The 71,922-nt window shown below is 49.4% G+C and overlaps 2 protein-coding genes and 1 non-coding gene across 3 annotated transcripts; 2 read left to right on the top strand and 1 right to left on the bottom strand.

Moving 5' to 3' along the window:
* The first annotated feature begins 22,451 nt into the window (after window positions 1-22,451).
* Window positions 22,452-26,746, top strand: LOC100304339 (uncharacterized). The gene is made up of 10 exons (NM_001366747.2): window positions 22,452-22,724; window positions 23,333-23,510; window positions 23,612-23,768; window positions 23,845-23,931; window positions 24,017-24,144; window positions 24,227-24,323; window positions 24,484-24,561; window positions 24,799-25,024; window positions 26,182-26,405; window positions 26,498-26,746. The coding sequence occupies exons 2-10, from the start codon at window positions 23,353-23,355 to the stop codon at window positions 26,534-26,536; spliced, it is 1,194 nt and encodes a 397-aa protein (NP_001353676.1). The 5' UTR covers window positions 22,452-22,724; window positions 23,333-23,352; the 3' UTR covers window positions 26,537-26,746.
* Window positions 26,747-42,812: 16,066 nt separating this feature from the next.
* LOC107457592 (senescence regulator) lies at window positions 42,813-43,627 on the bottom strand. Its single transcript, NM_001321604.1, is given in 1 exon segment — window positions 42,813-43,627. A coding segment is annotated over 1 exon segment (579 nt). The 5' UTR covers window positions 43,489-43,627; the 3' UTR covers window positions 42,813-42,909.
* Window positions 43,628-69,067: 25,440 nt separating this feature from the next.
* TRNAD-GUC (transfer RNA aspartic acid (anticodon GUC)) lies at window positions 69,068-69,141 on the top strand. The gene has a single exon. It is a non-coding gene; the product is annotated as a tRNA-Asp (tRNA).
* The last annotated feature ends 2,781 nt before the right edge of the window (window positions 69,142-71,922 follow it).

Raw genomic sequence — 71,922 nt, forward strand, 5'->3', positions numbered from 1 at the left:
AAGCCCATCAAGACATCCATGGGAACTAATGGGCATCTCGACCTCGACACGGGAGGTAAGTCCGTGGATCAAAAGGTGTACCGGTCGATGATAGGTTCTTTGCTATATTTATGTGCATCTCGACCGGATATTATGCTTTCCATATGCATGTGTGCAAGATTCCAAGCCGACCCTAAGGAAGCTCACCTTACGGCCGCAAAACGAATCTTGAGATATTTGGCTTATACTCCTAAGTTTGGGCTTTGGTATCCTAGGGGATCCACATTTGATTTGATTGGTTATTCGGATGCCGATTGGGCGGGGTGTAAGATTAATAGGAAGAGCACATCGGGGACTTGCCAGTTCTTGGGAAGATCCTTGGTGTCTTGGGCTTCAAAGAAGCAAAATTCGGTGGCTCTTTCCACTGCCGAAGCCGAGTACATTGCCGCAGGACATTGTTGCGCGCAATTGCTTTGGATGAGGCAAACCCTGCGGGACTACGGTTACAAATTAACCAAAGTCCCTTTGCTATGTGATAATGAGAGTGCAATCAAAATGGCGGATAATCCCGTCGAGCATAGCCGCACTAAACACATAGCCATTCGGTATCACTTTTTAAGGGATCACCAACAAAAGGGAGATATCGAGATCTCTTACATTAACACTAAAGATCAATTAGCCGATATCTTTACCAAGCCTCTTGATGAACAAACTTTTAACAAACTTAGGCATGAGCTCAATATTCTTGATTCGTGCAATTTCTTTTGCTAATTTGCACACATCGCTCATTTATATACCTTTGATCATGTCTCCTTCATATGCTATGACTAATGTGTTTTCAAGTCTATTTCAAACCAAGTCATAGGTGTATTGAAAGGGAATTGGAGTCTTCGGCGAAGACAAAGGCTTCCACTCCGTAACTCATCCTTCACCGTCACTCCAAGCAACTCTCCATTCTTGGGGGAGAAAAGCATGAGCATCAAAGAAAAGGAATTTGTCTTTGGGGGAGAAAGAAAGAAGCCCAAAGCAAAAGGACCAGACTTCGTCTTTGGTATAATCTTAACTCATTTATTTATGACCAAAGAGGAAGATAGCACTTAAAGGGCTCTAATGATTCCGTTTTTGGCGATTCATGCCAAAGGGGGAGAAAGTAAGAGCCCAAAGCAAAAGGACCGCGCCACCACCAATTTCACCACCACCAATTTCAAAAATTCGTGTTTCCAAGAATATTATCAATTGGTTTCCTATTGTGTTCAAAAGGGGGAAAATAGTATTTCAAAAATGATATATCAAAACCCTCTTGAACACTAAGAGGAGGATCTCATTTAGGGGGAGTTTTGTTTAGTCAAAGGAAAAGCATTTGAATCAGGGGGAGAAAATTTCAAATCTTGAAAATGCTTCTCAAAATCTTATTCATTTACCTTTGACTATTTGCAAAAAGAACTTTGAAAAGGATTTACAAAAGAGTTTGCAAAAACATGTGGTGCAAGCGTGGTCCAAAATGTTATATAAGAAAGAAACAATTCATGCATATTTTGTAAGTATTTATATTGACTCAATTCCAAGCAACCTTTGCACTTACATTATGCAAACTAGTTCAATTATGCACTTTTATATTTGCTTTGGTTTGTGTTGGCATCAATCACCAAAAAGGGGGAGATTGAAAGGGAATTAGGCTTACACCTAGTTCCTAAATTATTTTGGTGGTTGAATTGCCAAACACAAATTGATGAACTAACTAGTTTGCTCTAGATTATACGTTCTACAGGTGCCAAAGGTTCATCTACAACTATACTAATTCGACTGTCCGGAATACCGTAGATTATTCCGGACAGGAGAAGCTTTTTGGAAAAACAGGCCAAGCGCGGACCGTCCGGGCTCTTGCGGCGGACCGTCCGCGACATCGGGATACCCCTCGGACAGAACCAATGCAAAAACACAAGTTTCCACTACAGACTGTCCGGAGGAAAAGCGAAGACCGTCCGAGCCCTCGCGCGGACCGTCCGGCCTCAGGCGCGGACCGTCCGGTCGGTAAGAAACCGAAAAACCCGAAGGTGACGGGTTCGGAGAAATGAATTATAGGGGGCCTCGCGGACCGTCCGGGGTGCACGACCGGACCGTCCGCGACTGGCTCTGTCTGACATCTGACGACGCATTAAATGCAATATAACCGTTGATATAGCCGTTACTGCTGACCGTTGCATTTTCAGCCGTTGATCTACAGGGGCGGACCGTCCGCACCAGGAGGGCGGACCGTCCGCGCTCAGCAGAAAGGCCCAACGGCTAGGAAGTGGTTGGTGGCTATAAATACCACCCCAACCACCTCCATTCACTCAACCCAAGCATTCCAACCTTCAACATTCAATACAAGAGCTAGCAATCCATTCCAAGACACATTCAAAGCCTCCATCTCTCCAAGTTTCACAATTGAGAAAAGAGATCACTAGTGATTAGTGACTTGAGAGAGAAAGTGATCCGTGTGTTATTCGTCGCTCTTGTCGCTTGGCTTTTTAATCGTGCTTTCTTGATTCTTTCATTGCGATCAAACTCACTTGTAATTGAGGCAAGAGACACCAATCTTGTGGTGATCCTTGTAGGAACTTTGTGTTCCAAGTGATTGAGAAAAGAAAGCTCACTCGGTCCGAGGGACCGTTTGAGAGAGGGAAGGGTTGAAAGAGACCCGGCCTTTGTGGCCTCCTCAACGGGGAGTAGGTTTGCAAGAACCGAACCTCGGTAAAACAAATCTCCGTGTCTCACTTGCTTATTCGTTTGGGATTTGTTTTGCGCCCTCTCTCGCGGACTCGTTGCTTTATTACTAACGCTAACCCGGCTTGTAGTTGTGTTTATATTTGTAAATTTCAGTTTCGCCCTATTCACCCCCCTCTAGGCGACTTTCAGCAGCGTACCATGCAAATGCAGTATCAGTAAGGGACAACGAGAATAAACGAACGCGGTAGGCTTCCCCATCAGCCAATTCTCCCAAGTGTGCTATGAATTGGCTTATATGTTCGTGTGTGCTTTTCCCACTTTCACCAGAAAACTTAGAGAAGTCTGGTATTCTAGTTCCCTGTGGGTATGGCACGGTGTCGAATCGGTGGCTATAAGGCTTCCGATACGATTGCCCTGTACCTGACACACTAACACCGAGTTTGTCCCTGAACATCCCGGCTACCTCGTCTCTGACCCTCTCTGCCATGTCTGGCGACCATCCATTGAGTTTGTGGGTGGAGATTTCAGGTTGCCTGACATTACTCTGTCGGCTTTCCTCCCAGGTATGTTTGAGGTGTGTGTTAGGTGTCCTATTAATGTCACCAGCTCCTGCCCTATACCCCTCAGGCTCTCTTGTGGCCGAATAGTATTCAGCCCTATGTCCATGAGGTGGTATGGCATGATTATAATGTGTTGCTGGTGGGGCACCATAATGTTGCTGCGATGAATGTGGGAACTGTGCGTATTGCGCAGCTCTCGGCTCTGCGTATGCATATCCGGACGGTCCGGCGTAAGAGGCCGAATGGTCCGCGACCTGGCCAAATGGTCTGAAGGTATATCCAGATTGTCCAGCCGTATATGGTGCTACGTGGGTAGTCTCGTACCCAGACCGTCTGTCGTAAAGAACTGGACGGTCCGCGATCGGGCCGAATGGTCCAGGGCTGTACCCGGATGGATCGGCCATATATGGCGTGACTTGGGCAGTCTGCGCATGGACCCGTGTAGAGTCGGATGGTCCAGCGTAATACGTCGGCCGGTTCATGCCATATCCGGACGGTCCGGCGTAAGATGGCGGACGGTCCGCAACATATCCGGACGGTCCGGCGTGATGCACCGGACGGTCCGTGATGGGGCCGAAGTGTTCAGGGTTGTATCCTGATGGTCCGGCCATGTACGGTGCGACCTGGGTGTTTTGTGTGCGGGCCTGCATCTGGTCGGACGGTCCGGCGAAATACGCCGGACGGTCCGCGGTATAACCGGACTGTCTGAGATGATGTTCGGACGGTCCGGCCGCGTCCAGTACTTGCCGCGTGCCTAGTGGTTGTGGCTGTGATGGTGGCGCGAAAGCGTGCATCGGCATACCATATGATGGCTGGGTCAAGGGTGACCCATTTATAGCCGATGTGTTTGACGCGGGTGGCACTGTATTAGACTCTCGCGATGAAAAGTTAGGAGCAGCTGATTTCTCGTATGCACGTAAATGCATTTTAATAGATTCATCTACATATTGCTTTAACTGATCTCCTCGTTGATCCATGAAAGTCGTAAGAGATAGATCTGGAGTACTTACAGCGGGACCCTGAAGTGGAGGTAGGAGAGATTCCATATCGATCTCCCCTTGACGGACGATCTTCTGGTGGCGATCTACCGTGAAGTGTGACAAGTACTTGTCCGCCGCCTCCTTGCGCCGTTCGGAGAGTTTATGCAGCAGTTCCGCCTCTTCCTTGTTGCGTTGTTCGTTCCATTGCCGCATCACCTCCTTCTCATCGCGCATTACGAGGTCTTCAAAGGGCATTTGGTCATCAGCCGGGAGCGCCTCCATGGCCGGCTTGATGATGTTGGTGGTGGAGATCTTGGTGTGATCCTTAGAACCGGCCATCTATGGGCCGATTTTTAGCAGGTCTAGACACCTAGTCCCCAGCGGAGTCGCCAAAAGTATGTTGACGCTTTTTCGGAGCGCCAATCACTCAAGAAGAACCGGCGGCGGTGCCCTCTGCACAGGGGCGGACGGTCCGCGCGCAGGGGCCGGACGGTCCGCGGCCTGGTGCGAGGCGGCGGTGCTCTCTGGTCAGACGCGGACGGTCCGCGGCACAGGGCCGGACGGTCCGCGACCTGGTGCAGGAGCTAGAATTCCGTGCCTGACGGCCGGACGGTCCGCGCCCTAGGGCCGGACGGTCCGCACGTGTGCAGGGGCGGCGGAAGATCGCCGACGGCGCTTGGATCTCGCTCCCGGGAGGGACCCTGTCGGGGAGGAGAGATCCTAGGAGTTGTCTAGGCTCGGGCAGGCCGACCTAGACTCCTCTAATCGACGTAGAGTCGAGGAGAGGCGGAGAATTTGGGGATTGGAATACTAAACTAGGGCTAAACTAGAACTAGACTAGAACTACTCCTAATGCATAAGGTAAAAACGAGTAATAGACTTGATTTGTTCGATTGTTGGGGGTTTTCAATCGGCCGTAGCCCTTCATCTATATAAAGGGGGAGGTCTGGATCCGCTTCCAACTGATTTCCGAGTTAATCCCGCGGTTTTAGGTAACAAATCCCGCGAGAAACTAGGAACCCTAACTGACTCTGCGCACGCGCGGACCGTCCGCGCCACCACCGCGGACGGTCCGGACCGCGGACCGTCCGGCCTCCGGGCCGGACCGTCCGCACGGTCATTTTGGGTTCGAACAATACGGAATCCGTATTTAGTAATTTAGGGTGTTTAAATTGTTAGATACAGAATCCGTATTTAGTAATTTAGGGACTAAGTCTCCGTTTGGTTAGAGAAATTAATATTTATTCCATATTTTTAGTCCCGTTTAGTCCCTATTTTACCATACGAAAGAAGACTTATTGATTTTAGTCTCTAGTCCTTCACATGAGTGCTAAAAGAGACTAAAGACCAACATTTACTCTAATTGCTATTGCCTAGAAAACTAGCGTCATACATAGGAAACCATAAAAAAGGTGTATTCGGTCTTTATATGTTGTATTTAGTGGTTGTTCGGGTTGAGGAATCACTCAATCTAAAATGAGGTGGTGCATCATAAGTTTATTCTTAAATTTAGTGATATGACTCTATTTCTGTTAGGATTTATGGGCTAGGCCCAATTGAGAAATTCAAATAAATCCCAGGAAAATCACAAAAGCCCATATAAGTGGATGGCTAAGGAATAGGTGGAACCAATAGCACCATATTGCTAGCTCTAGTGGAGTAGAGCTAGCTTAAATATGGAAGCCACACTCACTCACCAAGTCATGGATGAGAGGAGAGAGTGTGGAGAGCCACACGCGCGCGCGCTTGCTCGCCTGGCCGGGCCTTGCCTTGCCGGGGCGGGGCGGGGCGAACGACATGCGCGTGAATGGTCCGCCGAAATCCGGCCCCTCGCCTTGCGGGGGCGCGGCTACCTTTTGCCGTTTGATTTTTTGGTTTCTTGGTTGTTACGTTTATCCTAACCGATCGCTATAAAATCTCAACTGATCGCGAGATTTTTGTGGGCGGATAAGTTCGGGGGTCGCGGACTCGGCCCTATAAAAGGAGCCCGGCAGCCAGCCTCCAAATCATCTCAGTTTCGCTTTCGCCTCTCTTCATAGCTGAGCCGCCTTTTAGTTCCCTTCGTCCCGACCGCAGAGGTGCATCTGCGATCAGGAGAGCAGGTCTCCGGAACCCTTTGTCTTCTAGAACCTGCACCGGGAGAGGGCGAATAAGGTTTTTGGGAAGCGTCTTCACGCGACTGCTCGTGATCTTCTGACCTCGTCGACCCTGCTGATTTCGCTACTTCGACATCGTCGACCCTGCTGATTCCGGCGCGCTCCATCTATCAGTAAGTCTAATCAGTACGCATCATCTGATTTGGCTTTTTATTTCAGTTCTTCTGATTTGGTCATGATTTATATTCGGAATTTAATTTGGAATTTGTCTAATTATTCAACAATCCAAAAACCTTATTGTAGACAATTTTCTAGTTTTTCTATGGCTGCTTTTGCTGACGCGCTGAAGCCAGAAAAGTTTAATGGTATGCACTTTAAGAGATGACAAGTCAAGGCCACGCTCTGGCTTACTGCTATGAATGTCTTCCATGTTAGTAAAGGCAGACCTGAGGGTCCACTGACTCCTGAACAGGAGAAAGAGTACGACCATGCCAATACTATCTTTACGGGAGCCGTTCTTAGCGCCCTTGTTGACCGTCTGGTTGATGCGAATATTCAGTACACAGACGGGAAAGAGTTGTGGGATGCACTTACTACTAAGTATGGTGCATCAGATGCTGGCAGTGACCTATATATCATGGAGAGCTTTCATGATTATAAGATGGTTGATAATTGATAGTCGCCTAGAGGGGGGGTGAATAGGGCGAAACTGAAATTTTCAAATATAAACACAACTACAAGCCGGGTTAGCGTTAGAAATATAAACGAGTCCACGAGAGAGGGTGAAAAACAAATCGCAACCAAATGGAGAGTGTGACACGGGATTTGTTTTACCGAGGTTCGGTTCTCGCAAACCTACTCCCCGTTGAGGAGGCCACAAAGGCCGGGTTTCTTTCAACCCTTCCCTCTCTCAAACGATCCCTCGGATCGAGTGAGCTTTCTCTTCTCAATCACTTGGAACACAAAGTTCCCACAAGGGTCACCACAAATTTGGTGTCTCTTGCCTCAATTACAAGTGAGTTTGATCGCAATGAAAGAATCAAGAAAGCACGATTGAAAAAGCCAAGCGACAAATAACACACGTATCACTTTCTCTCTCAAGTCACTAATCACTGATGATCTCTTTTCTCAATTGTGAAACTTGGAGACATGGAAGCTTTGAATGTGTCTTGGAATGGATTGCTAGCTCTTGTATTGAATGTTGAAGGTTGGAATGCTTGGGTTGAGTGAATGGAGGTGGTTGGGGTGGTATTTATAGCCCCCAACCACTTCCTAGCCGTTGCACCATTCTGCCGAGCGCGGACGGTCCGCCCTCCTGGTCCGGACGGTCCGCCCCTGTTGATCAACGGCTGAAAACGCAACGGTCAGCAGTAACGGCTATATCAACGGCTATATTGCATTTAATGCGTCGTCAGATGTCAGATAGAGTCAGGCGCGGACGGTCCGGTCGTGCACCCCGGACGGTCCGCGCGGACGCTATAATTCATTTTTCCGAACCTGTCACCTTCGGGTTTTTCGGTTCCTCACCTACCGGACGGTCCACGCCTGAGGCCGGACGGTCCGCGCGAGGTCTCAGACGGTCCGCTCTTTTCCTCCGGACGGTCCATAGTGCAGATTCGGATTTATGCATTGGTTCTGACCGAGGGTCATCCTGGTGGTGCGGACGGTCCGCCGCAAGGGCCCGGACGGTCCGCGCTTGGCCTGTTTTTCCAAAAAGCTTCTCCTGTCCGGAATAATCTATGGTATTCCGGACAGTCGATTTAGTATGTTTGTAGATGAACCTTTGGCACCTGTAGAACATATATTCTAGAGCAAACTAGTTAGTCCAATAATTTGTGTTGGGCAATTTAACCACCAAAATTATATAGGAACCAGGTGTAAGCCTAATTCCCTTTCAATCTCCCCCTTTTTGGTGATTTGTGCCAACACAAAACAAAGCAAATATATAAGTGCATAATTGAACTAGTTTGCATAATGTAAGTGCAAAGATTGCTTGGAATTGAGCCAATATAAATACTTACAAGATATGCATGGATTGTTTCTTCATTTTTAACATTTTGGACCACGCTTGCACCACATGTTTTGTTTTTGCAAAATCTTTTGTAAATATTTTCAAGGTTCTTTTGCAAATAGTCAAAGGTAAATGAATAAGAGTTTGCAAAGCATTTTCAAGTTTTGAAATTTACTCCCCCAGTTTCAAATGCTTTTCCTTTGACTAAACAAAACTCCCCCTAAATGAAATCCTCCTCTTAGTGTTCAAGAGGGTTTTGATGAATCAATTTTTGAAATACTACTTTCGCCCCTTTTTAAACACAAGAAGATACCAAATTGACAATTGAAAATTATATTTTAAAATTAGGTGGTGGTGCGGTCCTTTTGCTTTGGGCTAATACTTTTTCCCCCTTTGGCATGAATCGCCAAAAACGGAGTCATTAGAGCCCTTTGAATTCATTTCTCCTCCTTTGGGCATAAGTAAATGAGTGAAGATTATACCAAAGTAGGAGTCCTTTTGTTTTGCTCTCTCCCCAAAGATAGAGAGCGACTCGGAGTGTTGGCGAAGGATGAGTTACGGAGTGGAAGCCTTTGTCTTTGCCGAAGTCTCCAATTCTCTTTCAATACACCTATGACTTGGTTTGAAATAGACTTGAAAACACATTAGTCATAGTATATGAAAGAGATATGATCAAAGGTATATTTATGAGCTATGAGTGCAAGTTAGCAAAAGAAATTTCTAGAATCAAGAATATTGAGCTCATGCCTAAGTTTGGTGAAAGTTTGTTCATCAAGTGGTTTGGTAAAGATATCGGCTAATTGATCTTTAGTATTAATGTATGCAATCTCGATATCTCCCTTTTGTTGGTGATCCCTAAGAAAATGATACCGAATGGCTATGTGCTTAGTGCGGCTATGCTCGACGGGATTGTCGGCCATTTTGATTGCACTCTCATTATCACATAGCAAAGGGACTTTAGTTAATTTGTAACCGTAGTCCCGCAGGGTTTGCCTCATCCAAAGCAATTGCGCGCAACAATGGCCTGCGGCAATGTACTTGGCTTCGGTGGTTGAAAGAGCGACCGAATTTTGCTTCTTTGAAGCCCAAGACACCAAGGATCTTCCCAAGAACTGGCAAGTCCCCGATGTGCTCTTTCTATTAATCTTACACCCCGCCCAATCGGCATCCGAATAACCAATCAAATCAAATGTGGATCCCCGAGGGTACCAAAGCCCAAACTTAGGAGTATAAGCTAAATATCTCAAGATTCGTTTTACGGCCGTAAGGTGGGATTCCTTAGGGTCGGATTGGAATCTTGCACACATGCACACGGAAAGCATAATGTCCGGTCGAGAAGCACATAAATAGAGTAAAGAACCTATCATCGACCGGTATACCTTTTGATCCACGGACTTACCTCCCGTGTCGAGGTCGAGATGCCCATTGGTTCCCATGGGAGTCTTGATGGGCTTGGCATCCTTCATCCCAAACTTGGTTAGAATGTCTTGAGTGTACTTCGTTTGACTGATGAAGGTGCCCTCTTGGAGTTGCTTTACTTGGAATCCTAGAAAATACTTCAACTCCCCCATCATAGACATCTCGAACTTTTGAGTCATGATCCTACTAAATTCTTCACAAGTAGATTCGTTAGTAGACCCAAATATGATATCATCAACATAAATTTGGCATACAAACAAATCATTGTCAAGAGTTTTAGTGAATAGAGTAGGATCGGCCTTTCCGACTTTGAAGCCATTAGCGATAAGGAAATCTCTAAGGCATTCATACCATGCTCTTGGGGCTTGCTTGAGCCCATAAAGCGCCTTAGAGAGTTTATAAACATGGTTAGGATACTCACTATCTTCAAAGCCGGGAGGTTGCTCAACATAGACCTCTTCCTTGATTGGTCCATTGAGGAAGGCACTTTTCACGTCCATTTGATAAAGCTTAAAGCCATGGTAAGTAGCATAGGCTAATAATATGCGAATTGACTCAAGCCTAGCTACGGGTGCATAGGTTTCACCGAAATCCAAACCTTCGACTTGGGAGTATCCCTTGGCCACAAGTCGTGCTTTGTTCCTTGTCACCACACCATGCTCATCTTGCTTGTTGCGGAAGACCCATTTGGTTCCTACAACATTTTGGTTAGGACGTGGAACTAAATGCCATACCTCATTTCTAGTGAAGTTGTTGAGCTCCTCTTGCATCGCCACCACCCAATCCGAATCTTGTAGTGCTTCCTCTACCCTGTGGGGCTCAATAGAGGAAACAAACGAGTAATGCTCACAAAAATGTGCAACACGAGATCTAGTGGTTACCCCCTTATGAATGTCGCCGAGGATGGTGTCGACGGGGTGATCTCGTTGAATTGCTTGGTGGACTCTTGGGTGTGGCGGCCTTGGTTCTTGCTCATCCTCCTTTTCTTGATCATTTGCATCTCCCCCTTGATCATTGTCGTCGTCTTGAGGTGGCTCATTTGCTTGATCTTCTACTTCATCAACTTGAGCTTCAACCTCATTTTGAGTTGGTGGAGATGCTTGCGTGGAGGAGGATGGTTGATCTTGTGCTTTTGGAGGCTCTTCGGATTCCTTAGGACACACATCCCCAATGGACATGTTCCTTAGCGCTATACACGGAGCCTCTTCATCACCTATCTCATCAAGATCAACTTGCTCCACTTGAGAGCCGTTAGTTTCATCAAACACAACGTCACATGAGACTTCAACTAGTCCAGTGGACTTGTTAAAGACCCTATATGCCCTTGTGTTTGAGTCATAACCAAGTAAAAAACCTTCTACAGTTTTAGGAGCAAACTTAGATTTTCTACCTCTTTTAACAAGAATAAAGCATTTGCTACCAAAAACTCTAAAATATGAAATGTTGGGCTTTTTACCGATTAGGAGTTCATATGATGTCTTCTTGAGGATTCGGTGTAGATACAACCGGTTGATGGCGTAGCAAGCGGTGTTGACCGCCTCGGCCCAAAACCGATCCGATGTCTTGTACTCATCAAGCATGGTTCTTGCCATATCCAATAGAGTTCGATTCTTCCTCTCCACTACACCATTTTGTTGTGGGGTGTAGGGAGAAGAGAACTCATGCTTGATGCCCTCCTCCTCAAGAAAGCCTTCGATTTGAGAGTTCTTGAACTCCGTCCCGTTGTCGCTTCTAATTTTCTTGATCCTTAAGCCGAACTCATTTTGAGCCCGTCTCAAGAATCCCTTTAAGGTCTCTTGGGTTTGAGATTTTTCCTGCAAAAAGAACACCCAAGTGAAGCGAGAATAATCATCCACAATAACTAGACAGTACTTACTCCCGCCGATGCTTATGTAAGCGATCGGGCCGAATAAATCCATGTGTAGGAGCTCCAGTGGCCTGTCGGTCGTCATGATGTTCTTGTGTGGATGATGGGCTCCAACTTGCTTCCCTGCCTGGCATGCGCTACAAATCCTGTCTTTCTCAAAATGAACATTTGTTAATCCTAAAATGTGTTCTCCCTTTAGAAGCTTATGAAGATTCTTCATCCCAACATGGGCTAGTCGGCGGTGCCAGAGCCAACTCATGTTAGTCTTAGCAATTAAGCAAGTGTCGAGTTTAGCTCTATCAAAATCTACCAAGTATAGCTGACCCTCTAACACTCCCTTAAATGCTATTGAATCATCACTTCTTCTAAAGACAGTGACACCTACATCGGAGAATAGACAGTTGTAGCCCATTTGACATAATTGAGAAACAGAAAGCAAATTGTAATCTAATGAATCTACAAGAAAAACATTAGAAATGGAATGGTCAGGTGATATAGCAATTTTACCAAGACCTTTGACCAAACCTTGATTTCCATCCCCGAATGTGATAGCTCGTTGGGGATCTTGGTTTTTCTCGTAGGAGGAGAACATCCTTTTCACCCCTGTCATATGGTTTGTGCACCCGCTATCGAGTATCCAACTTGAGCCCCCGGATGCATAAACCTACAAACCAAGTTTAGTTCTTGACTTTAGGTACCCAAATGGTTTTGGGTCCTTTGGCATTAGACACAAGAACTTTGGGTACCCAAACACAAGTCTTTGACCCCTTGTGCTTGCCCCCAACATATTTGGCAACTACTTTGCCGGATTTGTTAGTCAACACATAAGATGCATCAAAAGTTTTAAAAGAAATATCATGATCATTTGATGCACTAGGAGTTTTCTTCATAGGCAACTTAGCACGGGTTGGTTGCCTAGAGCTAGATGTCTCACCCTTATACATAAAAGCATAATTAGGGCCAGAGTGAGACTTCCTAGAATGAATTCTCCTAATTTTGCTCTCAGGATAACCGGCAGGGTACAAAATGTAACCCTCGTTATCCTGAGGCATGGGAGCCTTGCCCTTTACAAAATTAGACAATCTTTTAGGAGGGGCACTAAGTTTGACATTATCTCCCCTTTGGAAGCCAATGCCATCCTTGATGCCAGGGCGTCTCCCATTATAAAGCATACTACGAGCAAATTTAAATTTTTCATTTTCTAAGTTATGCTCGGCAATTTTAGCATATAATTTAGCTATATGATCATTTTGTTGTTTAATTAAAATCATGTGATCATGAATAGCATCTACATCAATATCTCTACATCTAGTGCAAATAGTGACATGCTCAATGGTAGATGTAGAGGGTTTGCAAGAATTAAGTTCAACAATCTTAGCACGTAGTATATCATTCTTATCTCTAAGATCGGAAATTGTAACTTTGCAAGCATCAAAATCTTTAGCCTTAGCAAGCAATTTTTCATTTTCAATTCTAAGGCTAGCAAGAGAAATGTTTAATTCTTCAATCCTAGTAAGCAAATCATCATTATTATCTCTAGGGTTGGGAATTGAAACATTACAAACATGTGAATCAACCTTAGCATTTAAACTAGCATTTTCATTTCTAAGGTTGTCAATCATCTCACGGCAAGTGCTTAGCTCACTAGATAGTTTTTGACATTTTTCTACTTCTAGAGCATAAGCATTTTTAACCTTGACATGTTTCTTGTTTTCTTTAATTAGAAAATCCTCTTGGGAATCCAAACGGTCATCCTTTTCATGAATAGCACTAATCAATTCATTTAATTTTTCTTTTTGCTCCATGTTAAGATTGGCAAAGAGGGTACGCAAATTATCCTCCTCATCACTAGCATTATCATCACTAGAAGACTCATATTTAGTGGAGGAGTTAGATTTAACCTTCTTCCGTTTGCCGTCCTTTGCCATGAGACACTTGTGGCCGACGTTGGGGAAGAGGAGTCCCTTGGTGACGGCGATGTTGGCGGCGTCCTCGTCGTCGGAAGAGTCGCTTGAGCTTTCGTCGGAATCCCACTCCCGACAAACATGGGCATCGCCGCCCTTCTTCTTGTAGTACCTCTTCTTCTCCTTTCTTCTCCCTTTCTTGTTGTCGTCCCTGTCACTATCACTTGATAATGGACATTTAGCTATAAAGTGACCAGGCTTACCACACTTGTAGCAAACCTTCTTGGAGCGGGACTTGTAGTCTTTCCCCCTCCTTTGCTTGAGGATTTGGCAGAAGCTCTTGATGACGAGCGCCATTTCCTCATTGTCGAGCTTGGAGGCGTCTATTGGTTGTCGACTTGGTGTAGACTCCTCCTTCTTTTCCTCCGTCGCCTTGAATGCGACGGGTTGAGCTTCGGATATGGAGGGATCATCAAGCTCGTTGATCTTCCTCGAGCCTTCGATCATGCACTCAAAACTTACAAAATTCCCTATAACTTCCTCGGGGGTCATTTTAGTATATCTAGGATTACCACGAATTAATTGAACTTGAGTGGGGTTAAGGAAAATGAGAGATCTTAGAATAACCTTAACCATTTCGTGGTTGTCCCACTTCTTGCTCCCGAGGTTGCGCACTTGGTTCACCAAGGTCTTGAGCCGGTTGTACATGTGTTGTGGCTCTTCCCCTTTGCGAAGCCGGAACCGGCTGAGCTCCCCCTCGATCGTTTCCCTCTTGGTGATCTTTGTGAGCTCATCTCCCTCGTGCGCGGTTTTGAGCACATCCCAAACCTCCTTGGCGCTCTTCAACCCTTGAACTTTGTTATACTCCTCTCTACTTAAAGAGGCGAGAAGTATTGTTGTTGCTTGAGAGTTGAAGTGCTCGATTTGGGCCACCTCATCCTCATCATAGTCTTCATCCCCTACGGATGGTACCTGTGCACCAAAATCAACAACATCCCATATACTTTTGTGGAGCGAGGTTAGATGAAATCGCATTAAATCACTCCACCTAGCGTAATCTTCACCATCAAAAGTTGGTGGTTTGCCTAATGGGACGGATAGTAAAGGTGTATGTTTAGAAATGCGAGGGTAGCGTAGGGGGATCTTACTATACTTCTTGCGCTCTTGACGCTTAGAAGTGACGGATGTCGCGTCAGAGCCGGAGGTGGATGTTGATGAAGTGTCGGTCTCGTAATAGACCACTTTCCTCATCCTCTTGTGCTTGTCCCCACTCCGATGCGGCTTGTGAGAAGAAGATTTCTCCTTCTTCTCTTTGTGGTGAGAAGAAGATTTCTTCTCCTTCCCTTTGTTGGAGGAGCTCTTCTTCTTCTCCTTCCTCTTGGTGCGGGACTCTTCCGATGAAGTGCTCCCGTGGCTTGTAGTGGGCTTTTCGCCGGTCTCCATCTCCTTCTTGGCGTGATCTCCCGACATCACTTCGAGCGGTTAGGCTCTAATGAAGCACCGGGCTCTGATACCAATTGATAGTCGCCTAGAGAGGGGGTGAATAGGGCGAAACTGAAATTTTCAAATATAAACACAACTACAAGCCGGGTTAGCGTTAGAAATATAAACGAGTCCACGAGAGAGGGTGAAAAACAAATCGCAACCAAATGGAGAGTGTGACACGGGATTTGTTTTACCGAGGTTCGGTTCTTGCAAACCTACTCCCCGTTGAGGAGGCCACAAAGGCCGGGTTTCTTTCAACCCTTCCCTCTCTCAAACGATCCCTCGGATCGAGTGAGCTTTCTCTTCTCAATCACTTGGAACACAAAGTTCCCATAAGGATCACCACAAATTTGGTGTCTCTTGCCTCAATTACAAGTGAGTTTGATCGCAATGAAAGAATCAAGAAAGCACGATTGAAAAAGCCAAGCGACAAATAACACACGTATCACTTTCTCTCTCAAGTCACTAATCACTGATGATCTCTTTTCTCAATTGTGAAACTTGGAGACATGGAAGCTTTGAATGTGTCTTGGAATGGATTGCTAGCTCTTGTATTGAATGTTGAAGGTTGGAATGCTTGGGTTGAGTGAATGGAGGTGGTTGGGGTGGTATTTATAGCCCCCAACCACTTCCTAGCCGTTGCACCATTCCGCCGAGCGCGGACGGTCCTCCCTCCTGGTCCGGACGGTCCGCCCCTGTTGATCAACGGCTGAAAACGCAACGATCAGCAGCAACGGCTATATCAACGGCTATATTGCATTTAATGCATCGTCAGATGTCAGATAGAGTCAGGCGCGGACGGTCCGGTCGTGCACCCCGGACGGTCCGCGCGGACGCTATAATTCATTTTTCCGAACCCGTCACCTTCGGGTTTTTCGGTTCCTCACCTACCGGACGGTCCGCGCCTGAGGCCGGACGGTCCGCGCGAGGTCTCAGACGGTCCGCTCTTTTCCTCCGGACGGTCCATAGTGCAGATTCGGATTTATGCATTGGTTCTGACCGAGGGTCATCCTGGTGGTGCGGACGGTCCGCCGCAAGGGCCCGGACGGTCCGCGCTTGGCCTGTTTTTCCAAAAAGCTTCTCCTGTCCGGAATAATCTATGGTATTCCGGACAGTCGATTTAGTATGTTTGTAGATGAACCTTTGGCACCTGTAGAACATATATTCTAGAGCAAACTAGTTAGTCCAATAATTTGTGTTGGGCAATTTAACCACCAAAATTATATAGGAACCATCTGAAGGGCATCAAGCATGCGGCGAGGCGGGTCATTTTGCCAAGGATTGTCCTGATCGAGCGGATCGCCGTGGCAAAAAGGGCAATGTCAACACAGTGGTCACTAGCAATGAGGAAGACAAAGGGTATGGTAATTTACCTTTTATCTTCTCAGTATTTCAATCACCTAACTGGTGGCTTGATACTGGTGCTAATGTTCATGTGTGTTCTGACATTAACTTGTTCTCTTCTTATCAGGGCACCCGGGATTCTTCCGTGCTAATGGGGAATGGGTCACATGCTTCTGTTCATGGCACTGGCACTGTGGATCTGAAGTTTACTTCGGGAAAGATCGTGCAGCTGAAGAACGTGCATCATGTCCCTTCTATACACAAGAATCTCGTTAGCGGAACCCTTCTATGTAGAGATGGGTTCAAGGTAGTTTTGGAGTCCAATAAATTAGTTGTGTCCAAGTCTGGACAATTTATTGGTAAAGGCTATGATTGCGGAAGCTTGTTCCACTTTTCTTTGTTAGATTTCAATAATAAGTCTGTGAACCATATTTGTGCTAATGTTGATGATCTTGCGAGTATTTGGCATTCTCGTTTGTGTCATATTAATTTTGGCTCTATGTCTCGGCTTGCAACCATGAGTTTAATTCCGAATATCACCATAGTCAAAGGTTCTAAGTGCCATAGTTGTGTGCAGTCGAAGCAACCTCGAAAGCCTCATAAGGCTGCTGAGGAGAGACACCTGGCACCGCTAGAACTCATACATTCTGATCTTTGTGAGATGAATGGTGTGTTGACAAAAGGTGGTAAGAGATACTTCATGACATTGATTGATGATGCGTCTAGATTTTGCTATGTATACTTGCTAAAAACTAAAGATGAGGCTTTAGACTACTTTAAAATCTATAAGGCTGAAGTTGAAAACCAACTAGAGAGAAAGATCAAACGTCTTAGATCAGATCGTGGTGGCGAGTTCTTTCCCAAAGTCTTTGATGATTTCTATGCAGAACATGGCATTATTCATGAGAGGACTCCTCCCTATTCACCCGAGTCAAACGAGATTGCTGAAAGGAAAAACCGTACGTTGACTGACCTGGTGAATACCATGTTAGACACTTGTGGTTTATCTAAGGCATGGTGGGGGGAGGCAGTCCTAACTTCATGTCATGTTCTGAATAGAATTCCTATGGGCAAAGAAGAGAAAACCCCTTATGAGAAGTGGGTTGGGAGAAAACCATCACTTTCATACTTGCGCACTTGGGGGTGCATGGCGAAAGTCAATGTACCAATTAATAAAAAGCGCAAGCTTGGTCCAAGGACAGTGGATTGTGTCTTTCTTGGATATGCTTCGTATAGCATAACATATAGATTTTTAGTAGTTAAATCTGAAGTTCCTGATGTGTATGTTGATACTATTATGGAATCACGTGATGCTACTTTCTTTGAACATATATTTCCAATGAAAGACATTCGTAGCAATTCTAGATACTCTTCTGAGATAACTCCTGAACATAGTACACCTATTGAGAGTTTTGAACAGCCACATGAAATTGTCCTAGAGGAGGATGACAATGATGCTCCTAAAAGGAGCAAGAGACAAAGGGTTGAAAAATCCTTTGGTGATGATTTCATTGTGTAGCTTGTGGACGATACTCCTGAAAGGGAAATGTGCCCTTCGGCCATTTCTAAGTATTTTGGTGATTGAGTGCAAACACAAGTGCTTAAATGTGAATCTATGCCCATGGATGAACAAAGTGAAAATCACAAGTAAAGGTATGTTTCTAAGACTTAGTACATTGGTTTTGTGCACTAATATATTTATCTAAGTGTTAGAAACAGAGAGAAGAAGAAAAGGAGATTGTTGGGTGTGTACAGCCAACAGGCTGTTTCGGTCTGGGGCACCGGACTGTCCGGTGGTGCACCGGACAGTGTCCGGTGCGCCAGGCTGCCTCGACCTGAAGACGCCGCTCTCGGGAATTTGCCGATGGCGTACGGCTAAAATTCACCGGACTGTCCGGTGTGCACCGGACTGTCCGGTGAGCCAACGGTCGGCCGAGCCAACGGTCGGCTGCGGAATCTGCGCGTGACACGTGGTCTGGCCAACGGTCAGAAGGGGGCACCGGACTGTCCGGTGTGCACCGGACATGTCCGGTGCGCCAACGGCTCCCAGATCTGCAACGGTCGACTGCGCTGTTTAAGGAAGGAAATCGGGCACCGGACAGTGTCCGGTGTGCACCGGATTGTTCGGTGCGCCCGACGACAGAAGGCAAGGATGGCCTTCCAGATTTGTTCTCAACGGCTCCTAGCTGCCTTGGGGCTATAAAAGGGACCCCTAGGCGCATGGAGGAGTACACCAAGCATTCCTACAACATTCCTAAGCACCAAGACATCGATCTCGCGCATTCGTTTCATTGTGATAGCATATAGAGCTCTTGTGGAGTTGTGAACTCTTTGAGTTGTGTTGCGAGCTCTTGTTGCTACTTGTGTGCGTGTTGTTGCTCTGATCTTTTGAAGTCTTGTGTGCGTTGCTCATTCCCCCCTTGCTCTGTGTTTCTTTGTGAACTTCAATTGTAAGGGCGAGAGGCTCCAAGTTGTGGAGATTCCTCGCAAGCGGGATTGAGAAAAAGCAAGCAAAACACCATGGTATTCAAGTGGGTCTTTGGACCGCTTGAGAGGGGTTGATTGCAACCCTTGTCCGTTGGGACGCCACAACGTGGAGTAGGCAAGCGTTGGTCTTGGCCGAACCACGGGATAATCCATTGTGTCATCTCTGTGATTGATCTCTTGTGGTATTGCGGTGTTGAGACTCCTTTATAGCCACTTGGCAACTATTGTGCTAACACTTAACAAGTTTTTGTGGCTATAAGTTTAAGTTTTACAGGATCACCTATTCACCCCCCCCCCTCTAGGTGCTCTCAACTCCTACTACCATTGCAGAAGCATTTGCATCTCCAGATGCAGATGATTGGAAAGAAGCAGTTCATAATGAGATGGACTCTATTCTTTCAAATGGTACGTGGGAAGTCACTGATCGACCCTATGGATGCAAACCTGTGGGTTGTAAGTGGGTGTTTAAAAAGAAGCTCAAGCCTGATGGTACAATTGAAAAGTACAAGGCTAGGCTTGTGGCTAAAGGCTATACTCAGAAAGAAGGATAAGACTTCTTTGATACTTACTCACCTGTTGCTAGAATGGCCACTATTCGAGTACCACTTTCTTTGGCTGCCTCGTATGGTCTCCTTGTTCATCAGATGGATGTAAAGACAGCTTTTCTTAATGGAGAGCTGGACGAGGAAATCTATATGGAACAACCTGATGGATTTGTAGTAAAGGGTCAAGAAAGCAAGGTGTGCAAGTTATTGAAATCTTTGTATGGTCTGAAGCAAGCACCAAAGCAGTGGCATGAGAAGTTTGACACGACTCTAACGTCTGCAGGCTTTGCCATTAATGAGGCAGACAGGTGTGTATATTATCGCTGTGGTGGGGGCGAAGGAGTTATATTGTGCTTATATGTTGATGATATATTGATATTTGGCACAAACATTGATGTGATCAATGAAGTCAAGTCTTTTCTATCAAAGAGTTTTGATATGAAAGATCTGGGAGAAGCTGATGTGATTCTAAACATCAAGCTGATTAAGGCAGATGGTGGGATTACTCTCTCGCAATCTCACTATGTTGAAAAGGTTTTGAAGCGATTTGGCTTCTCTGAGTGCAAACCTTATCCAACACCTTATGATCCCAGTGTGACACTGCGAAAGAACAAGAGAATTGGTTTAGACCAATTAAGATACTCTCAGATTGTCGGTTCACTCATGTATCTTGCTGGTGCAACAAGGCCCGATATCTCGTTTGCTGTGAGCAAATTGAGTAGGTTCATGTCAAACCCCGGGACTGATCATTGGCATGCACTTGAGCGGGTTATGCGCTACCTGCAAGGTACAATGAGTTATGGAATTCACTATTCTAGTCAGCATGCAGTACTTAAAGGATATAGTGATTCGAACTGGATATCTGATGCAGACGAGCTTTATGCCACCAGTGGTTATGTCTTTACTATTGGTGGAGGTGCGGTATCATGTAGGTCATGCAAGCAGACCATTTTGACGAGGTCAACCATGGAAGCCGAGCTAGCTGCACTTGACACAACAACCGTTGAGGCAGAATGGTTGCGTGAACTCTTGATGGACTTACCGGTGGTTGAGAAACCAATACCAGCTATCCTTATGAACTGTGACAATCAGACAGTGATTGCTAAAGTGACGAGTTCTAAGGATAATGGAAAGTCATCAAGACATGTCAAAAGACGTTGAAGTCTGTCAGAAAGTTGAGAAACTCTGGAGTTATAAGTGTGACTTATATTTCAACAGATAAAAATCTGGCAGATCCTTTTACCAAGGGACTACCACGTAATGTGATAGAAATCGCATCGAGAGAGATGGTTATGAGACCCGAATAAAGTTGCCATGGTGGAAACCCAGTCTATGTGATCGGAGATCCCGTGAATTAGGTCCTGGGAAGAACAAGCCATTGGTGAACTGAGGAGAGTAACCTTTGACCCTCTCTAAGTAAAGATGCAATACTCTCAAATGCTGTAAGGCAGGTTGGCTTTGTGCCTTAATGTGTTCTGTTGGCTTGTATTAGCGAAGATGTTGTCCTGCAGAACATTCTTTGAAAGAACACACCTATATGAGTTAGACTGTCTAACGTCGCAGTCTATGAGATTTGGGTGATCTCTAGTAAACTCATGAAGAGACCTTGGAGTACGACGTATATGCTCCACCCGAGAAAGGGACTACTGGTAGCCAAGTACTGGTCATGACTTCAAGTGAAACCCATTCACGCAAAACTTGCAATTCAAGGCATAGTCCATTGTCCAAGTTGTGGGTTGGTGTAGCTTGGAGTTCTAGGCAGAAGTTCAACTTAACAGTCTCTGCTGAAAAACTAGTATATTAAACAGTAGTGAACAGTAGCGAAAATTGCAGATGGGCATTTGAGATCTGGTGGGGGATTGTTAGGATTTATGGGCTAGGCCCAATTGAGAAATTCAAATAAATCCCAGAAAAATCACAAAAGCCCATATAAGTGGATGACTAAGGAATAGGTGGAACCAATAGCACCATATTGCTAGCTCTAGTGGAGTAGAGCTAGCTTAAATATGGAAGCCACACTCACTCACCAAGTCATGGATGAGAGGAGAGAGTGTGGAGAGCCACACGCGCGTGCGCTCGCTCGCCTGGCCTGGCCTTGCGGGGGGCCAGGCCGGGGCGAAGGGCGCGGGCGCACGACATGCGCGTGAATGGTCCGCCGAAATCCGGCCCCTCGCCTTGCGGGGGCACGGCTACCTTTTGTCGTTTGATTTTTTGGTTTCTTGGCTGTTACGTTTATCCTAACCGATCGCTATAAAATATCAACTGATTGCGAGATTTTTGTGGGCGGATAAGTTCGGGGGTCGCGGACTCGGCCCTATAAAAGGAGCCCGGCAGTCAGCCTCCAAATCATCCCAGTTTCGCTTTCGCCTCTCTTCATAGCTGAGCCGCCTTTTAGTTCCCTTCGTCCCGACCGCAGAGGTGCATCTGTGATCAGGAGAGCAGGTCTCCGGAACCCTTCGTCTTCTAGATCCTGCACCGGGAGAGGGCGAATAAGGTTTTTGGGAAGCGTCTTCACGCGACTGCTCGTGATCTTCTGACCTCGTCGACCCTGCTGATTTCGCTACTTCGACATCATCGACCCTACTGATTCTGGCGCGCGTCATCTATCAGTAAGTCTAATCAGTACACATCATCTGATTTGACTTTTTATTTCAGTTCTTCTGATTTGGTCATGATTTATATTCAGAATTTAATTTGGAATTTGTCTAATTATTCAACAATTTCTCATATTAGCACTAGCTTACTAACTATGATGGATGAAATGATGATAAATCAACTCATTTTATTTTATAAACCAAACAAAAAAGTGAGAAATGAGAATATAATTGACTAACCATTGCTCAGTTTTTGTTCCTCTATCACAGTCTGAAAATGCAGTTAAGCTGAATAACCATTGCTCAGTTTTGTTCCTCTCTATCGGTAATGGATTAGACGTTTTTTTTACTCGAGAGAGCCAAAACTGAGCAGTAGGGCACGGATTTAAGAGTCTCCTACTATTTTTCATTACTCCAAAATGTTGTGTCAAATCGCTCACTGTCTTGACTCTTCATCGTCTCCACTCTCCACCATCATCTTTGATTCCTGTCTCCGCAGCTTGACCCACAAACGCGACTAGGGCAGTCACCGCGGCGTAGCTGCCGCGTCTTGCCCCGAAACACAACCGTCAACGCCGTCCCGGACCGCAGCAGCGCGGCGCAACCCCAATCGGAGCCGGAGCTAGCGAAGCGAGCGCCTCGCTTCCACAAGTCGCTAGCTGCATCTGGAGCGCCGCCGGCCCGACCAACGCCCGAGCCAGCCGTGGGCGTTCGGCCGCCGATTCCTCTGGGCTCTGGTGGATGGTGATCCCTCTCCTCATCGTATTGTTTCTGTTGGTCCTGTGCGATGTATGTTTAAATGGCTAAGTGGGTGCGATTATTTCGTGGATATTGGCCGGGTAACCCGTAATCCCGCCGTGTCTTAGCAGTAGGTGGAGGATCGATATCTGTGTCCCTGTTGAAAGAATTCTTCGGTTCTTCTTCTCTTTGAGGTGACGAGGACGACATTCTTGGTGGTTGGTGACTTGGTGTAGAAGGAATGGCCTCAAACGAGTGAAATGATGCATCAAAGTGATTTAGTGTAGTGGTACACTGCATGTGAAGCAGTGAGTGTGATATCCGCTGCCAGTAATGCATAGTGTTCGTTCTTTTCCTAGAACATGAATGTGTTTTCTTATGCCAGTTGTAATTAATTGTAATGTGATGGGGAGTTAGTATCCATTTTTAGGATATGCAGTAGTTTTTTCCCTGTGGCAGTGGGGCATATCTGAAATCCTAAGAAAAGAAATTGTTGGTAGTCTGCAATCTTCTGTTTCTTGAAGCAATTCTGAAAACTTCGCTAGTGGATATGTTGTACTTGGAATTGCAAAGGCTGTCTTACATGACTTAGCTTTAACGTTACCCTGTTGCAGTCTTGTAGGAACACACTTGGATGAGGTTACAATACGCGTGGAACGCCATACCCTTCATTCTGCTATTTTGTGCTATCTCCACAAATAAAATCTTCTCCAACAACAAACCTTTCAGCTTCACCATAGCGTCTGCTAGGTCGTTGCTTCAGATTGACCCAAATTCAGGACTTGTTCAGGAGTAAGTTCTAGTTTGTCTTTCACTGCTTCAGGATTTTTCTTTTTTATGTTTAATAGGCTTGGTAATTCATTTTTGGACTTCGTCGCTAACCTGAATGACAGCAAGGTAAAAGTTGGACAAATTTTGGAAGAGGACACCCAAAACATTGTCAATATGACTATGAATGTGTCGTCTGGATGGAGCATTGTGAAAGAAGAACTCATACTTCCTGCTAGAGGTGCCCCTTTCAATAGTTGCCATGCTTCTACTATTGTACAGGTATATGGCCTTCAGATGTTACAGAAGTTTGGAGAAAAGTTTGGAATTTTTCACATGTGATTTTTGACCTTTTCAGATTGAGGAAGACAATTTTTTGGTAGCATATTTCGGTGGATCCAGGGAAGGTGCCCCGGATGTTAAAATCTGGTTACAGAGATATAGTGTGGGTTTAACCCATCCAACATGCTTCTTTTTTGTTCTCTAACACTAGAAGAGCAGTTCTTATTTGGAATATTACATTTGTATAGGATGGTCACTGGCATCCTCCAGTGGTGGCTGATGAACAAGATGGGGTGCCCATGTGGAATCCTGTTTTGTTTCAGCTTCCCTCCCGTGAGCTGCTTCTCTTCTACAAGATTGGTCAAGAAGTTCAGAAGTAAGACTTTATTTGTGACTACTGATCAGTTATCTCTCATTTAAGGCATGCAATGATCTGATGATGAACATTACTTGTTCAGGTGGAGCGGTGCCATGAAAAGATCGTTAGATGGCGGTGTAACCTGGTCACCTAGAGAGCAGTTACCTCCTGGCATCCTTGGTCCTATTAAAAATAAGGCATGCAAATAGATGTGGTGTTTTTCTTGACCTCGCATCTTAGAACAAGTTTCCATTAGTCCCCCCCCCCCCCAAATTATGATGTATCTTTTCTCATGGAACCTAATGCCTGTTCAGAAAAAAAGAAAGATGTAACATAATGCCTACTTTTCCAATGCAGCCTTTCTTGCTTGAAGATGGGCGCCTACTGTGTGGATCATCAGTTGAAAGTTGGAATTCTTGGGGTGCATGGCTTGAGGTAGTCAGTTTGTTGTTTGATTCTATTTTTGCATCTCTTTGTACCCCTTCTGTTAGAAGGGACAGTCCTGGTGTAGTGGTTTGAGCTGTCTCACTGAGTCATCAGGTTGCGGGTTCGACGGCACTAGGTGTGCCCTTTTTTGTGTACCTGTTCCATGATGATGTAAAAATTTACATCTGATTCTATCTAGCACTGCATAACATGGTTCTATGTTCTAACAACTTTTTATCAACAAAGGTTACGAAAGATGCCGGATGGACCTGGAGAAAGTATGGCCCTATATGTATAAAAGGTCAACCACTTGGGGTGATTCAGCCAGTTCCCTACAGGACTGACGATGGAACTATTCGAGTGTTGCTGCGATCATTTGAAACAATTGGTCATGTCTGTATGGCCGATTCCATTGATGAAGGTGTGACATGGAGTTATGTCCGTGAGACTGAGCTTCCAAACCCAAATTCTGGTGAGCCTACTGAACTTTCTGCATGTTTCGGTAGCCTTATAACAGTAATATGTAAATTAAAAAAAAACACAAAAGCACTGTCAGTGTAGTGGTGGAGTTGTGGGTGCATGACTAGGGGATAGGCGAAAGGGCCTCTAGCGTAATGGTTAAGGTTTTCGAGTAGCACCTCTAGTTCTCGGGTTCGATCCCCCTCGGGGGCGAATTTCGGGCTTGGTTAAAAAAATCCCCTCGCTGTGCTCCGCCCGCTATCGGGTTACGTCCCGTGCGCTACCCTCCGGTTGGGCCGTTGTAGAGTGGGCGGTGACGGCCTGCTAGTGATGGGGGCCAGGGTTCGGGGATTTTCTCGGCCGGGACCATGTTTCGATCTCTTCTTAATATAATACCAGGAGGACGGTATTTCCCTCCCTAACCGAGTTTTTTTAATGACTAGATGATAGCAATGGGGCGGATTCAGGTTGAGTGGAGTCTTAGCAGACCTGAACCCGGAATCCAAACTCAAAACCCGAAACCGCCTCCGAACATGGTTCAGGTGATAATCCATCACTATATGGCAATACAAAAAATAATAAGGAATTTCTAGGAACACATGCATGATATATACAAGAGGCAATAAGCAACACATAATTTCACAACTCAACCTAGAGCAAACTTATAGCTTACATAAAAAATTATTAATTAAATATATGGGTTTTTATTCAAAATGATATTTTTTTGACCTCCATTGGGCATCTGTGCATGGAAACCAAAACCTGAAACCGAACCTTATAAGTTTCGGGTCCATGAAACCAAAAACTGTGCGCGCGTGTGTGTGTTGGAGGGGGGATTGAACCCAAACCCGCTGTACCCAAAATTCACGGAGCTTCAACCTGAAACCGCCCCACTGCCATCCCTCTCCACCAGAAAATCCTGGCGTGCACTTATTCAGATGTCTGTGGAGTTTAATGGCTGTATACATCCCTTGTTGGTGAAGAGGACAGAAAGTTCTAAGACATGCCTATGAGGACAGAAACTTCATCTAAACTCTAAAAAGGCCTGGTAGCGACCATCAATCGACGGTTTGATACTTTGATGTTTCAGAAAGTTCTAAGACATGCCTATGAGTTATCAAAGAATATTTTCTAGCTCACGCTTTTCATGTCTGGATGGCACACCTGAAGGGATTGATGGAGTTAAGATGAAGGATGGAAGAGTACTGCTTGCCTACAACACCTTCTCCAGAGGAACGCTCAAGCTTGCAGTATCCTTAAACGACGGTGATTCATGGGACGAAGTAATGACACTAGAGGACACAAAAGGTATGGAGTTTTCGTATCCTGCAGTGATCCAGTCTATGGATGAGCTCATACATGTTACCTATACATACAATCGGACACAGGTTAAGGTAAACGCCTCTGATGCATGCACTAATTTTCTAGCCACAACATTTTTTTTGTTAGCGTGTTTTCTTAAACAGCGTCCTTGAATTCTTTGTAGCATGTTGTTCTTCGACCTAGTTCGATGGTGAAATTGTGAGCCTGCAACTGATGAAGGCCTACGGCTGGCAACTTCAGGACACCCAAATTTATCACCAAATGTTTGGTGTGGGGGGGGGGGGGGGGGGGGGGGGGGGTCATTGCATCGGATTGGCTAGATTATGCTCAGTTGATGTCAAATAAAATGCTTTCAGGTGCTACTTAATGGATTTTTCGAGGTTCATCTAAAAAAAGTAAATACTGTTTAAAATGTTCTGCTTCTTTCTCATCTCGGTTATTGTTCAAATATACTTTTCCTTTGGTTGTGCGTTGGCTTTCACGCTTTAGGACTCCTTTGGAGCATAGTGGTTTTACAGAAACCGTGTAACAAATTTATATGAATCAGTTCATTTTCATAAAAAAAAGAGAGGAAGAAGCAGGGGAAAAAAACTGGCATTCAAGGGGACATGGGTAATGGTAAATGTGTTTCTAAGACTGTCCGCAGAAGATCATGTAAAATAGACGATTTACATTGTAGATAATATTATTTGTAGAGTCAAGTTTGAAATAGAGGATGAGGCATGATAGCTACTGAAGACAGCATTAAAGAAGCATCCATGTAACCGGGTACCTTGTGTAACCTGTTGTTTATCCGGGATATGTCAAGCCACGCCCCTTATATTGCGGAGAAAACATTGAAGTAACACAGGAATCTGTCGCCGGCGTGCTCTTTGTGAAAATTTCGAGCCTCGGCCAGACTTTGATCCTGATGCACGCAATTCTGTGAAAATTTCACTCGTAATTTCGGGTCTCTAAAAACGAAAAACAACTATATCCCTACTTCTACTCTTTTTAGATGGTTGTAAGTTGCAATGTGAAATAGGACATGCAAAGACAAATTTACCTTTCAACAATAATTGTGATTTATCCCTCTTTAAAATGTGATTGCTCTCTAATTATGATTTTACCCCTGTTTTTCTAAAGGAGGGCAAAATCACAATTACAACTGAAAGTTAAATTTATCTTTATATGTTCTATTTCACACTGTTATTGTCATTTAACATAAACAAGAACGTATTTGTTTTTCGTTTTAAAAAGAGAGAGCCGAAATCATGAAATCGAATTTTGAGGGACAAAATCACAGTTGCACTTGTTCCAATTAAATGAAAGTAGTCCGTACAAAAGTTGTGAGTGAAGCTAATGAGCTTGCAAGCCGGCAAGCGGCAAAGAACGTTATTTGTTTATATTATTTTTACGGAACAATTGGATCTATACCATTAAAAAAGATCCAAACTTTAGATATATACCATGGACCCCACATGTCATTGACTCATATGGACCCACATGTAAGTGAGATAATAATGGTATGGATCTAAAGTGGTGATCTTTTAATGGTATGGATCCAAATTTCCCTATTTTTACTTATGGAGTAAAGCGCTTTGCTTTTGCCAGCGTGATTCTTACCCAGTTCTAGAAGGTGTGAGACTTCCTGCTTACGTACGCGCAACAAGGACATGACCGCCGTGCACGCACAAAACAGTGACACCTTGACATCGACATCGTTGGGACATTTACTGCTCTCTCCGGTTGCAGTAAAAATATCTCTGGTTTTGAAAATTATAAAAAGTTAGGAAATGTGTTTTTTATCTCTTGTATCATTGAAAAAAAAACCTACTGAACTCACCTACTCAAGGAAAACTTTCGCTCCACTTTATAAAAAGAAAGTGGGAACTTTTCCAATATCTTTAGCGGCGGAAGGCAAATTGTACAGTACTAACCACTCGCATACACATGTCACGGGCACACGGAAGGTATGTAGAAGTGGCCCGTGATCCACGTATATATACGGCGTGCAGGAAGGCGGCTTTAAATTATTGTCCGCTGGTGGTGTCATGTCACGAGCCCCAGCCCCCAGGACCGGAGGAGTCGTCAGCATCCGGCCCCGCCCGGCCCGGCCCTGGCGGATCGGACATCGGAGGAAATGAACAAAATCCACGCGTGCGCGCGCCCTTGGAGAACGGAGTGCAGACGGCCGGCAACCCGGCAGGTCGGCTGCACGCGGGGCCCGGGCGAGACCGCGAGCGAGGTGTCCCAGTCGGCAAGCCAGGCCGCCACCTTTGGCTGTGGCAGTGTGGTGGAACCCCCGGAGGACAACTTCGTGGCAGTTGCATGGCTTCTTCCCGAACAAAAGACGAGACGAAAAACGTCGGTACGGTACTTACTACTTGGTGTTGCGAGGGGTATTATTACTTGGGGTTTGTCAGGGGGCACTTAGAGCTAGTAACAGTGAGGGCTGTTAAAAAGTAACAAAGCCACTACTTGTCTGTCTACTTTGATCCTCAGCGACAGGAGCTCAGCTCAGCTACCGGGGGCGGACGGTGGTCACTGTTCCTCCCTCGATCGCTTGGCCCAGGGCGCGCGAGAAAGCCGCCAAAGAGCGCGAGGGCACGGGATCGGACGATGCATGCTGCAACGCGCGCGCGCCACGACAGGGGAGCTAGAGCGATGGTTCCGGCGGGACCGGGCCGGGCCGGCTCACGCACCGCGCGCTAGCGGCAGCCAGGACGACACGTCCTTGTCCCCGAAAAGCGGGAGGGCCCGGCCGGACTCGGACTGTTGCGCTTGCGCTGCGGAGCGACGTGTCGTGTGTACCGGACGGGCTCCACGCTTTGGTGGTCTGCCTCCTTCGCCCTGTCGCCGCTGATCCTCGTCGTCGTCGTCGTCCCGCCCGCGATGCAACGCCTCGCTACGCCTCCTCCTGGATTGGACGGCCTACAGTTGTCACGCTTTTGTCTGGATCTGGAAACTTTTTCTATCGAATTATTAAACTGCCATCAAATTATTCTAGCGGTCAAGAAAATTTCTCTGCGCGGTCTATAAAAAAAATCACCTGAGTATGTATGTCCATGATCTTTTGGTTCGTAGTAAAATGGCTAGAGCTAAACTGCGCGCCTCACACCTGTAATAAATACCTGGTGCATGTGAAGCACTCTCTCTAGGTTTAGTGGTACACCAAACAGCGATCTCAGCTGTTTAGACGCCGGGATTATTTATACACTGCGTAGTACGTTTTTCTTTGGTTCCGGAGGGTAGCTTCAAAATATGGCTTCGCGAGCTTCAGATCCACTAGCTTTAACCTTGGGCAACTGATTTGGACGTCCTGGACCCACCGAAATGCATTTTTTTTGTTTGACTCGTTGTAGACAAAGACAGCCGTGTTTGGATGTCCGATCCACCAGAGGTCCGTGGCAAGCCAGGAAATGATTCCTGCCTTCTTTTGTCAGTATGCTATAGAGACCGCGCACCACATCTTTCGTAGAATATCTGGTTTCTTCGCTTTTGATTAAAACCTGTTGTTAGGATTGTTGCAGAGATAAAAATATTGTAGAAACAGTAGAAGTATTATAGATTAAAGCCAAGTGAACATGTTATTTGAGCCTAGAGTTGTTAACGGAGAATCTCCTGTCATGGTTGATCCCCTATACCTGTCATCGCGGGGGAGAAAAATCTCCGTCCGCGTCCCCGTCCCCGTCCTCGTCCCTGCAAAGAGTAACGGGGAGGATTTTCCCTATCCCCATCTCCGAGCGGGGATTTTAGTATCCTCGTACCCGGCTTTGCATATGCATAACAGACATAAGTTTGAGGCCGGAGGCAAGAGCGGTGTGCGGACTTGGACCTGCACGCGCGGCTCGGTCCATGTTGCTCGTCGCCTCGAGCCCTCGACGGTGCTCTACTGCTTTGGTGCTCCCCCCTCCGAATCTCCTATAGATCGAGAGTTTGATAGTCGAGACTACTTGACCGAGTGCTCAGCCTTTGTTGCTCGGCGATTGCTCAGGTTGCTCGGCCTCTGACCCTCCGTTGAGCGGCAATGTGGTGCTAGAACTGGGCGTGACGCAAGCGCGGCAGCGGGCTAGGTCATGACTGTACTAGCTCAGGAAGGACCGAAACGTTCGCTACTCCTACCTTGCTCAGCGCCCGGGCTAGCATGGCTAGATCGGAGTTTGGACTAGGCTAAAGCTGTAGATGCCTGGGTTTGTCTGCCTAAGTGAAAGGGAAATGTGCCCTTGGGCCATTTCTAAGTGTTTTGGTGATTTAGTGTTCAACAAGAGTGCCTAAGTGTAAAAAGATGGACAAAGTACAAATCAAGAATTAAGGTATGTTTCTCAGACTTAGTACATTGTTTTATGGACTAATGTATTGTGTCTAAGTGCTGGAAACAGGAAAAATTCAATTGGAAATGTCTTGGCTCGAGCAGCCAAGAATCTGCTGAGTCTGGGTGCACCGGACAGTGTCCGGTGGTGCACCGGACAGTGTCTGGTGCGCCAGGCTGGCTCGGGCGAAGTGGCCGCTCTCGGGAATTCACCGGCGACGTACGGCTAAAATTCACCGGACTGTCCGGTGTGCACCGGACTGTCCGGTGAGCCAACGGTCGGCCGGGCCAACGGTCGGGCGCGCAATCTGCGCGAGACACGTGGCTGAGCCAACGGCTAGAAGATGGCACCGGTCTGTCCGGTGTGCACCGGACATGTCCGGTGCGCCAACGGCTCCAAGTCTGCCAACGGTCGTCTTCGCTATTTAAGGAAGGAAATCAGGCACCGGACAGTGTCCGGTGTGCACCGGACTGTCCGGTGCCCCCGATGACAGAAGGCAAGAATGGCTTTCCAGATTTGTGCTCAACGGCTCCTAGCTGCCTTGGGGCTATAAAAGGGACCCCTAGGCGCATGGAGGAAAAAAAGCATCCTTTGAGCATCATTGATCACTCACACTTCATTCTTGCGCACTTGTTCAACATTCTAGTGATTTGAGCTCCGTTCTAGTGTGCTAGTCTCTTGAGCTCAAGTCTGGGTTTTTGCGTGTGCGTATTCGCTGTGATCTTTGTGTTGTGTGTGAGTTGCTAATCCCTCCCTTGCTCTGTGATTCTTCGTGAACATCTTGTGTAAGGGCGAGAGGCTCCAAGCTGTGGAGATTTCTCGCAAACGGGATTAAGAGAAGCAAAGCAACACCGTGGTATTCAAGCTGGTCTTTGGACCGCTTGAGAGGGGTTGATTGCAACCCTCGTCCGTTGGGACGCCACAACGTGGAATAGGCAAGCGTTGGTCTTGGCCGAACCACGGGATAACCACTGTGCCATCTCTGTGATTGATATCTCTTGGTTATTGTGTTGTGTTGAGATCCTTCTCTAGCCACTTGGCAAATTACTGTGCTAACAATTAACCAAGTTTTGTGGCTTAAGTTTTTGAAGTTCTACAGGATCACCTATTCACCCCCTCCCTCTAGGTGCTCTCAATTGGTATCAGAGCCGTTCTCTTCAAGAAAGGGACTAACCGCCCGAAGAGATGGATCCTAAGGGCAAGGGGATTGTGATCAACGACAAGGAGAAGGAGACCTTCGTCAACGAGCCCAAAGATGACAGGCCCACCGACTCAGGCTCGGGCCACAAAAGAAAAGACAGGAGGAAGAAGAAGACAAGGCGCATCAAGGAAATTGTCTACTACGACAGCGACGAATCTTCCTCCTCCCAAAAGGACGACGACGACTACGATAGACGAAAGACGGTTAACTCAAACTTTTCTTTCGATTATTCGCGCATCCCGCATAGTTCAAATGCTCAATTGCTTCCCATTCCACTTGGCAAGCCCCCTCACTTTGATGGAGAGGACTACGGATTTTGGAGCCACAAAATGCGTACTCACCTGTTTTCTCTCCATCCAAGCATTTGGGAGATTGTGGAAAGTGGAATGAAATTTGATAGCTCGGATAGCCCTGTGTTTATTAATGAACAGATTCATAAAAATGCACAAGCTACTACTGTGTTGCTAGCCTCTTTGTGCAGGGACGAGTATCACAAGGTGAGCGGCTTGGACAATGCCAAGCAGATCTGGGACACCCTCAAAATCTCTCATGAGGGAAACGACGTCACCTTGCTCACCAAAATGGAGTTGGTGGAGGGCGAGCTTGGACGGTTCGCGATGATAAGGGGCGAGGAGCCGACACAAACATACAACAGGCTCAAGACCATTATCAACAAAATAAGGAGCTACGGGAGCACGCGATGGACGGACCACGACGTCGTCCGCCTAATGCTAAGGTCATTTACCGTTCTTGATCCTCATTTGGTGAACAATATTCGTGAAAATCCCAGGTACACCAAGATGTCGCCCGAAGAAGTTCTTGGGAAATTCGTTAGCGGGCGAATGATGATCAAGGAGGCAAGGTACGTGGACGACGCCTTGAATGGCCCGATCAACGAGCCGCAACCCCTTGCTCTCAAGGCAACACGAAGCAAGGAGGCGCTACCTAGCAAGGTGGCATAGATTGAGGCGGCCGGACTTAATGATGAAGAGATGGCTCTCATCATCAAAAGATTCAAGACGGTGCTTAAAGGTCGCAAGGGACAGCCAAGCAAGACCAAAGCCAAGGGGAAGCGCTCATGCTTCAAATGCGGTAAGCTTGGTCATTTTATTGCTAACTGTCCCGACAATGATAGTGATCAGGATCAAGGGAACAAGAGGGAGAAAAAGAAGAACTATAAGAAGGCAAAGGGCGAGGCTCATCTTGGCAAGGAGTGGGATTCAGACTGCTCTTCGTCCGACTCCGACAATGAAGGACTCGCCGCCACTGCCTTCAACAAGTCATCCCTCTTCCCCAACGAACGTCACACTTGCCTCATGGCAAGGGAGAAGAAAGTAAGCACTCATAATACTAGTACTTATGCTTCTTCAAGTGAGGATGAGTCTAGTGATGATGATGAGATAGATTACTCATGCTTATTCAAGGGATTAGATAGAACCAAGGTAGACAAAATTAATGAATTAATTGATGCCTTGAATGATAGGAATATACTTCTAGAAAAGCAAGAGGATTTGTTGTATGAAGAGCATGATAAATTTGTAGAAGCTCAGAAATCTTTTGCTCTAGAAATTAAGAGGAATGAAATGCTCTCTAGTGAATTATCTTCTTGTCATGAAACTATTGCTAAGTTAAAAAGTTTTAATGGTGATTTAAATGCTAAGTTAGAAATAGCTAGTAAATCAACATCTTGTGTAGAAATTGTTGAAACTTGTAATAGGTGTAAAGATTTTGACATTGATGCTTGCAGTGAACACCTAGTTTCAATTTCCAAACTTAATGATGAATTGGCTAGTCTTAATGCTCAACTTAAGACTAGCAAGAGTAATTTTGATAAGCTAAAATTTGCAAGGGATGCCTACACAATTGGTAGACACCCCTCAATTAAGGATGGACTTGGCTACAAGAGGGAAGCCAAGGACTTGACAAGCCATAAGGCTCCTATCTACGCCAAGGAGAAAGGGAAGACTCCTATGGCTAGTAGTGCTAAAAAGAACCATGCTTTTATGTACCATGATAGGAGACAAACTAGAAATGCTTATAGGAGTTATAATGCTTATGATAATTTTGATACTCATGCCATGTTTGCTTCTAGTTCTTCCTATATGCATGGTAGAAATATGTCTAGGAGAAATGCTATTCATCAAGTGCCTAGAAAGAATATTATTCATGCTCCTAGGAAAGTAATGAATGAACCTTCTACAATTTATCGTGCGTTAAATGCTTCCTTTGCTATTTGTAGAAAGGATAGGAAAGTAGTTGCTAGGAAGTTAGGGGCAAAATGCAAGGGAGACAAAACTTGCATTTGGGTCCCTAAGGATATTTGCACTAACCTTGTAGGACCCAACATGAGTTGGGTACCTAAGACCCAAGCCTAAATTTGCCTTGCAGGTTTATGCATCCGGAGGTTCAAGCTGGATTATCGACAGCGGATGCACAAACCATATGACGGGGGAGAAGAAGATGTTCACCTCCTACGTCAAAAACAAAGATTCCCAAGATTCAATAATATTCGGTGATGGGAATCAAGGCAAGGTAAAAGGGTTAGGTAAAATTGCAATCTCAAATGAGCACTCTATCTCTAATGTGTTTTTAGTAGAGTCTCTTGGATATAATTTGCTATCTGTTAGTCAATTATGCAATATGGGATATAACTGTCTATTTACAAATGTAGATGTGACTGTCTTTAGAAGAAGTGATGGTTCACTAGCTTTTAAGGGTGTATTAGACGGCAAACTTTACTTAGTTGATTTTGCAAAAGAGGAGGCCGGTCTAGATGCATGCTTAATAGCTAAGACCAGCATGGGCTGGCTGTGGCATCGCCGCTTAGCACATGTGGGGATGAAGAACCTCCACAAGCTTCTAAAGGGAGAACACGTGATAGGTCTAACCAATGTACATTTCGAAAAAGATAGACCTTGTGCAGCTTGTCAAGCAGGTAAACAGGTGGGAGGAGCTCATCACAGCAAGAATGTGATGACCACTTCAAGACCTCTGGAGCTGATGCATATGGACCTCTTCGGACCCGTCGCCTATCTGAGCATAGGAGGAAGTAAGTATGGTCTAGTTATTGTTGATGACTTTTCCCGCTTCACTTGGGTGTTCTTTATGCAGGATAAGTCTGAAACCCAAGGGACCCTCAAGCGCTTCCTCAGGAGAGCTCAAAATGAGTTTGAGCTCAAGGTGAAGAAGATAAGGAGCGACAACGGGTCCGAATTCAAGAACCTTCAAGTGGAGGAGTTTCTTGAGGAGGAGGGGATCAAGCACGAGTTCTCCGCTCCCTACACACCTCAGCAAAATGGTGTGGTAGAGAGGAAGAACAGGACGCTCATAGATATGGCGAGGACTATGCTTGGAGAATTCAAGACCCCCGAGTGCTTTTGGTCGGAAGCCGTGAACACGGCTTGCCACGCCATCAACAGGGTCTACCTTCACCGCCTCCTCAAGAAGACGTCGTATGAGCTGCTAACCGGTAACAAACCTAATGTATCGTATTTTCGTGTTTTTGGGAGTAAATGCTACATTCTAGTGAAGAAGGGTAGGAATTCCAAATTTGCTCCCAAAGCCGTAGAAGGGTTTTTATTAGGTTATGATTCAAATACAAAGGCGTATAGGGTCTTCAACAAATCATCTGGTTTGGTTGAAGTCTCTAGCGACGTTGTATTTGATGAGACTAATGGCTCTCCAAGAGAGCAAGCTGTTGATCTTGATGATGTAGATGAAGAAGACGTTCCAACGGCCGCGATACGCACCATGGCGATTGGAGATGTACGGCCTCAGGAACATTTGGAGCAAGATCAACCCTCTTCCTCAACAATGGTGCATCCCCCAACCCAAGGTGACGAACAGGTACCTCAAGTGGAGGCGAATGATCAAGTGGGAGCACAGGATGTTCAAGTTGAAGAGGAAGAAGCACCTCAGGCACCTCCAACCCAAGTTCGAGCGACGATTCAAAGGGATCATCCCGTCGACCAGATATTGGGTGATATTAGCAAGGGAGTAACTACTCGCTCGAGATTAGTTAATTTTTGTGAGCATTACTCTTTTGTCTCTTCTATTGAGCCTTTCAGGGTAGAAGAGGCCTTGCTAGATCCGGACTGGGTGTTGGCCATGCAGGAGGAACTTAACAACTTCAAGCGCAATGAAGTTTGGACACTGGTGCCTCGTCCCAAGCAAAATGTTGTGGGAACCAAGTGGGTGTTCCGCAACAAACAGGACGAGCACGGGGTGGTGACGAGGAACAAGGCTCGACTTGTGGCAAAAGGTTATGCCCAAGTCGCAGGTTTGGACTTTGAGGAGACTTTTGCTCCTGTGGCTAGGCTAGAGTCAATTCGCATCTTGCTAGCATATGCCGCTCACCATTCTTTCAGGTTGTACCAAATGGATGTGAAGAGCGCTTTCCTCAACGGGCCGATCAAGGAGGAGGTGTACGTGGAGCAACCCCCTGGCTTCGAGGATGAACGGTACCCCGACCATGTGTGTAAGCTCTCTAAGGCGCTCTATGGACTTAAGCAAACCCCAAGAGCATGATATGAATGCCTTAGAGACTTTTTAATTGCTAATGCTTTCAAGGTTGGGAAAGCCGATCCAACTCTTTTTACTAAGACTTGCGATGGTGATCTTTTTGTGTGCCAAATTTATGTCGACGACATAATATTTGGTTCTACTAACCAAAAGTCTTGTGAAGAGTTTAGCAGGGTGATAACGCAGAAATTCGAGATGTCGATGATGGGCGAGTTGACTTACTTCCTTGGGTTCCAAGTGAAGCAACTCAAGGACGGCACCTTCCTCTCCCAAACGAAGTACACACAAGATTTGCTAAAGAGGTTTGGGATGAAGGACGCCAAGCCCGCAAAGACTCCGATGGGAACCGACGGACACACCGACCTCAACAAAGGAGGTAAGTCCGTTGATCAAAAAGCATACCGGTCCATGATAGGTTCTTTGCTTTATTTATGTGCTAGTAGACCGGATATTATGCTTAGCGTATGCATGTGTGCTAGATTTCAATCCGATCCGAAGGAGTGTCACTTAGTGGCTGTGAAGCGAATTCTTCGATATTTAGTCGCTACGCCTTGCTTCGGGATCTGGTATCCAAAGGGGTCCAACTTTGACTTGATTGGGTACTCAGATTCCGACTATGCTGGATGTAAGGTCGATAGGAAGAGTACATCGGGGACGTGCCAATTCTTAGGAAGGTCCCTGGTGTCATGGAACTCTAAGAAACAAACCTCCGTTGCCCTATCCACCGCTGAGGCCGAGTACGTTGCCGCAGGACAGTGTTGCGCGCAACTACTTTGGATGAGGCAAACCCTCAGGGACTTTGGCTACAATCTGAGCAAAGTCCCACTCCTATGTGATAATGAGAGTGCTATCCGAATAGCGGAAAATCCTGTTGGGCACAGCCGCACAAAGCACATTGACATCCGGCATCACTTTTTGAGAGACCACCAGCAAAAGGGGGATATCGAAGTGTTTCATGTTAGCACCGAGAACCAGCTAGCCGATATCTTTACCAAGCCTCTAGATGAGAAGACCTTTTGCAGGCTGCGTAGTGAGCTCAATATCTTAGATTCGCGGAACTTGGATTGAAATGTAGCATACATGTGTTTATGCTTTTGATCATGTTCATTCTGCATTTTGTTGCTTATTGTGGTGCTCAAGTTGTACAAACACTCCCTGGACCTCACAAGTCCTGTTTGCAAGTGATGCACATATTTAGGGGGATCTGTGCTACAACTTGACCCTTTGAGACTAACCATGTACTTGAGTTTGGTTGTTTTAGTCTCCAAGGAGAATTGAAAGGGAAAAAGGTGGACTTGGACCATGCAAGACTTCCACTGCACTCCAATGAAAAGAGTAACTCTTCCAAGTTCATCTTTATACTCTCATTGCCTATTTGCTCTTAGTTGAAGATTTTGGTGAGGCAATGGGGTTAAAGGGCCAAGATAGATCCCGTTTTGGTGCTTGATGCCAAAGGGGGAGAAAATAAAGGCCAAAGCGATAAATGGATCAGCTACCACTTGAGAGATTTTGAAAACAGTAGAAGAGAGCTTTTGGTTTGTTAAAACTCTTTTGTTGTCTCTCTTGTCAAAAGTTGGCTTCTTGTGGGGAGAAGTATTGATTATGGAAAAAGGGGGAGTTTTCGAAATCTTGGATCAATTTCTCTTGGAATGACTCTCTTTATGTCTTAACATGTGTGTTTGACTTAGAGATAGAAATTTGAGTTGGATTTGCAAAAACAAACCAAGTGGTGGCATAGAGTGATCCATATATGTCAAATTGAAACAAAACAATATTGAGTTCTTATTTGATTTGATTTTGTACTTGTTCTACTTGCTTTATGTTGTGTTGGCATAAATCACCAAAAAGGGGGAGATTGAAAGGGAAATGTGCCCTTGGGCCATTTCTAAGTGTTTTGGTGATTTAGTGTTCAACAAGAGTGCCTAAGTGTAAAAAGATGGACAAAGTACAAATCAAGAATTAAGGTATGTTTCTCAGACTTAGTACATTGTTTTATGGACTAATGTATTGTGTCTAAGTGCTGGAAACAGGAAAAATTCAATTGGAAATGTCTTGGCTCGAGCAGCCAAGAATCTGCTGAGTCTGGGTGCACCGGACAGTGTCCGGTGGTGCACCGGACAGTGTCCGGTGCGCCAGGCTGGCTCGGGCGAAGTGGCCGCTCTCGGGAATTCACCGGCGACGTACGGCTAAAATTCACCGGACTGTCCGGTGTGCACCGGACTGTCCGGTGAGCCAACGGTCGGTCGGGCCAACGGTCGGGCGCGCAATCTGCGCGAGACACGTGGCTGAGCCAACGGCTAGAAGATGGCACCGGACATGTCCGGTGCGCCAACGGCTCCAAGTCTGCCAACGGTCGTCTTCGCTATTTAAGGAAGGAAATCAGGCACCGGACAGTGTCCGGTGTGCACCGGACTGTCCGGTGCCCCCGATGACAGAAGGCAAGAATGGCTTTCCAGATTTGTGCTCAACGGCTCCTAGCTGCCTTGGGGCTATAAAAGGGACCCCTAAGCGCATGGAGGAAAAAAAAGCATCCTTTGAGCATCATTGATCACTCACACTTCATTCTTGCGCACTTGTTCAACATTCTAGTGATTTGAGCACCGTTCTAGTGTGCTAGTCTCTTGAGCTCAAGTCTGGGTTTTTGCGTGTGCGTATTCGCTGTGATCTTTGTGTTGTGTGTGAGTTGCTAATCCCTCCCTTGCTCTGTGATTCTTCGTGAACATCTTGTGTAAGGGCGAGAGGCTCCAAGCTGTGGAGATTCCTCGCAAACGGGATTAAGAGAAGCAAAGCAACACCGTGGTATTCAAGCTGGTCTTTGGACCGCTTGAGAGGGGTTGATTGCAACCCTCGTCCGTTGGGACGCCACAACGTGGAATAGGCAAGCGTTGGTCTTGGCCGAACCACGGGATAACCACCGTGCCATCTCTGTGATTGATATCTCTTGGTTATTGTGTTGTGTTGAGATCCTTCTCTAGCCACTTGGCAAATTACTGTGCTAACAATTAACCAAGTTTTGTGGCTTAAGTTTTTGAAGTTCTACAGGATCACCTATTCACCCCCCCCCCTCTAGGTGCTCTCACTAAGAGCCTAAGAAGCATACTAGCATACACTACACACATGGGGCTGGTTCGTGGGTTTCAGAGACAGAGAATGGGTAACCATACCCGACACCACTAGACCCGACGAGGAATGATTTTATACCATTTAGATCCCCGTGTGGATTAAATTGGCCACATCTCGTCCCCTAAGGCCTAGTTTAAAATTTAGATACTCTAGTATTCGCCTCAATTCATATGTATTGAGATGGATTGAAATGTAATTTAAACTAATTTACATCTGAATTCACCTCAACACATGTGAATTAGGGTCAATACTAGAGTACCCAAACAAAGCCTAATCGAGGAATTCCCCATGAGGAATCGGTGATTCGGCCCCCATTACCATCTTTATTTGAGGCGCTTCCTCAGCTCAAGGATTGATGGATTTCTGTTGGGTCATTGCACGAGATCCCTTGAAAGATCCGTCGTTCGCTCTCGCTTCTAGTTAAATTTGGAGATTTAGGAAGATAAAAAATCATACATATTTCAAGTTTCAACGAAAAGTGTCTGTCGACTGTCGACGTTGGACGACCTCGTCCAAAAGATCAAAGATGCAAGGCCTTGAGGTTTTAGGGTTATGACTTGGTGACCTATGGACCTAGCTAAAAGCCAAGGAAGAATCTACTACTTGCATTTAAAAGTGACATGAAACCTTCAACACAAGTCACATACTCAATATACACAAGCTCAAAGAGTTTAAGTGATGAAGACCCCCGACAATACCATCATAAAAAGGACATTCATGTTACAATTGAATGGAAGCTAAAAGAAGAGATGAACTTTTATATTTATTTGAGTTGAGTTGAGTTGTTCCACACCATCGAAAGGGATGCTTCACTAGAGCTTTGAGACTGCTCAAGAAAAACCTAACAGTGAAAATAGAAGAGAGAGCGAGAGACATGTCTCCTAGGCCATCGCCTTCCAAAATTGGCCAGGCCGAGTGGACAAGTCGGGCATACGACATACCAACTTGGCCAAGTTGATTGGGGGGCACCTTCTCCCTACTGGCTACATGGGTTTAAATAGTCGGCCAAGCTGGGTCCCCATCCTGGCTAGGTCGAGTATGTCGAATTAGATCCAACGAGTAGTTTTGCATGGTGGCTATAAATGCCTCTCTGTCTCCCACTTACAATGTTCTTGATCTAGCAACCCACATCGAAAATAGCCATTGGGATTTGCTCTCTTCCTCTTTGCGAGTGACTTGATTAGAGAAGTTAACTCTCGAGAGTGATCTCAACCTTGGTAGGTTTGCCTTTGTGTCATTAACTCATTATATAGCATGAGGAAGCCTTGGGGGAGCTATCTAGGTCCAACCAAAAGTAGACTTTGTTGCCTCACTCGCTTTCACAACAAAGTCAGGCCACTTTGCGGGGCCTCGAACTCTGGTCAAGTAAATATCTATCTTCTTTTTTAGGGTTTCCTTGCACTTATTCACATTACATATCTTTTATTATTTTAGCTTGTGCTACTCGGGTGTTTTTTTTGTGATTGCAGGAAGTATGCGGAAGTGTTTGCACACTATTATCGAATCATACACCAAATTACATCAACATCTAAGAGGAGGACGGCTCGATGCATCGTAACGCAGAGCACCTCAAGGGTTCTAAAGAGACCTCAAAACTTACAAAAAGTTAGGCAGGCTATTGACTGAAGATGGCCTGGCTTGATTTAGCATTATGCCTTGGTCAACAAGAAAAAAACCCAGTCAAGTCAGGATCTAGAGTCGATTAGACTGACATTTTGCTGAGCGTTGCTGAATTGTTATTTTGAAAACATATTTATCTCTTTGCGGATCGAAACGTTTTTTCGGATATGTATAAAACAACTAAGGGTATGTTTGAATGTACTAGAGCTAATAATAATTAGATGATTAAAAATTGATAATAAAATTAGCTAGCTAACTAGTAGCTGTCTAACTAACTATTAGCTAGGTTGAACCAACTAATGAATTAATCGGTAATTAAGGGTGAAGCTAATAGTTAGCTAGAGTATTAGCTAGAGATATTTAGATGTCTTTAGTTAGAAGTATGAGTGACAATGGACTCTAAATTTTATACTATAAGATTTAAGAACCAGATTAGAATAGTATCATCTATATTTTTATTTGTTTTTAAAATAAATCTATTTAGGGTTCTATCATTTTGTAAAGAAGCATTTAGATACCATCCATTGTTAAAAAGTATAGCTAAACAACGTCTTCGGTTAATTTTAATAGCTAACTGTGAGACGAGAATGGCAGATCTTCTATCTCTAGCACTACCGTGCTGGATATACCGTATAAATAAAGCAACTAAACATACAGTATTATTTTATTATATTCTGAACCACAGCACATTCCTGGAAGCACGTAGGATAGCCGAGAGGAATGTTCTTCGCAGCTCCTCCTATATTCCGCCTACTACCAGTGCACAGTTAAAAAAAACGACACTATTTTATCCGGGCCGGTGCCACATGCTGAGGCACTAAGGGCTTGTTTGGGAGTAAAGGTAATGAAGTGGATTGAAGAGCATATAATCCTCCACTATTCAATTTTAGATAGCAAGGGATTATAGTCCTATCAATACCCTCCATTCCACTTGCTCCCAAACAAGCCCTAAGTGGTCCGCTTTTGGCGGCGAACGCGTTTTCGTGGTCATCTCTCGCCGTAAGATAAGGTTGGAGGGAGCCGTAATGATTAATTTCTTTGGCTTGAATGCACGGTGACGCGCTGACGGCGATCCGCGCGCTCGCTGCAGTAGTACACGTCCCTTCTTCAAGCTCAAGCATATGGAGCCGGAGAGGGATGCGGATGCCGCCGCCATTCCACTGTATGTATGTAGATGGCGGCCGGAACTCGATCGATTAGAGATTCAGAGCCCGGCCGACCTCACGATTTGATGCCGATGTCGGCATCGCCCAACTAGCATCACCATGATTTCAGTCTTTCAGTCTACTCATCATTTTTTGTTCTTCCTAATTATTATTCCTAGAACTGTGCTTAGCATCGCATCATCAGCAGGAGAGAAAACATATTAAAAAAAAATTAGCTTTGGATCACAACACAGGAAAGAAAGAAAACATATAAAACTTTGAGCTTTGGATCACAACACATGCCCAAGAGAATCAGCAGGACGGTTCCAACCAATTTGAGTTGGAGCCAGCCACAGCCAGTATCCAACTGTCCAATCGGCAACCAGGTCATTATTCAACCAATCAATGTACTGGTTGAGCTATACTCTGCTACTACTGCTGCACATGACACATAACATTCTTTCTTTGCCATTGATTTTAGTACTAAACCAGCGAGAAATGAACCGGAGGCCAAAACAAACAAGCACGGTACCGTCCTTGTTACAAAATTTCCATTCCATCCAAAAGCAAAGAGAAGCAGGGAGAGAAATCTGAGAGAGAGAATGAAGAAAGAGGAGGAAGCAAAGGGAGATCAAAAATCTGTCCAAGGGCTCGCTTCGCTCGCTCGTCCACACTACCCGTCGAAGCCCGTCCGGCTCCAGACGGCGTCGCGCACCCGCGACATGTCCCGGCCCTTGAGCGTCCGGCCGGCGCCCTCCACCACGGACGCCCGCGCCTGCCGCCGCGCCAGGTACACGTGCGGCGGCACCCACCCGGCGCCCTGCCCCTGCCTGCCGTCGTCCCCCTCCCGCCCTTCGTCGTGGTCGTCGCCCCCCATCTCCATCTCGAACAGCAGCGACGGGTCCGCGTCCGGGAACGCGAAGCGGGCGGGCCACGCGGGCACCTCGACGGGAGCCGACGCCGCCGCCTGCCGCCCGGGCCCGTCGCCGAACGCCCGGCTCAGGCCGCCCTGCCGCGGGCCGCGCCTGCCCTCCGCCGCCTCCACCTGCCTGGACGCCGTGGCGCGTGGGCTCCCCGGGTCGTTGGTGGCGGCGGCGGCGGCGGCCGAGTACCAGACGTCGGCCTCGGCGAGGTCCGGCAGGTCGTCGAAGGCGGCGGGCGCCGGCGCCACGGCCCCCGGCGACGGCCCGCCGCGGGGGAAGCCGAGGAACCGCTCAGCGGCGGCGAACGGCGACCTGCGCGCCTTGGCCATCGCCGACCGCGCTCGCGTCGTGCGGCGCGAGGAGAGGAAAGCCGGGCGCGCACGAGACCTGCTGACCTGATGAGAGAGAGAGAGAGAGAGAGAGAGAGAGAGAGAGAGAGGGCGGAAGGTGTGGAAGGGAAGCGAAGGCAGGAGGGATTTTGGTTAAGGTTTGGCGCTCGGTGCAACCTGCCGCGCATTTATAGGCCGCGGGGCGGCGTGTGCGGGTCCCGCCGCCCGAGCCGGGTGGTGTTGGTTTGTCGTGACGGGCTCGGCGCCAGTTCACGTGTCCGTGACGTAGTTATGGCTGGCTGTGGGTCCAGACTTGGGGTCTAATTGTACGGATTAGTTTTTTGTTTTCCTTGCTTTGGTGGGCAAGTGGCAGGCGACGGTATGCGTAATCGTAGTGCTTTGCCGGACAAGAAATGCAGCACAGCCAATGGGAGGCAAACCATGATTACGGTAACGTTACCAAACACACCTGTATTCTTTTCTCGCAAGAACATATTTAGGGGGTGTTTGGTTTTAGAGACTAATTTTTAGTCCCTCCAATTTATTCCACTTTAGTCACTAAATTGTCAAATATGGAAACTAAAATAGAGTTATAGTTTCCATATTTTGCAATTTATAGACTAAAGTGAAATAAAATGGAAGGACTAAAAATTAGTCCCTAGTAACCAAACACTACCTTAAGCTACCTAGTAGTTTTCTCGCAAGAACATATTTAAGCTGCTGACATGGAGGAATGCCAGGTCAATGCCTATTTTTGTTTTTAGCACCGGCGACTGCGAGGCTACAAATGAAATCCAGTGGTGTCTGGTGTGTGTGTGTGTGTGTGTGAGGTCATCATCTGATCTGGTGCACTGCACTACACCTCCTGCGAAGATTCCTGCTCCATCTAATTCATCCCTTTGTTTACTGCGCAACATGCATCCACGTCACGCCACGCCACGCATACATGCTATATGTACTCATCATATCCACACTTCCATAGCACATAGGCACAAGACCGGGTCCGCGCCTGGATAGGCACGAGGCGAGACTCACTGCCGCGCTGCCCTCGGCGGGACATCCGCCCCCGTAGCGGAGGTCATCATCGGATGTGTGCCGAGCGCTGGCCGCTATAGTAGGACGTAGCCACGTAGGTGATGACGCCATCCATTGCGATGATGCCTGCCGGGCAGGCGGGGCTTGGGGGAGGGTGTTAGCTTAGCTTGAATTCGGATAAAGGATAATCACAGGACAAATCTAATAATTAATATTATTGGAATCATCCCTCGACCCCGCCGCACCCATGTTATGCATCCCCTTCTCCTCACTCGCACTATCACCATTGTCAACCCTTGTCCTCGTGCTTTCGCCGCTGTCGATCCTTCTCCATTCCTTTAAAGATCATAGTCATTCCTCTAAAGATCATAGTGTTAGCACGGAATATAGTGGAATATAGTGCAAGCAGAAGAGACGCTCGTGTACCAGCAACTAGGGCTGGAAAATTAGCTCGAGGCTCGCGAGCCGGCTCGAGCTCGGAGCGGCTCGACTCGAAGCGGCTCGCGAGCCTCGAACGAGCCGAGCCTCTTCTTCGAGCTCGTTTTTGCAGTGAGCCGAGCCGAGCTGGCTCGTTCCAGCTCGCGAGCCTTGCAAAAATTGTCAATTTATGGAATAATAATGAATATTATATAATTTTAGGGATAATAGCTCATTTTAGTATTTGATGATGAATATTGTCGGGGACCATAATTAGGGGTACCCTCAAGGCGCCTAATTCTCAGCTGGTAACCCCCATCAGCATAAAGCTGCAAAGGCCTGATGGGCGCGATTAAGTCAGGGATCAGTCCACACGAGTGACTCGATCACGCTTCACCCGAGCCTAGCCTCGGCCAAAGGCAGCCGACCTCGAGAGACTTCCGTCTCGCCCGAGGCCCCCTTTTTATGGCGAACACATCACCGGCTCGCCCAAGGCCTTGGCTTCGCTCAGAAGCAACCTTGACTAAATCACCACACCGACTGACCAAATTGCAGGGGCATTTAACGCAAAGGTGGCCTGACACCTCTATCCTGACACGCGCCCCCGGCAGAGCCGAGGTGACCGCCGTCACTCCACCGCTCCACTAGCCAGTCTGACAGAAGGACAGCGCCGCCTGCGCCACTCCGACTGCAGTGCCACTCGACAGAGTAAGTCTGACAGGCAGTCAGGCCTTGCCAAAGGCGCCACGGCGAACTCCGCTCCGCCCGACCCCAGGGCTCGGACTCGGGCTAAGACCCGGAAGACAGCGAACTCCGCTCCGCCCGACCCCAGGGCTCGGACTCGGGCTAAGACCCGGAAGACGGCGAACTCCGCTCCGCCCGACCCCAGGGCTCGGACTCGGGCTAAGACCCGGAAGACGGCGAACTCCGCTCCGCCCGACCCCAGGGCTCGGACTCGGGCTAAGACCCGGAAGACGGCGAACTCCGCTCCGCCCGACCCCAGGGCTCGGACTCGGGCTAAGACCCGGAAGACGACGAAACTCCGCCTCGCCCGACCCCAGGGCTCGGACTCCGCCCTGGCCTCGGCCGAACGACTTCCGCCTCGCCCGACCCCTTGGCTCGGGCTCGGCCACGGCAACAGAAGGCAGACTCAACCTCGGCTTCGGAGGAAACCCCACGTCGCCCTGCCTAGGGCACAGACCGCCACGTCAACGGGAGGCGCCATCATCATCCTACCCCGAATCGACTCGGGTCACGGAGAACAAGACCGGCGTCTCGTCCGGCCAGCTCCGCCAGAGAGGCAATGATGGCGCTCCACAAGCTCTATGACGACGGCGGCCCCCAGCTCTCTTACGGAAGCAGGACAACGTCAGCAGGGACTCGACCACTCCAACAGCTGTCCCTCCATCAGGCTCCGCCGCACCTCCGACAGCCACGACATCACGCCAGCAGGGTGCCCAGATCTCTCCGGCTGCCACATTGGCATGTACCTAGGGCGCTAGCTCTCCCTCCGCTAGACACGTAGCACTCTGCTACATCCCCATTGTACACCTGGATCCTCTCCTTACGACTATAAAAGGAAGGACCAGGGCCTTCTCAGAGAAGGTTGGCCGCGCGGGACCGAGGACGGGACAGGCGCTCTCTTGGGGCCGCTCGCTTCCCTCACCCGCGTGGACGCTTGTAACCCCCCTACTGCAAGCGCACCTGACCTGGGCGCGGGACGAACACGAAGGCCGCGGGACTTCCACCTCTCTCACGCTCGGCTCCGGCCACCTCGCCTCTCCCCCCTTCGCGCTCGCCCACGCGCTCGACCCATCTGGGCTGGGGCACGCAGCACACTAACTCGTCGGCTTAGGGACCCCCCTGTCTCGAAACGCCGACAGTTGGCGCGCCAGGTAGGGGCACGCTACGTGCTGACGAACAGCTCCCCGTCAAGCTCCAGATGGGCAGTCTCCAGCAACCTCTCCGGCCCGGGACGGTGCTTCGTTTCGGGACTCTCGAGTTCATGTCCTTCGACGGCAGCTACGACATGACACTTCTTCCACCGCCGCGCGACTACGACAACGGCGGCCGACAACCCGCCCGCCGGCGGCGGAATCGACGACGTCTTCCCCGCGTGGTGGAAGAGCAATATTCGGGCTCGCTCCGTTCTCTCCCCCGCCAACGGAGGAGGAGGCGGAGCCGTCAAGGCCAGACGGGAGGCCGCGCTTCGTCGGCCGTCGAGCGAATCGACGCCCCCGACGCCCCGACGGAAGGCACGCCGGACGTCGACCTCGCGTTCGAGACGGAGGCGAGCGCCGTCCCCCCGCGGCACGCTGACCTTGAGCAAGAAGACGACGCCGGCGCGCTCGCGGAAAGCCTGCAGGACGTCGCCCTCGAACCAGAGATGATGGCGCAACCAGTCCCCGATGTGACTACGTCGCTCCTCGTCGACCAAAAGGTAACGACTAACTCCCATCTTGCGTCATTTCGACTCGGCCTCAACCCGCCAAACGACCTCGTTTTGGCGGGCGCTCTCATTGAGGCGAGTGCAACCCCACTGAGGTTCTGTATGCGGTCGCCTTGGGACCGACTGACGGACGTCTCGACCTACGGGCCCTCTGGGTCCGAGGAAGATGACGATCCCAGCATCGGTTGGGATTTCTCCGGACTTAGCAACCCCAGTGTCGTGCGGGACTTCATGACCGCATGTGACTACTGTCTATCCGACTGTTCCGATGGAAGCCACAGCCTTGGCGACGAGAGCTGCGGCCCAAGCCGCGAATGTTTCCACATCGAGCTAGGGGATCCCACCGAAGGCAACCATCTTGGCATGCCGGAGGATGGTGACCTCCCCAGGCCGGTGCCTCGCGCCGACATCCCACGGGAGCTAGCTGTGGTCCCCGCTCCGGCGGGGGGTTACGACCCACAACTCGAGCAAGTCCGCGAGGCGCAGGCCAGGCTCAACGAGGGAACATGAGCGCTTGAGCCGATCCGTCGGGACGTCGGACAGGCATGGGTGGGCCAACCCCTGGCCGGAGAAATACGTCATCTGCCCCAAGGTCTCCAGCACCGCGTCGCCAACGATGTCAGGATCAGGCCGCCGCCCGCATCCAGCGGGGTCGGTCAGAACCTGGCAACCGCAGCGATGCTCATCCGCGCGATGCCGGAGCCGTCAACCACCGAGGGTCGGCGAATCCAGGGAGAACTCAAGAATCTCCTGGAAGGCGCTGCGGCCCGGCGGGCCGAGAGCACTGCATCCCGGAGGCAAGGATATCCCTCGGAACCTCATGCCGCGGCTTCCCGATTCATGCGGGAAGCCTCGGTCTACACCGGGCGCACGCGCAACACCGCGCCTGCGGCCCCGGGCCACCTCGGCAACGAGCACCATCGACGCGACCGTCGGGCTCACCTCGACGAAAGGGTGCGCCGAGGCTACCACCCCAGGCGTGGGGGGCGCTACGACAACGGGGAGGATCGGAGTCCCACGCCCGAACCACCCGGCCCGCAGGCCTTCAGTCGGGCCATCCGACGGGCGCCATTCCCGACCCGGTTCCGACCCCCGACTACTATCACAAAGTACTCGGGGGAAACGAGACCGGAACTATGGCTCGCGGACTACCGCCTTGCCTGCCAACTGGGTGGAACGGACGACGACAACCTCATCATCCGCAACCTCCCCCTGTTCCTCTCCGACACTGCTCGCGCCTGGTTGGAGCACCTGCCTCCGGGGCAGATTTCCAACTGGGACGACTTGGTCCAAGCCTTCGCTGGCAATTTCCAGGGCACATACGTGCGCCCCGGGAACTCCTGGGACCTTCGAAGCTGCCGGCAACAGCCGGGGGAGTCGCTCCGGGACTACATCCGGCGATTCTCGAAGCAGCGCACCGAGCTGCCCAACATCACCGACTCGGATGTCATCGGCGCGTTCCTCGCCGGCACCACTTGTCGCGACCTGGTGAGCAAGCTGGGTCGCAAAACCCCCACCAGGGCGAGCGAGCTGATGGACATCGCCACCAAGTTCGCCTCCGACCAGGAGGCGGTCGAGGCTATCTTCCGAAAGGACAAGCAGCCCCAGGGCCGCCCATCGGAAGAAGCTCCCGAGGCGTCTGCTCCGCGCGGCGCCAAGAAGAAAGGCAAGAAGAAGTCGCAATCGAAACGCGACGCCGCCGACGCGGACCTTGTCGCCGCCGCCGAGTATAAGAACCCTCGGAAGCCCCCCGGAGGTGCGAACCTCTTCGACAAGATGCTCAAGGAGCCGTGCCCCTACCATCAGGGGCCCGTCAAGCACACCCTCGAGGAGTGCGTTATGCTTCGGCGTCACTTCCACAGGGTCGGGCCACCCGCCGAGGGTGGCAGGGCCCACGACGACGACAAGAACGAAGATCACCGAGCAGGGGGGTTCCCCGAGGTCCGCGACTGCTTCATGATCTATGGAGGGCATGCGGCGAATACCTCGGCTCGGCACCGCAAGCAAGAGCGCCGGGAGGTCTGCTCGGTGAAGGTGGCGGCGCCAGTCTACCTAGACTGGTCCGACAAGCCCATCACTTTCGACCGGGCCGACCACCCCGACCATGTGCCGAGCCCGGGGAAATACCCGCTCGTCGTCGACCCCGTTGTCGGCGATGTCAGGCTCACCAAGGTCCTGATGGACGGGGGCAGCTGCCTCAACATCATCTACGCCGAGACCCTCAAGCTTCTGCGCGTCGATCCGTCCTTCGTCCGAGCAGGCGCTGCGCCCTTCCACGGGATCATCCCTGGGAAGCGCGTCCAGCCCCTCGGGCGACTCGACCTCCCAGTCTGCTTCGGGACACCCTCCAACTTCCGAAGGGAGACCCTGACGTTCGAAGTGGTCGGGTTCCGAGGAACCTACCACGCCGTGCTAGGGAGGCCATGCTACGCGAAGTTCATGGTCGTCCCCAACTACACCTACCTGAAGCTCAAGATGCCGGGCCCCAACGGGGTCATCACCGTCGGCCCCACGTACAAACACGCGTTCGAATGCGACGTGGAGTGCGTGGAATACGCCGAGGCCCTCGCCGAGTCCGAGGCCCTCATCGCCGACCTGGAGAACCTCTCCAAGGAGGTCCCAGACGTGAAGCGCCATGCCGGCAACTTCGAGCCAGCGGAGACGGTCAAGGCCGTCCCCCTCGACCCCAGTGGCGACACCACCAAGCAGATCCGGATCGGTTCCGGGCTCGACCCCAAATAGGAAGCAGTGCTCGTCGACTTTCTCCGCGCAAACGCCGACGTCTTTGCGTGGAGTCCCTCGGACATGCCCGGCATGCCGAGGGATGTCGCCGAGCACTCGCTGGATATTCGGGCCGGAGCCCGACCCGTCAGGCAGCCTCTGCGCCGATTCGACGAGGAGAAGCGCAGAGCGATTGGCGAAGAGATCCACAAGCTAATGGCGGCAGGGTTCATCAAAGAGGTATTCCATCCCGAATGGCTTGCCAACCCTGTGCTTGTGAGGAAGAAAGGGGGGAAATGGCGGATGTGTGTAGACTACACTGGTCTCAACAAAGCATGTCCGAAGGTTCCCTACCCTCTGCCTCGCATCGACCAAATCGTGGATTCCACTGCTGGGTGCGAAACCCTGTCCTTCCTCGATGCCTACTCGGGGTATCACCAGATCCGGATGAGAGAGTCCGACCAGCTCGCGACTTCTTTCATCACGCCGTTCGGCATGTACTGCTATATCACCATGCCGTTCGACTTGAGGAATGCAGGCGCGACGTACCAGCGGTGCATGAACCATGTGTTCGGCGAACACATCGGTCGCACAGTCGAGGCCTACGTCGATGACATCGTAGTCAAGACACGGAAGGCTTCCGACCTCCTCTCCGACCTTGAAGTGACATTCCGGTGTCTCAAGGCGAAAGGAGTCAAGCTTAATCCTGAGAAGTGTGTCTTCGGGGTACCCCGAGGCATGCTCCTAGGGTTCATCGTCTCTGAGCGAGGCATCGAAGCCAACCCGGAGAAGATTGCGGCCATCACCAGCATGGGACCCATCAAGGACTTAAAAGGGGTACAGAGGGTCATGGGATGCCTCGCGGCCCTGAGCCGTTTCATCTCACGCCTCGGCGAAAGAGGTCTGCCTCTGTACCGCCTCTTAAGGAAGGCCGAATGTTTCGTTTGGACCCCTGAGGCCGAGGAAGCCCTCGGCAACCTGAAGGCGCTCCTTACAAAGGCGCCAGTCTTGGTGCCGCCGGCGGACGGGGAAACCCTCTTGGTCTATGTCGCCGCGACCACTCAGGTGGTTAGCGCCGCGATTGTGGTCGAAAGGCAGGAGGAAGGGCATACATTGCCCGTTCAGAGGCCGGTCTACTTCATCAGCGAAGTGCTGTCCGAGACTAAGATCCGCTACCCACAAGTTCAAAAGCTGCTGTATGCTGTGATCCTGACAAGGCGGAAGCTACGACACTACTTCGAGTCCCATCCGGTAACTGTGGTGTCATCCTTCCCCCTGGGGGAGATCATCCAGTGCCGAGAGGCCTCGGGCAGGATCGCAAAGTGGGCGGTGGAGATCATGGGCGAAACGATCTCGTTCGCCCCTCGGAAGGCCATCAAGTCCCAAGTGTTGGCGGATTTCGTGGCCGAATGGGTCGACACCCAACTGCCAACGACTCCGATCCAACCGGAGCTCTGGACCATGTTTTTCGACGGGTCGCTGATGAAGACGGGGGCCGGCGCGGGCCTGCTCTTCATCTCGCCCCTCGGTAAGCACTTGCGCTACGTGCTGCGCCTCCACTTCCCGGCGTCCAACAATGTGGCCGAGTACGAAGCTCTGGTCAACGGATTGCGGATCGCCATCGAGCTAGGGGTCAGACGCCTCGACGCCCGCGGTGATTCGCAGCTCGTCATCGACCAAGTCATGAAGAACTCCCACTGCCGCGACCCGAAGATGGAGGCCTACTGCGACGAGGTTCGGCGCCTGGAAGACAAGTTCTTCGGGCTCGAGCTCAACCACATCGCTCGGCGCTACAACGAAACCGCAGACGAGCTGGCTAAGATAGCCTCGGGGCGAACGACAGTCCCCCCGGACGTCTTCTCCCGGGATCTGCATCAACCCTCCGTCAAGCTCGACGACGCGCCCGAGCCCGAGGTACCCTCGGCTCAGCCCGAGGTACCCTCGGCTCAGCCCGAGGTACCCTCGGTTCAGCCCGAGGCACCCTCGGCCCAGCCCGAGGTACCCTCGGCCCCCGAGGGCGGGGCATTGAACGTCGAGGAAGGGCAGAGCGGGGCCACGCCAGACCAAGATTGGCAGGCCCCGTACCTGCAATATCTCCGTCGAGGAGAGCTACCCCTCGACCAAGTCGAGGCTCGGCGGGTAGCGCGACGCGCCAAGTCATTCGTCTTGATGGGCGACGAAGAGGAGCTCTACCATCGCAGCCCCTCGGGCATCCTCCAGCGATGCATCTCCATCGCCGAAGGTCGGGAACTGCTGCAAGAGGTACACTCGGGGGCTTGCGGCCACCACGCAGCACCCCGAGCCCTTGTTGGAAATGCTTTCCGACAAGGCTTCTACTGGCCAACGGCGGTGGCTGACGCCACTAGAATTGTCCGCACCTGCGAAGGGTGCCAATTCTATGCGAAGCGGACACACCTGCCCGCTCAGGCTCTGCAGACAATACCCATCACCTGGCCCTTCGCTGTATGGGGTCTGGACCTCGTCGGTCCCTTGCAGAAGGGGCCCGGGGGCTACACGCACCTGCTGGTCGCCATCGACAAATTCTCCAAGTGGATCGAGGTCCGACCTCTGAACAGCATCAGGTCCGAGCAGGCGGTGGCATTCTTCACCAACATCATCCATCGCTTCGGGGTCCCGAACTCCATCATCACCGACAACGGCACCCAGTTCACCGGCAAAAAATTCTTGGATTTTTGCGAAGATCACCATATCCGGGTGGACTGGGCCGCCGTGGCTCATCCCATGTCGAATGGGCAGGTAGAGCGCGCCAACGGCATGATTCTACAAGGGCTCAAGCCTCGGATCTACAACGACCTCAACAAGTTCGGCAGGCGATGGATGAAGGAACCCCCCTCGGTGGTCTGGAGCCTAAGGACGACGCCGAGTCGTGCCACGGGCTTCACGCCGTTTTTCCTGGTCTACGGGGCTGAAGCTATCTTGCCCACTGACCTGGAATACGGCTCCCCGAGGGCGAGGGCCTACACCGAACAAAGCAACCAAGCCAGCCGAGAGGAATCGCTGGACCAGCTGGAGGAAGCTCGGGACAGGGCCTTGCTGCACTCGGCGCGGTACCAACAGTCCCTGCGACGCTACCACGCCCGAGGGGTCCGGTCCCGAGAACTCCAGGTGGGCGACCTGGTGCTTCGGCTGCGACAAGACGCCCGAGGGAGGCACAAGCTCACGCCCCCCTGGGAAGGGCCATTCGTCATCGCCAAAGTTCTGAAGCCCGGAACATACAAGCTGGCCAGCAATCAAGGCGAGATCTACGGCAACGCTTGGAACATCAAACAGCTACGTCGCTTCTACCCTTAAGATGTTTTCAAGTTGTTCATATACCTCGTACCTACGCAAAGTTTAGCCCCCGAGGGAGGGTCGGGCTTTGCCGAGAGACTGCAAGAGAGCCTCCTCTCACGGCGTGAAGACGGTGCACCCGTGACCCGTTCCTCGAACGGGTCGCACGCGCGCAACGGCCGCCCCGCCAACCACTCGCCCCGTCGCATTAACTCCGCGGCGGGACACGCGGCGCCTCTGGTAGGAGGAGCGCGCGACGCTTCACCTTCGCCGTAATAACCGCGTCAGAAAAGGTACGCCACGTCGTCCGATTTCGTATCCTTTTCCGTTTTCCTCTTTCTCTATCTCTTGCAACAGGGACCGGGAAAGGGGGATACCCCGAAAGGGATCCTTCTCCGCGAAGGAACCGGGCTCCGAGCCCCCCATTACTGATCAGGGGTTCGAAGGCTGGCCCCCCCGAGGGTTCAACAGTCGCCTCAGATCGCGTGGGCCCGACACCCACTACTGGTCAGGGGTTCGAAGGCCAGCCCCCCGAAGGGCTCCATGGCCGCCTCAGGCTACTCGGGCTCCGCGCCCATTACTGATCAGGGGTTCGAAGGCTGGCCCCCGAAGGGTTCACAGTCGCCTCAGACACCGAGCGAGGGATGACTAGGGGTACGTTCGATACATAACCGAGGCTCGGGCTGCGCTCCCGAGGTACCCTAGGACATTTCCGAGACCAGCGGGAACGATCTTGTAACGGAATCCCATCGGAGGGAGGCATCGAGCCCTCGGACCCCGTCGCCAGGGGACCGGGTCCGGCAAATCACCCGCAGGTACTTTTGGGCGTGCCTCTGGGCCCCTAGCCGACCCCCAACGAACGGGGCACGGACGTCCACTCGGATTACCCGCCTGCAGCTCACCGGAGACACCATGTTCGGTGCCCATCGAGGGTAACATGGCGCGCTCCCCCCCTCCTCCTTGCGGAAAGGCGACGTAGGGGCGTATGTAAAAAGCCGAGTCTGTCCCTGATCGTCCTCTCGCCCTGTGCAGAGGCTCGGGGGCTGCTCTCGCAAAAACCGGCTCCGGCCAAATCGTTGACAGCGTCAACATACCAGCCCGAGAGCTTGGGCCCCGACCGTGCACCCAGGCTACGGCCAGTTCGCATGAGGGAACGACCAGACCAGCCGAAGCGTTAAGCGAAGTATTAAGACCTCGAAGGAGTGTAACCACTCCTCCGAGGCCTCGGGGGCTACACCCGGCGGGTGCGCTCGCGCGCACCCACCGGAACGAAATGCAACCGAGAAAGGCTGGTCCCCTTGCAAAAAAGTGCGACAAAAGCCTCCAAGCGAGTGCTAACACTCCCTTCGAGGCTCGGGGGCTACTGTCGGGGACCATAATTAGGGGTACCCTCAAGGCGCCTAATTCTCAGCTGGTAACCCCCATCAGCATAAAGCTGCAAAGGCCTGATGGGCGCGATTAAGTCAGGGATCAGTCCACACGAGTGACTCGATCACGCTTCACCCGAGCCTAGCCTCGGCCAAAGGCAGCCGACCTCGAGAGACTTCCGTCTCGCCCGAGGCCCCCTTTTTATGGCGGACACATCACCGGCTCGCCCAAGGCCTTGGCTTCGCTCAGAAGCAACCTTGACTAAATCACCACACCGACTGACCAAATTGCAGGGGCATTTAACGCAAAGGTGGCCTGACACCTCTATCCTGACACGCGCCCCCGGCAGAGCCGAGGTGACCGCCGTCACTCCACCGCTCCACTGGCCAGTCTGACAGAAGGACAGCGCCGCCTGCGCCACTCCGACTGCAGTGCCACTCGACAGAGTAAGTCTGACAGGCAGTCAGGCCTTGCCAAAGGCGCCACGGCGAACTCCGCTCCGCCCGACCCCAGGGCTCGGACTCGGGCTAAGACCCGGAAGACGGCGAACTCCGCTCCACCCGACCCCAGGGCTCGGACTCGGGCTAAGACCCGGAAGACGGCGAACTCCGCTCCGCCCGACCCCAGGGCTCGGACTCGGGCTAAGACCCGGAAGACGGCGAACTCCGCTCCGCCCGACCCCAGGGCTCGGACTCGGGCTAAGACCCGGAAGACGGTGAACTCCGCTCCGCCCGACCCCAGGGCTCGGACTCGGGCTAAGACCCGGAAGACGACGAAACTCCGCCTCGCCCGACCCCAGGGCTCGGACTCCGCCCTGGCCTCGGCCGAACGACTTCCGCCTCGCCCGACCCCTTGGCTCGGGCTCGGCCACGGCAACAGAAGGCAGACTCAACCTCGGCTTCGGAGGAAACCCCACGTCGCCCTGCCTAGGGCACAGACCGCCACGTCAACGGGAGGCGCCATCATCATCCTACCCCGAATCGACTCGGGTCACGGAGAACAAGACCGGCGTCTCGTCCGGCCAGCTCCGCCAGAGAGGCAATGATGGCGCTCCACAAGCTCTATGACGACGGCGGCCCCCAGCTCTCTTACGGAAGCAGGACAACGTCAGCAGGGACTCGACCGCTCCAACAGCTGTCCCTCCATCAGGCTCCGCCGCACCTCCGACAGCCACGACATCACGCCAGCAGGGTGCCCAGATCTCTCCGGCTGCCACATTGGCATGTACCTAGGGCGCTAGCTCTCCCTCCGCTAGACACGTAGCACTCTGCTACATCCCCATTGTACACCTGGATCCTCTCCTTACGACTATAAAAGGAAGGACCAGGGCCTTCTCAGAGAAGGTTGGCCGCGCGGGACCGAGGACGGGACATGCGCTCTCTTGGGGCCGCTCGCTTCCCTCACCCGCGTGGACGCTTGTAACCCCCCTACTGCAAGCGCACCTGACCTGGGCGCGGGACGAACACGAAGGCCGCGGGACTTCCACCTCTCTCACGCTCGGCTCCGGCCACCTCGCCTCTCCCCCCTTCGCGCTCGCCCACGCGCTCGACCCATCTGGGCTGGGGCACGCAGCACACTCACTCGTCGGCTTAGGGACCCCCCTGTCTCGAAACGCCGACAAATATATTACAAGTTATAATTTAATTTACTCATAATGTAGAATGATGATCCTATATTTCAAATTTATATAATGTTAATTCACCAAATAATGCAACGAAAAGTACCAAAATATAGCTCGCGAGCCAAGGTCGAGCCGAGCCGAGCCTCTTTCACCAGCTCGTGGAATGGACGAGCCGAGCTGAGCCGAGCTCGTTCAGGCACCGAGCCGGCTCGGCGCGTTTCCAGCCCTACCAGCAACCATATCGTCCGTTAGCGTGTATCTGGAGTTCTGGACTGGTTTTAGTTTCACGCGAGCCTGTGGTCAGGTGCTTGACGAGCCTGCGGATCCGCGCCCGCGGCGCGCCATGCACCGCGTGTGACGCTTTTTTTTTTAACGGCAACTGAGATTTCTTTCTTGTGACCTCAATTACTCGTACTCGTTTCTTCCTTTCCCAGTATAGGCACGCACGGTAGTGCAGAAGATAATCTCATCCGAGGATCCAGGGCAGGCAGACCAGCTGGCTGGGGGGGCTAGGACCGGGTCCAAATTCAACGTGCCTTCTGGCGGCCTGCTCAGCAAATGCGGCCGGCGCAGCAGGACCACGAGCGGTAGACTTGGCCGCCAAGTTTAAATTTTTTGCAGTCGGTCCAGTCTCAGATCCCATCGCATGGGACGCTACTGTAACTGTACTACCCGGACTCCCGGAGTACATGTGTGTCGTGCTTGTACTCTTCCCTGTAGGCTGTAGCGTACTGTAGCAACGCAGCGACTAGCGGTACAGGGTTTGGGGGTACCGACCGTTGCTTCACACGGAAACGGAATAAGCATGCGATCAAATGTCCGGATGTGGACGTGCTTCCAGGAAAGAGGAATGCCGCCGTGAATTGCAGGACACGAAAAGGCAGATAAACCTCTGCAGAGACACAAAATCAGCTATTCTAATGTCAACACACAGTTCATAACATCGTAACTCGGTCACTCTCCTGCGCAAGCTTTGGGAGCAGCAGCACCCGGGACAAAGTTCCTGTAATTCGTTTGGAAATCTCGCTGTGGATGGTCCAATATTTATCAAGCCCATCTCGCTCACCCAACGAACAATTTCGCGCCATAGGCCGGACACCAGGCGCGCAGTGTTGACTCGTGCGATCAGCTCCAACCACGCGGCCCATTGGGCTTTCTCTTCCACTTGCAACGCGTCATGTTCATCCGGATTTACAAAGGCCCAGCCCAGGCTGCCTCCTCTCGAAAACCTTGGCCTCAAACACTTTAGGCCCTGTTTGGAAGCTTCGTTGGTTCAGTAGAGTCCAGCTGGGACTATTGTGGCTCTAAAGCTGGTACTGTGGGATGTGACAACTATCCAAATTTCTATATATGAAGCGCGGGCGCAAAGCTCGCACCTCAACGCTCCACGTCACTCTCTTTTTTATGGCTGTTCGATCCTATTCCGATGTCAAGCGCAGCGCAAAGCTCGCTACCCATGCGCCCACGTCAGCTGTCAAAAATCGGTTGTTAGATCCTGCTTGGACGGCTACGGACAACTCCCATACATGTGACCGTCCAATCTCTACTAACTATTAAGGAGAGAGTATAGACTGCCCCCGCACCCTACCCAACGCCCCCCGCTACCGCACGCCCGCGTCCCGCCTGTTCCCCGCGTTTCCCGCCGCACGACCTCCGCTGCCGCAACGGCCACCCCCGCACGCCTGCCTGTTCACCGCGCATCCCGAGCCGACCTCCGCGAAATCCGAGTGTAGACTGCCCCGCCCGCCGCGCCTTCTCTCTGCAAACGCACCGCGCCCGCCCCGCGAACCCCTCGCGCAAGCCCCGGGAGCGCCTGCCCTACCTCGCCTCCGAGTGCCGCGACCTCGCCGACGCCGAGCGCTGGCGCTCTGAGATCCTCCGCGAGATCGGCGCCAAGGTCGCCGAGATCCAAAACGAGGGTCTCGGCGAGTACGCGCGCGACGCGTCGGAGATGGCGTGGGTGGACGTGTCGGACTGCTTCTGCGAAGCCGGCACCGGGGAGGTGGTGGTGGTCGGGTCCTGCATGACCCCCCGCCGACTCCATCTTCAACGACGCCGACGACGGGCGCCAGCTGCAGAGCGTGCTGACGGAGATCAGGCTCGACACGCGCACGAGCGCGTCGATGCGGCACGTCGTGCTGCCGGCATCGGCGCAGGTGAACCTGGAGGAGGGGATGGTGAACCGGAACATGCTGGGGCGGCGGACGCGGTACGTGTACCTGGTCATGGCGGAGACGTGGCCCAAGGTGTCCGGGTTCGCGAAAGTGGACCTGGTCGCCACGACGCTGGCGCGGCAAAGCGGGCACGTGGCGTGGAGCCGCAGCCACGCGCCCACGCAGTCGGCGTGGAACCGGTGCCCGCAGCACGGGAGGAGGCGCGCCGAGTCGCCGTCGCGGAGCTCCAGGATGCACACAACGCACTCCGGGGCCTTCCCGCATTCGCCGCCGGCGCTACTGGAGTACACGTACACGGGCAGCGCCGACGCCACGTCGTCGTCCACCGGCTGCGGGCTGTGGTCCTTGCTACTCCGCCGAGCTCCCTTCTCCCCACGTTGTAGCGCGGAGCTCCGTCGGGCGCTGGCCCTAACGTGGCTCTTGTCGATCAATGCGTCGTCCCTTCACCGGCTCCCATGCGCACCTTGTTGACCGCACGTCGCCTCCACCAAGGCCGTCGCCGCCCCCACGACCACGTGCCGCCACTCCACTGCGGTCCCTCGGAGGCTCCTTCCCGAGACTGGCCTCCACCTCACGTGCATCATTGACGAGTGGCCTCACACCGTGGGGTCCGTGCGCTCGACCACGAGCCGAGTTTCGCTTCGACATCATTTCGGAAGGTTCGCAGATGTTGTCCTCCATCTCATAACAGTATGACACACATTTGTACATAAGTTATTGTGGTATTATATGTTTCCGTTGCAACGCACGGGCACTCACCTAGTTTCTATATATGAAGCGCGGGCGCAAAGCTCGCACCTCAACGCTCCACGTCACTCTCTTTTTTATGGCCGTTCCATCCTATTCCGATGTCAAGCGCAGCGCAAAGCTCGCTACCCATGCGCCCACGTCAGCTGTCAAAAATCGGTTGTTAGATCCTACTTGGACGACTACGGACAACTCCCATACATGTGATCGTCCAATACACAACCCCACACCGGTAGCTTCCAGATTCCAACCGTCAAATACACAGCCCTACACCTGTAGCTTCCAGAATTCACCCGACAAGACCTTGGAGGAGGAAGCCAGACAGTATCAGCCCGATGGAGGAGGAACTCAAACGCACGGCCACACCCTCATCGCTTATGTCATCTCTGCTCAGGCCATCCTTGACAAGCCATCCACGCACCTCAAATGCACCTGCGTCGCGCCTCATCGGAGACAACATCGGCACCGGTCTCGTCACCTCTCGCAAAGATCAAGGTATGCTGACTGTTTGCCTATTTGCTCCCACTCCCTTTTTTCTCTCTCACTCAGATCACCCACGCTTCTGATTTTCATCAACCCATCGATGGATTGACCTGCAGCTACCGGCTTCTCAGGTCTTGAAGGAATGAGAGGCTGTGTGGTTGGTGATACTGGTGGCTACGGCTCTCTGGTAAGTGTTGCGAGTTTGCGGCAGTGGTGGCCATGTTGCTGCTACCAGTGGAGCTAGCTATAGTCGATCTTCACCAAGCGAAAAGTTTAGCCTTATTACGATTATGACATGGACATTTAGTACTGACGCACTTTTGTTCTTTGAAATAGCAAACATAAGAGCCACTTCTGACGGACATAGCCAAGTTTAAACAATAGCAGCATATCTGTGTTAGTGTTTATCCCACTTCTTTTTTTACAGACCATAAATATTGCATCATTGCACCAGTACTCATAATTAATCGTTGGTAGTTTGGCATTCACAAGCATTGGAAAAAAATGTTGGAACCCATATATAGAAATAAGTAGTTGTCATGGAAATAAAGATGTGGCATACTAACAGTGATACTACGAGCAGTCTGCACCAAACTCAGTTTTCACACCAAACCCAGTAGTTGCCATGGAAATAATTATGTTCTTTTATAGTTCATAGTTCCGGTTTCCACACCATGTGGTACTGAATATTAAAGTTGTAAGGTACTACCTTCTCATACCATACCTTAGATCGTTAATACATTTATACATAACATTATAATAGCTTTAACATCACAAAGCTGCAAGCAATTTTTCATTTTATTTTATCATGAGATATCTTGTAACTGAAATGATAATCTGAGATGTTAGTTTGCATGTTTGTTTTATATGATTTAAAAAACATGGCTTCCTTAGATGTTAGATACACTTCAGCAGCAGGATCACATAGTTCCTTAGGTTTAAGAAATTCAATGGACTTGATGTTACATGACCAATTAGATTACTATGTACACATCTCCCATTTGTTGTTTCAATTCCTTGCGCTTCTCATTGAGTACACCACTACCTATGTCTGCCATTGCGGTGTTGTTTAGACTTAAATTATGAGGTGCATGTTATTTTAAGATGTGAATCCTTTTAAATTAGACTCCAAACTCATCGATTGCAACTAAATCTAAGTCCTTTATATATGTGTTAATCTGTATGTTTTTTAAGTTTGAAAAAACATGGTATCCTTAGATGATAGATGCACTCCAGCTGTAAGATTACTCAGTTTCTTAGGTTTACTAATATAGTATTGAAGATACCAAAATAAGCTCGGTCCACTCATCTCTCATAATGCATTACCATTGTAATATCACATCTAAACTGTTCGCAATGCTACGTTTACAAACTAAATTTTTCTACTACCGCAAACAATTATCTATCACTTCTATGTATATATTGCTACTTTTATATTTCTAAAACAATACCCTTTTAAATGTGTAAATTTATTCGTCAACGACTCAATACCCTTTTAAATGTGTAAATTTATTCGTCAACGACTCGCACAAGGCGCGAGTAAGTTACTAGTCTAATATGCGGCAAGCAAGTGTTTTACATTGTTCCCTAATTTTTTTGATAACTAACAACATTAATAACTTGTTGTCTACTAGAAACATTGGATGTGTACTTATAGACAACAAAGTTAAGTTGATATCAAAAACAGATGCAAATTCAAACTTGGATTTATAACAATATATCCAGGTAAAAGTATTAGGGGCCATTTAGATCCCTTAATTTTTGAGGGTTTGGAATTTACTTATTAGGGTAGTCTATTTAGTTTGGAATTTGGCATCATACCACTTTACAAAGTTCAAATATAAGCATATCTTAAATTCATAGATTGGAAGGATGGAAATTAATTTTTATGTATCTCCAAGCTATAATTTTACTTTGCAGCTGATAACAAATATAGCACGTAAATATCTCCCTCACATAGCCAATAGTGGTACATAAATAGATTTTGTATAAAATTATATTAACTTAATTGATTTATATCTAAATTTTTTATTTTTAGAATGAAATTAAACTCTAAGGATTCAAACGGGGACTTAGTGAAAAGTAACGGCCATGTCCGATTTGACTAGTTACGCGAAAAGACATCACATGCCCATACTACGCAACTACGCAGAAAACGAGAGGACACCTAAAGCCCATTGGGCCATGCGAAAAGATATCACTTGCAGATACGCCGGCCGGTATGGTAATGAGGACTAACTAAAGCCCATTCTGACGTACGAAACGACTCGCATGCAGGTAGGCCATAATTTGAGGTGTACTCTCTCTTGGAAGTATCAGAAGGGCCACTCTTGTCTGTGTCCCAGTCCCAGGTGTCTTCTTCTACCTCGTGCTCGTCGTCCCCATGCACCCCGATCCATTATTAATCTGGGTCCGAAGTGCAGCCAAGGATAGGCACATGGGTCCGCCATTCGGCGCTGTCGCCGCATGCATGCGCACCGGCCACCGTCACCGCCGCTGATGGTCGAACAACATAAAACAGAGGTCGAGGTGGAGGGCGGGCGCGCATCATTTGTTTCGTCGTGCCGCACACGCACGAGAGCACGAGCAGGAGCATATCTGCATATGGCACCGCCCGGCCGGACTGCTGCTGCTGGTGCCGGCGAGGACGTGGTGGTTTGGGTCTCGTACGTGGTCGTGCGCTGGCCGGTGGCCGCCGCGCCAGACGACGACGCCGGCGGAATCACGGACTCACAGGACCCGGACTGGACATGCATCGATCGATCGATCGAGGTACAGGTACACATGGAACGCGTGAGTCGCGTCTTCACTTGAAGCTTGCGGTGCGGCTGGCGCGCCGCTGCCGCCCGCTAGCCCTGTGACGTCACGAATGACGCGCGCTCCGATGACGACGGAAAGGGACCATCGCGAGCACTACACGTGTACGGCTTCATTTTACGAAGTGCTTTCAAATATGCCCTAAGTTTAAATACCTCTCAGCTGTTGTTGGCGCAGAAGAGTTCTTTTTATTTGCTGTTAAAAGCCATAGATAGACTTGATTTCTATTGTTTGTTTTTCATCCACTAAATATACATCTATACCTGCTTGCTATATGGAAACTCAGTTTCGGTCTGAGCCCCAAATTATATGTCTATTCCTACTCCACATGTTTGGTTTGGTCGTACTATTTTAAGAAGTCAAGAAGAAAAACAAGAAGAATAATAACCACAGCCACGTGTTCGACGTCCATTATAATTCGATACCAACTGAGCCATCGATGTCTTGTCTCTGGCTGGCTGCACTTTCGCTCAAGGACGTGATTAGAACGTGTTTTGGTTGGGGTCTTAAGTTTAAGTTTGGTACCAACTGAGTAGTCCCGTCTTAATTTGTTGAAAACTAGTATGATTTAAGCCCCTAGTGTTAGTTTTAGCTACTGATTTTTTAAAGCTAATGAATTCAAAGTTCTTGAAATATTCATCGCTGTCTCTGTCTTAAGACAGCTTGAGGTATTCATCGCTGTCTCTGTCTGGAGCTATCTGGTGCAGGCCATCATGCGTCCGTCGAAAAGTAAGACATGTACAACTCACGGAGAGGCTCTCTGCAAGTTCTTGAAATCTGGTACATAATGGCGATAAAAAGGACTGGCTATTTAAACTATGTACAAGATATTTGATATATGCGCATGTATAGCCATGATCAACTATAATCATCATTTTGGTAATATCATTATGCTGCTATTTGATACAACATATATGAAGCACAAATGCAATGAGCATGACCAAACATAATTAGCACGAAGGTATTTTTAGAACCATCAATATATATTATATATATATTATATGTCATATATGTGTATATATTATGTAATATAACAGTTTTTAATAAATCAAATATATCATAAACATATGAGTGGCAGCTTAATTGTAAAAAAAAGGACAAATTTCAGTATACTTAGATTGAACCAGTCTACATCTGATAGATTAGTATGAAGAGAGAGAAATATATAGAATTGCAGATTAGTATTCCACCGACCTGTTCATAGTAAATCCACGAAATGAAATCCAATTAGTCGCATATTACTTTTCGCTGCTCCATGACAGCTATGGTATCCGCACCAAGCCGATCGTAGCCTCCGCTTCAACCGTGGGCTCTTCCACACATGTCGTAGCCCAGGCGGTCGGCGCCGTGGTGGGCTCTCTTGCCCTGTGCGACTGCCTGCTGCTCCGTGAGGTTGTTTCTTGCGCTAGCAGGCCGCGCCGGCGATGGTCTTTTAACTCTTGCTTGGATCAAATAAAATTATATATATACATGGAGTTCGGTCTACTTATATACTGTATTTAACAATACTGTAATACAAATATATGTATAGTAGCGGTATTTTTCTTCTTCTCTCCAGACTATTATTGGGTGTATCGATCCGCCCCTGCTGGAAACAGGGTACACGTACGAACGTGGTTGGTGGCCTGTTCTCGCTGGAGAGATCATGATCATGAACACGCGCGCGCAGAGCATCAATTAACGAACTCGATCGGATCCAGGCATCCAGGTACGTACGTTAATTGTTTCGTCCTCATGGCGCGCGCAACTTCTCATCCTAGCTAGTTGCCCATAATTGGCTTGCGTTTCTGACCCCATACCGTGGAGTGCTGGAGTATATATTAATTCATCTAATTAACTATGTGATCTCGGCAGGATGAGCAATTACCAGCGGGTCCGCCGTAATTCATGCACGTACTGAGATCCATCTTATGCTTTGTTCCGTTGCCTTGTTAGATTGCATCTAGATCGGATGGAATTAAGGAAAATTGAATTCACTTCTATTTAGTTTTAAAGGAAGAGATTTAATCCTCTCTAATCTCATTCAATCCATCCTTAACCGAACAATCCTTTAGGTAGAAGTACACGTAAGAGGGAGCGTAGTTTTTAAAGCTATACTCTTCCAATACCATGGATCAACTGAAGAAATTAAACCATGCATGGTTTTTCTGCTGCCATCAAATTTCATTTAAAATTGTTGACCGGCGATCACTCAAGTCAAATAACTCACAACAGTTCATATAGAGTTATCAGCTTGTTCGCTGCAGTTTGCTGCGGCTGCAATCCGGCTGCGGCTGCGGCTTCTACAGTATTTTTCTCTCTATGGATTGCAGCTGCAGCAATCCAAACAGCTGCAACAGTGTCGGCTTGTAGCCAGTCGAACATGGGAAAAAAAAAGAAAGAAGTGCACAACGATTCACATGGGAAAAAAATACGACAGAGGGGTCGTTTCACGCCCACAACGAAAACTTTGATCTAGACCAATTTTTTTCTTCCAAACCCTACAAATACGGTGGTACTACCAAAAACTAGAAAAAGAAAGGCGCACAAGGCAAGAAAATCCCACCACACGAAGGCCAGGCGCCGGCGTTCACCGACCAGTTGAGCTCTACTTGCTCTTACGACAAGTGTGGTGTGGAAGAGGCGACCGCGGGAGGTACGACCCAGTTAAGCCTTGTTCGGTTACATGGGATATAATCCCATCATGGATTTAATCCCGGTATGGATTGGGTGAATCCATATCTCACACCCAATCCCATGGTGGGATTAAATCCATCAACAAATCCATGTGACTTTCAAAGCTAGTTATTCTTTTGATCCATGGATTCTAATGTAAACTTGTGCAATATCTCATGGATTTGTTCCATACCTAATGGGCTATGGATAGAATCCATGTCTTCCATAGTTTAAAAAATTCCCAAACCTTTGGGTTATATTCCATGATGGGTTTAACCGAATAAAAAAAATTAAGTAGTCATGGATTATTTTGGGGCATGGATTGAGGCATGGATTTAATTCCAATCCATGCTAATCCAGAGCGGGATTGGTGTAAACGAACAAAGCCTTAGATGGTGAGTAAGAGAAGGTAAAAAAACACAGCATTTTAGCTCTTGCTTGGATCAAATATACGAAGTTTTGTCCACTATCTTTACTAATATAAAGCAGAAGTCAGGGGTGTAACCATAATTTTTTGTGTAGTGTAGAGAGAGGCATGAACAATATTTAATAGATTATATATAGTAAATAAGTGTCTAATTTAAATTTAAATTTAATTTAATAGACTACAGATTTTTATCAAACGTATAAACAAAGATATAACCTAGATTTATTGGAACAAAAACACTGTTTTTATATACTTAACTACTTAAAAATTAGTAGTAATTATAATGTATTTAGAGCATCTCCAAAAGGACACTAAATCTTTTTTTCCCAAAATCTGATTATTAGCAGCAGACAAAAACTTATTAGCGGCAAAATGCAATTTTACTCCAGCAGTTCCCAAAAAATGAAAATTGTTCATAGTTCAGGCATCATATGTTTCAATATCTCAGCACAAACAAACCGTCGTCACGCCGTGTCATCTACCTCTAGGCTCCAACGTAACCGAAGCTCTCCCTCCGCCACCACCGCTTCCTTCCTCTACCACCAAAACAACGTGTGCAACAGGAAAAAATGCGCGCGGGCGCCCCAAATTGGGGAAGAAAGGTGCACGCGAAAATATGAGGCAAGGGAGGAGGTAGATGCGGGTCGGCAATATTTCGGGGTGAAGAAGAGGGGTCTGTTGGATCACGAAAAGGGATTTTCCCCCTAATATTGATTTTCAGGATGGTTTAAGGGTTCATTTGGAGATGTTCTTAGAGGGGGCTAGGGCCCCTGCTGCCCCCACTCTAGAGTTCCCCCTTCCCGCGTCACCTCCTCAAGGCTAGTTTGGATATATACTCTAGTAATGAGAGGGGTTCAAGTGGATTGAGATGTATTGCGGGAGTTTTTAGCTTATTGGGGATTTATACACTCTCTAATCACTCCAAACCACTTCAATACTAGAGTACGCAAACTAGGTCTTACATGGATTCAAATACTGCTCGTTTGATATAAAACATATTTAAATAAATATCTCATTTAAGAAAACCTATCGGTAGCAACTAACAAGTATATATATAGCTACAAGTAAATGTATAGTAGCTGTAATTTTCTCCCCTAAAATTATCAGGTGTATCCGGCCCTGCTGAAAACAGGTACATGAGTAGTACAGGAGAATAGGACGTGGGTGCTCGCTGGAGACCCTAAACGCGGAGAGCAGTCAACGAACTCGATCGGATCCAGGTACGTTTATTTTTTTTCGTCCTCATGGCGCGCGCGCTTCCTAGTTGACTATAGTTGGTACCCTGGAGTGCTGAAGTAATGGAGTATATATATTAATTAATCTAAATTGTGATCCCGGGCGGATGAGCAATATAATTAATTAATCTAATTGTGACCCCGCGCGGATGAGCAATCGCGAGCGGTTCCTGTACCCTGCCTCCCTGAGGTCCGCAACAGTAAGCAAGCTCTCTTCTCTACGCCTGTCGTTGTCTTGTGAAGCACAAGCACGTTTCTCACGCCATGCTCAGGCTTCAGCTATACTATACCAATGGCGCGTGGGGACGCAGGACCGCCTGCTACGACATTTTTTCCCTGCGTGTGCTTGGCGTGGCTGCATGCGCCTTTACGGTGGTTCTTCACGGACACGCAGCTCTCCGACTCTGACTGGAACCACAGCCGCGGCACATCGATCGATACAGGCTAGGCGTCCAAAGTCCAAACAGACCTTTCGCGTCACCCCACACGTAAGACTATCTGTCTCATTCCTATCTCAAATCTTCTTTTAAGGCCCTGTTTAGAACTGTTTTAACTTTGAAGAATTTGGTGAAGTTGATGAAACAAATCATTAGTAATTTTTTCAGAAAATCGTAAAATTAAAGTTATGAACATTTAGAATATATTTAGATAAATTATTTTGTTTATTATTTAGATTTAAAATAAATTTTAAAACTATTTAAATTTATATCATAAACAATAACTTCGCACTGAAGTTGTAAAATAGAGCAATCGCAAACACCTCATAAGTTTCACTCTATGAACAGTGTTATCTGCGTAAAACGGAACCCTCGCCCCGGAGGGGGATCAATTCTCTGGTTTATCGTTCTTATGCTGTTGCGGTTATAACGATAGGAATTACTAGATAACATCCTCTAGGAATTACTAGATAACAATGGAATGGTTGAGCCTACTATCTCAAGTGTTGGAAGGCTCAACCTACTCGCTTGTCCCTCCGGGGCTCTAGTGGCCTCCACTATCGTTCCGGTCTTACCTTCCCTCGAGTCCGATCTCGGGAAGGCGCTTAGGCAGGGGCCCCAAGACTAAGCAGGTAATACCTATATTTATAGAGGGCTTTTACCTCGATAAATGAGGGCTTCCTATAATGTGGACTCCCTTTGGTCAGATACTCTTTTTACGGTATCTTCTTCTTTAGGTTATTGCCTTCGGTCAACCCTAAACAAGTTGATTGTCAAATTGCGTTGTAACTGCATTCAGTTGAATATGCGGATATTTTATCAATGAATCTCGATGGTGTTCCATCTACGAGATTCATACACTCAACTCCCTAATAGTCTAGAAACATTGGCTAAGACTTAATGTCCGCACTTAGGTTCAAAAGGCTCAATAGCACATGACGAAGTTCAAGTGTCTTCTCTTCAGGAGAATAGAGCCCAATTGTTGGATTATATGGAGCTGGATATCAGTCTTTTAGGTGATGTGATGCTTTGGGCTAAATCAATTTATTGGACTAGATACAATGTGGATATCGGGGTATGTTTGACATTGTCATCGCTAGCTAAAAAAATATATCGAATGAAGTATTTGCAAAATATGAATGAAAATGAGATTCACGAAGGGATTTGTGGCAGCCATCAAGGAGCCAGAACCTGCAGAGCAGCTGTGGGCCAAGAGTCAAAGAATGAATTTGGCCTAGACCTAGCGTCAAAGTAAAGAATTGAAGCGGAAGCCGACTTGGACTTAAACTTAGTTGAGAGTGGTCTCTTTTTTAATCTCGTATGTATCTCCTGCAGGGATCGGGCTAGTTGCATTACTCGAAAAGGAAGCATAATCGGAAGAACCTGTCGTGTAGTGCCTGCGTCTATTGTCCTCTGGCAGGTGAAGTGGTTGCATTCGCCGGGCTTAGGCCAATCTCCAGATCCGAGTAGAGAGTGGAATTATTTCTTTCTTTTGTCAACTGAAGTCGCGCGTAGCGCCAACTAACTGATAGCTGATAGAGCGCGGAGCCCCGAGTCTAAGCGAGCAGAGCCATTTCTTTGTCGTCAAAAGAAAAAAAAAGTACTAAAGGCGAAGGGCATTCTGTTGTACAGCTACTTTGGTTTTGGTATAGTTACAAAGGTAACCGGTAGGTGACTGTTGAATCGATAGTAGTTACGAAAGGGGGAAATAGCTCAGTTGGTTAGAGTGCTGGTCTGTCACGCCAGAAGTCGCGGGTTCGAACCCCGTTTTCCCCGCACGATCTTCCTCTTCCTGCCCGAGGAGGACGGTTCCTAATCTTTTGATCGGTAAAGGGTTCGATGCATTGATTTTCGCCTATGAACGAGTCAATCAGCTAGATCTACTTGCGGCAAACGACACCTTCCTTTCCGTACGTAAGGCAATGGTTGTTATTGAAGTTCAGATCAGGGAATACCCTAGGTTTCGGCTTTTTCCACGGTTCCGTAACGGTAGGTTTCGGCTCCTCGCTACATCCCTTCTGCTCCTACTAAGGATAAGGACGCTGCTGAACCGATAGGATTTGCCGAGCGAGCACTACCATAACTTCAACTTCAACTTAAACTTAACTTAACTTATGGTATCTGACCAGTGTTAAGCATTAGCCAACCAGGGAAAGAAACTAAGCGACTACCTGCGCTGTCACACGGCTCCATTTATCGAAGAAAGGGATCAGACTGCTGCCATTAAGGCAATGAAATTGACGAGGAAGAGTAAGGAGTTTGGAATGACAACTAGTCACTTCTTGCTGAAGATCTGTTCAGTGAAGGAAGCTTCACTATGATGTGTTAATGCCAATGGAGGATATGTTGCATGTTTGGTGTCCAAAGAAATGAGGATACTGAATGTTTTGTACCATCATATGTATGATATATTATACACACCCTAACGACCCCAGCAGGCCCTCTCTATCCGACAATGGTAGTGTCGGGGACCATAATTAGGGGTACCCTCAAGGCTCCTAATTCTCAGCTGGTAACCCCCATCAGCATAAAGCTGCAAAGGCCTGATGGGAGCGATTAAGTCAGGGATCAGTCCATTCGAGGGACTCGATCACGCCTCGCCCGAGCCTAGCCTCGGACAAGGGCAGCCGACCCCGGAGGATTTCCGTCTCGCCCGAAGCCCCCCTCCAGCGGCGAACATATTTCTGGCTCGCCCGAGGCCCTGTCTTCGCCAAGAAGCAACCCTGACCAAATCGCCGCACCGACCGACCCAACCGCAGGAGCATTTAATGCAAAGGTGGTCTGGCACCTTTATTCTGACGCGCGCCCCCCAGCCGGCAGAGCCGAAGTGACCGCCGTCACTTCGCTGCTCCACTGACCGGCCTGACAGAAGGACAGCGCCGCCTGCGCCACTCCGACTGCGGTGCCACTTGACAGAGTGAGACTGACAGGCAGTCAGGCCCTGCCGAAGGCACCATAGGAAACTCCGCTTCGCCCGACCCAGGGCTCGGACTCGGGCTAAGTCCCGGAAGACGGCGAACTCCGCTCCGCCCGACCCAGGGCTCGGACTCGGGCTAAGTCCCGGAAGACGGCGAACTCCGCTCCGCCCGACCCAGGGCTCGGACTCGGGCTAAGTCCCGGAAGACGGCGAACTCCGCTCCGCCCGACCCCAGGGCTCGGACTCCGCCCTGGCCTCAGCCGGCGGCCTCCGCCTCGCCCGACCCAGGGGCTCAGACTCGACCTCAGCCACGGAAGACGGACTCGACCTCGGCTTCGGAGGAGCTTCCACATCGCGCAACCTAGGACGCAGACCGGCCACGTCAACAGGAGGCGCCATCATCACCCTACCCCGAGCTGACTCGGGCCGCAGGGAACAAGACCGGCGTCCCATCTGGCTCGCTCCACCAGACAGGCAATGATGGCGCCCCGCATACTCTGTGACGACGGCGGCTCTCAGCCCCCTTACGGAAGCAAGAGGACGTCAGCAAGGACTCAACCGCTCCGACAGCTGTCCCTCCGCCAGGCTCCATCGCTCCTCCGACGGCCACGACATCACACCAGCTGGGTGCCAAAATCTCTCCGGCTGCCACAACGGCATGTACTTAGGGCGCTAGCTCTCCTCCGCTAGACACGTAGCACTCTGCTACACCCCCCATTGTACACCTGGATCCTCTCCTTACGCCTATAAAAGGAAGGACCAGGGCCCTCTTAGAGGGGGTTGGCCGCGCGGGGACGAGGACGAGACATGCGCTCGCTTGAAGCCGCTCGCTCCCTCTCCCGCGTGGACGCTTGTAACCCCCCTACTGCAAGCGCACCCGACCTGGGCGCGGGACGAACACGAAGGTCGCGGGATTCCCACCTCTCTAACGCCGGTCTCCGACCGCCTCGCTTTTCCCCCCTTCGCGCTCGCCCTCGCGCTCGACCCATCTGGGCTGGGGCACGCGGCGATATTCACTCGTCGGCTCAGGGACCCCCCGGTCTCGGAACGCCGAGAGTTGGCGCGCCAGGTAGGGGCCTGCTGCGTGTTGACGAACAGCTTCCCGTCAAGCTCCAGATGGCAGTCTCCAGCAACCTCTCCAACCCGGGACGGTGCTCCGTTTCGGGAGTCTTGAGTTCATGTCCCTCGACGGCAGCTACGACATGATAGTCCTTCCACCGCCGTGTGACAACGACAATGGCGGCCGACAGCCCGCCCGTCGGCGGCGGAATCGACGACGTCTTCCCCGCGTGGTGGAAGAACAACCTTCGAGCTCATCCCGCCCTCTTCCCCGCCGACGGAGGGGAAGGCATGGCAACCAAGGCCAAGCAGGAGGCAGCGCCTCGTCGGTTGTCGAGCGAGTCGACAGCGCCGGCACCCCAACGGGGGGCGCACCGGGTATCGACTTCGCGCTTGAGACGAAGACGAGCGTCGTCTCCCCGCGACATGCCAATCTCGAGCAAGCGGACGACGCCAGCACGCTTGCGAAAGGCTTGTTGGACGTCACCCTCGTACCTGAAACGACGGTGCAGTCAGTTCCCGACATGACTTTATCGCCGCTCGTCGACCAGAAGGTACCGACCGATTCCCATCCCACGTCA

Source organism: Zea mays, chromosome 2 (assembly GCF_902167145.1).
Source record: "Zea mays cultivar B73 chromosome 2, Zm-B73-REFERENCE-NAM-5.0, whole genome shotgun sequence".
NCBI classification, from domain to species: Eukaryota; Viridiplantae; Streptophyta; class Magnoliopsida; order Poales; family Poaceae; genus Zea; species Zea mays.

Bases quoted from the DNA above. Each gene is read 5' to 3' on its own strand.
- LOC100304339 (NM_001366747.2), top strand. From the start codon at position 23,353: ATGAGGTTACAATACGCGTGGAACGCCATACCCTTCATTCTGCTATTT. The intron at 23,932-24,016 runs GTGGGTTTAACC...ACATTTGTATAG, and splicing joins TCTGGTTACAGAGATATAGT to GATGGTCACTGGCATCCTCC. The intron at 25,025-26,181 runs GTGAGCCTACTG...GCACACCTGAAG, and splicing joins GCTTCCAAACCCAAATTCTG to GGATTGATGGAGTTAAGATG.